Source organism: Lontra canadensis, unplaced genomic scaffold (assembly GCF_010015895.1).
Source record: "Lontra canadensis isolate GAN:19392208 unplaced genomic scaffold, GSC_riverotter_1.0 scaffold39, whole genome shotgun sequence".
NCBI lineage: Eukaryota > Metazoa > Chordata > Mammalia > Carnivora > Mustelidae > Lontra > Lontra canadensis.
This window is the reverse complement of record NW_022631033.1, coordinates 17,881,645-17,953,733: the sequence shown is the minus strand read 5'-3', so window position 1 is coordinate 17,953,733 and position 72,089 is coordinate 17,881,645.

Sequence of the window (72,089 nt, the reverse complement as noted above, 5' to 3'; positions counted from 1 at the left end):
GATTTTAGTTCTTGAGCTCAATACCAGGCACTCTGCCTACTTTATACCAGGAACCTGGAAGGTAGCTATTTCTATTAACTCCCCTTCATAAGTAAGAAAACCAAGGCCCAGCGAATTTAAGTAACTCTCCTGAGATCACACAGTAGCAGAATGCAGAGTCTTGACTCAAAGTCAGATCTGTCCCCAAAGCCCAGGCTACTTCCCCCCACACCAGACTGCAGCTCATAGCAATCAGATGAAAAAGGCTGATAGTCCCACCTTAGGGACTTCTGGTCTTGCTTCCTCAGTTTGCTAAATTAAACTTCAGGGCCTTACCTGGGCCCTGCAGAATAAATTTTGCAGTTTGCAAGCACAGCCCTCAATTTGGTTTGACTGCCAGGCCAACCGCCTTATTCACAGGCGGGTGGTAACAAAAGGATAATTAGGTTCATGGCGGCTGTGGCTCAGGCTGGAGGGAGAGTGGTTTGTAGCCCCCCTGGATGGCTACAGCAGAGTGGGCCGGAAGGAAATCTGGGGAGGTGGAGAGGAAAACCAAAGGGCTAGAGAAAAGGGAGGAAGACTGGGGACAGGTGGGGAGGAAGGTTTCTGAAGCTTTTGCAGGGTAAAAGGGAAAGGCCACACAATGGATGAACAGATGCCAAACATCTCTGTTTTCAGGAGGAAGGCAGACATGGAAAGAAGTCATCGGACCCCAAACAATTCTCAAGTACACCCTATATCCTGAGACAGTCTAAAAAATAAAGATGAAACAACCTGCTACACACAAAGTGGAGGTAGGGAATTTCATGGTAAACACAGAGGAATTCATTTACTCAGAACAGCAGAGTAAACCCAGAGGAATTCATTTACTCCAAACTGCTTTAGGATGGGGACAGGGCACTTAGCAAAGTGCTGACTTCTCTGGCTTTGTCACAGCCTGGGGGCGCAGAGCTGCAATGGGGGAAAGGGTGTCACACTCGGGTGTGTGGTTTGTGTAGAAGTGGGAGGTTTCCTCGTGACTGAAACTCATCCTCTCATCTCTGGGCACCCCCTCTACAGCCTCCAGCCAGGGCTGGCCCTTGTCATACAGTGTGTGAAGCTGTCATTCTTACTAAGATATCAGGACAGAGGTGGTGACTGAGGATGGGGGGAAAGGGGAAGACAGTTTGCCAGTGGGTCATCTGGGACATGAATTTTATCTTCCACTGACCTTTGTGCTTTGAGGACTTCTGGGATCTCTAGATGGATGATTTTCTCAAGGGGTTCATACCAACCTCCAAGACAACCTACCCAAACACAAATTAGCTTTAATTCTAATTCACTCCAATTTAAAACATGAATATGTGCCATCTGGCATTTTTATAAATGAGAGGAAATATTGCAGAAGCAATATTTCTGAAATATTTCTGAAAATTCCAAGGTTCCCAAGAACTCTGGGAAGGCACGAGGTTAGGGTTACAAGGATTCTGGAAAATTTTTTACTGGGATATGTGCTTCTAATGTTTTTCTGATCACTGCTGGCTACAGAACAATGATGCAGAAGAGAAGCATTTCCGGACTCTGTGTTCATGTGGCCAGCTGCCAGCAAAGTTCTCCTCTTCCTCTTCCAGGGTGAGCAGAACGTGGGCTGTGACTGCCCTCCCAGGGTGCTCGGGGGCCCCAGATTTCCAGTCTCTCTCTATCTGCCAAACACTTAAATGTATTTCATTTCATTTCAATTTCAAATGTAATGTCTTTAATATGCATTTGTTTAAATCAGACCTTTGATTAAGAGAACCAGAATTGGAAAAAGGAAAATCATTTTTATATCTAAAGAAACACTGGAGAAAAGAGAGGATAAAGAAACAAGACAAAACCATGAAGAGGCTTATATGATATGGCTCTCCAAAGTGCCTTTGCCAAAACACTAGTCTGGGACCAAATACAACTGGGAATTCTGACAAACTGGGGACAAATCTGGAGACTGATAAAAGTTGGTGAGTCCCAGTGCTCATGAGCTTGCTGAAGGCTCTGACAAATCCTTCAGTGAGGAAAGCTGGCAATGTGTATTGAACCTGGCATTTCCCAGACTGACCTGAGAGCTGGTGTTTCCTGCAAAATTGCATTTTACTGTATGGCAAGGAGTAAAGGTGAAAACAAACAAACAAACAAACGTAATAGCTGAGCATGATTGAAACCTTAGAAAAAAAAAGTCTAGCAGCATTGGGATGTATATTATGCATGGTTTAATTCTGTATAATGTTTGGGCCCCACAGAGAGCAAGGGCAGAAATATTTTCCTAGGACAATCAGAAGGGTGCCTTCTTCTACACAAGACTAGAAGCAAGCCACAGTGGAAGAAGTAGAACCAAACGGAAGAGAGGAAATCAAACAATTCAAGGCTTATAGGAAAGGAATGAAGGTGTCTTGTCCAAAACAAGTGTCTTGTACGACACTCAAGTGGTACGACACTCAAGTGCTTCACCTGATGCCAGCTCTAGTACTAGATACAAACCCACCCGTGTTAACGTTGTGTCCAGGTTTGGAAGGTACAACTATATTTTTTTGGTTCATTTTTAATTTTTTAAATTTTTTTAAAGACTTTATTTGCGAGAGAAAACATGAGCAAGGGGAGAAGCAGAAGGAGAAGCAGGCTTCCCACGGAGCAGAGACTCCCCCCCACCCCCACAACACGCGGCTGGATTCCAGGACCCTGGGATCATGACCTGAGCTGAAGGCAGATGCTTAACCTACCGAACCATCCAGGTGCCCCTGAAAGGCAAAAACTCTTACTTCTTTCTAAAATAGAGGAGTTTTGATAGAAACATAGAGGAGAACATTGAATAAGGATGGAGGCTGAGAAGGGAGTGATGCAGCCACAACTTAAAGGACACCCAGAGCCACGAGAGGATGGAAGAGTCAAGGAAGTCTCCTCCCCTGGAGCCTTCGAAGGGAGTCTGTCCCTGCTGACACCTCGATTTTGGATCTTCAGCCTCCAGAACTGTGAGAGCGTAAATTTCAATTGCTTTAAGACCAAAAGAAAATGAGACTTGAAGAGTTTTTCATCAAAGTTCATTCATTTACTCACTCATCTGTTCCTTCAATACGATTGATTCAATGCCTATATGTGCCAGTCAGAGCTGAGGCTGCGAAGTGAACAAGCCAGGATCTTCCTCGTGTCGGTTCTCACTCTGGACAGAAGAGCGATGGCAGCATAGAGCCACAGGCCGCCACTCTGGGATCTTTCATAATGGGATGACTGGGGCTGCTGGACTGAACTCAGAATGGAACCGCCCTGTAGCTTATCTGTTTTGATCTCAACAGCAACTAGACGGTGTCTTCTCAGCCACTGAAGCAAACCGGCAGATGGTTGTATGACGGTTTATAAAACCAAACATTAACTACTGGGCTTGGCAATCTATCTCTTTTCCTGAAGGCTCTGGAAGCAGATATCAGACAACACTCTGGAAGATGCTGAAAACATTAAAAGATGAAATGCGGGAACTTGGAATCTGGCACTGGCACCGTCCCACCGTGTAACCTCCGTCAAAGCGCAACATGGAGATCGTTCGAGGGTCTCACAGGAGCACTGGACATAATGGGGGGATTTCAATTGCTCCTTCTATAAGTGGCAAAATAGAAAGTGACTCACAAAACCTCTTTCTGGAGATAAAGGGTTTCTATCCAGTCCCGTGTTGGGCAATGATTTGCGGAATTTGGCCCCCTTCACCAAGGAAATGTGTAGTCTCCTTGTTCCTGCCCACATTTTAATGTTGCCTGCATTTTAGTCTATGAAGCTTCTGTCTCTGATACAAATGCTATCCTTCATAAAGGGATACTTGCAGTCATGGGGAAGGCACTTATGTCTTTAGTAATCACATCCACACCGCTTGGCCTAATCCTCTAAAATAAGCTAATCCTGGGGCACCCGGGGGGCTCAGTCTGTTAAGCGTCTGTCTTTGGCTCAGGTCATGATCCAGGAGTCCTGGGATTGAGCCCCGCCTCGGGCTTTCTGCTCAGCAGGTAGCCTGTTTTTCCCACTCACTTTGCCCTTCTCCCACTGCTCGTGTTCTCTCTCTCTCTCATGCTCTCTCTCTCTCTCTCTTTTTTTTTTTAACTTTTTTTTAAAATTTCTTTTCAGTGTAACAGAATTCATTGTTTATACACCACACCCAGTGCTCCATGCAATACGTGCCCTTCATAATACCCACTACCGTGCTCTCTCTCTTAAGAAAATAAACAAAATCTTTAAAAAAAAATAAGCTATTCTTAAACCATAAAACTCTCTAACTATGCATATTACCCTAGAGATACTCACAAATAACGAGTAACAGCCTGAGAGTCGCTAAAGGCATCTCACTGTTCAGCTGTCACCAGCATCCCGTAAAATCCCAGTTTCAAAAGTTGCCTCTTGGTGGCGCTGCCATGGACATGTGGGAGCTGGAAAGCCAGCCTGTTCCTGAAGGAACCAGGCTGAAGTTTCCATTCTGGGTCTGGTAGGTAGGTAGGGACAAATCCCGTCCACAGAGTCCTGGCAGGTTTCCCTGCTCTGCGAGTGCAGAACAAACAGCCCCCAACACACTTGCCTTCCCCAGACAGCTTGTTCATCATCCTCCTGGGTTAAACTGAAGTTTCACAAGTTCAGAAAGGTCCCTTCATGCACCCACAGCCCTGCTCATCTAGAGCCTTCCTGTCGGATTTCTTCAGAGCTGTTGTCGCCATCTGTTATCATTTCCATGTCCATCTCTTGTCTTGTTTGTAGTCTGTCTCTGGGTCTGCTTGTGGAGGAACCTAAAGAAAGACAGGAATTGTAGGATCTTCACTCGGGTTTAGGAGATCCAACCTGGTAGCAGTGCGTGAAGCCGATCGCAGGGCTGAGAGACGGCCTGAGTAGACCAGAGAAAGGATGACGTCAGCTGTCTGGTGAGGGGGGGGGCCGCAGTAAGAGGCTGCCTGAAGGAAATAAGGAAAGGGAAGGAGGTGAGAAGGCCATCAGTGAAAATACAGTATGTAAAAAAAAAAAAAAAAAAAGGAATGGTATGCGGATGACAGAAGTTAATTTGGTTTTAGAAATTTTGCTCTTGAGATGCTACTGTGCCGTCCGGGTGCAGTTGTCCACCAGGCAGGTGGATATGGAGGCCAAGAGGTATAGATCAGGGACGCCTGGGTGGCTCAGTTGGTTGGACGACTGCCTTTGGCTCAGGTCATGATCCTGGAGTCCCGGGATGGAGTCCCGCATTGGGCTCCCAGCTCCACGGGGAGTCTGCTTCTCTCTCTGACCTTCTCCTTGCTCATGCTCTCTCTCACTGTCTCTCTCTCAAATAGATAAATAAAATCTTAAAAAAAAAAGAGAGATATAGATCAAAGAGCTGGGTATATGGCAGTAGTAGTTGAAACAGCGGAAAAGAGTGTTAAGGGAGAGAGTGCTGAAAAGCAGGAATTAGCTAACAATCTCTGAGCATGAACATTGTACCAAACACCATGCTAGTGTGAGGGCCTAGAAAACACCAATATTTGCAAGATTAAACAAGGAGGCAGAGAGCTGAGAACAGCAATCAGCAAGGGCAGATAGCATCGATGCCCACTCTTCCTCGCTCTACCCACTGTAGACATCACTAGTTGATTGTGACAATTTTCTCAGAATCCTTCCCAACACCATGCTCCAGGAAGCAACACTAATTAATCAGATTTGGTTCTTAAGAGAAAAACTCTTTGCCATTTTGGTGCCACGGAAGCCAAGAGAAGAGATGCCCGCACAGAGGAGAAGGTAGGTGGGAGCCATTTTTTAATGCTAGAGACACAGAAGACAATAAAGCCTGAAAAAAGCCAGCTGGCCTAAGTAAACGGAAGGTCTCATGGACCTGTAGGAGAGCAGCAGGACTGTGGTCAGAGTGTAGGATTCAAGCAGATGCTGGCATTCCTGTCTTCTCTCTGCTTAAGGGAGCACTATGCTTGGAGCCAGCAAGTTTAGACTGTAGCTGGCAAGTTCCTAGTAACCCACGATGATGCTTTATCTCAAGAAATAAAAATAATTAGATTTTGAGAAGCAGTTAACAATTACATTTGCTCTCTGTGGATAAAATTTCACTTAATTTTCTGAACCCATCTTACGAGTACAATAAGCACCTTTTCTCTAATATGTATTAAACAGGTCATATGCAGTAAGCATTTTGTTTCCATATTCCACAATTGCATTTGGGAGCCATTGGAAAAGCTTTAAAGAAAATCCCCAAATGCAAGTGACTGCCGGTGTTGGAAAAACATGTATCAACAATATCTTCTGCTTTCCATATCTATGACATTTGCCATAAAACACATAGGACAAAACCAGGGATGGCCTGAAATGGAGACTGTGAGGGATTTGATCCCAGGAATCATCCCGGCTCTGGCTCTAGCTTGGGTTTGACCTCGGGCAAGTTGGTTAACTCTGTAGTCCTTTGTTTCTTCATCTGGAAGATGAGAGTCCTGGCCATGGGCACTCTAGCGCAGAGAAAGTCTATGATTCATCTGTGGCCAACCCACCTTTACCCCGCAGGCGAGTCCTCATGAATAATTTATATATATCAGTAGGTCAGCTCTGCCTAGAATCAAGTTTCCCCTACTTGTCTGCTTCCAGAGGATTTAAAACTCTGTGTCCCCTGCGATCTAACGATATACCCAAAGTCTGTAGAGGTCAGAGTTGATGCATCCAAGGGGCTTTCAAAGTCCAACAGTTCCAGGAAGGGACCCATCAATATTAATTAAGTGCTGGCAGATCTCGGGATTCCTTAGTTATTCTAAAAAACGCACGAGCTCACTCATCGTGTGCCCATGAGGAATTTGGATATACCTGCGGATCTGGTTACTGTATCAGTTGGACCACATCCAACGGCCACAACACTCTGCTTCCTGAATTTCAAGTGTGCTCATACTAACATTCTGATGAATACCTAAAGAATTAAGTGAGCTCCTAGCCAAAACCATCAGAGTCATTGGGTAAACTGGGAAAAGAGTAACACACGATTGCAGTGTCATTATTAACCCTGAGTGATAAATTAGCCATCAGGGCTTCCTGCTGGTTCGTGCCTTCCTTCGAAAGTTATACAGTGAAGAGTGGAGAAGGGACCCAAAGAGTGGGAGGGGGGAAACATCTGGAATCCATCCAGAGATGAGCATCCCTCAGAGCTGATATTTTTGCCTCAGGGATGGGTGAGCTTGCAGCTCTTTGGTCCCTGAACTTGTCTTCTGCTTCTCTGCTTTCTTTTTCATTCTTGTCTCCAAGATCCGCTTCCTCTGTCCGTCCATCAAGGGCTGGTATTCCTCAGGATTCTGTCTTTGCTCTTCCTATATAGCTAGAGTATTTTCCCTTCCAAGGCTTGCTCATTTTTCTGGACTTAAAAATGCCTCTGTTGGGGCTCCTGGGTGGCTCAGTCTGTTGGGTATCTGCCTTCAGCTCGGGTCATGAGGCTGGGGTCCTGGGATCAAGTTCTGCGTCAGGCTCCCTGCTCAGTGGGGAGTCTGCTTCTCTCTATCTCTCCCCCTGTCAAATAAATAAATAAAAATCTTAAAAAACATGCTTCTGTTGCTGATGAGACCAGCACATCCTCCTGGTCCCTGAGCACCCCCACTGGGAGCACAGAGACGGGGGTGGGGGGAGCACAAGTCCACTTGCCTTCCAGCCACTTGCAGTCTAATGCTCCGTGAGGGGCACCATCAGCCAACCCGTTCTCCGAGCTAGAGACCCGGACACACTTCAGACTTCTTCCGTCTTCCCCTAACAGGTGATCACATCTCTTCTGACTTCCCTTTTCCTTGCTGTCACCTTCTCTCCAACTTACCTGCAGCTGCCTTCACTTGGGGCTTTGATCGTCTCTCACCTGAACTCTTTCCACAGCATGAATTCATGTTGCCAACCCCACCTGCCCTCTCCACTACAGCCAGAATGATCTTTCTCAAGTGAAAATGAGATCATGGGTTGGTTGGTTTGTTTGTTTGTTTGTTTGTTTTTGCCATGTCCTTTCTTGGCTCTATAAGCTGAGTCCTTTATTCCCACCCCTGGAACTTCTGGCTTCTTCCTGTGGCAGTTTCAAGTCCCTCCACTGCCTCCACCTTATCCTTGCCTGGATAGCCTCTTCCTCTGTCTGGTGGGCTGTTATTCAAGCTTCAAGACCCAAGGCAAATTTTACCCTCTCTGTGAAGACAACCTTGACCCCAGCCCACCACCCTCTTCTCCACAGGCCATACTGTGCCTTGGTCTTGCCTCCAGCTCTTACTGGCCTTCAGTTGGGGGCCGTTGCAGGGAGACAGAGGCTGGGACTGCGGTCATCTGAAGACTCATTCACACGTCTGGCTTCTGGACTGGAACGTCTGTAACAGCTGGAGCTGCTCAGGGGGCATCTCTCTCTTTCTGTGCTTCTCAATGTCAGAATAGCCTGACTTTTTCCATGGCAGCTGAGAGATCCAAAGGTGCATGGAGGGAGAGAAGGAGAGGGGGAAAGAGATGGCCAGAAGCCATTAGCCTTTTGTGACGCACCCTCAGAAGTCTTGCAACACTGTGTTGGTCCAGGCAATCACTAAGGCCCGCCCAGGGACAGAGGAGAGGACATAGACTTTACCTCTTGATAGGAGAGTGGCAAACTTCTGGAAGAGCATGAGGGTCTGGAAATACTGTTGTGAGCATTTTTGGAAAATAACCATCTGTCACGCTTTCTTCATTAATGAGGTTTCATCTTACTGGGAGTTCTCAGTTATCATCATCCACTCACCAAGCACCCTAGTCAATAATACCCTGACACATCTGTGACAGATGGATATTGATGATGGAAAAGGCCATCCAGAGCCACTGTGAGGCATCCAAGCACCTGCTGAACCACCAGAGGGTCTGAGATTTTTTCAATCACCCATGGATGATATCCACTAGGAACTAAAGGAACTGGGGAGGCATTTGGGTTCCCAGTCTGTTCGGCCACAAACTAGCTTTGTGGCCTTGGGCAGCCTGTAGGTCATTGGATCTTCATATCAAAACCAGGGGCTGACCTAAATCCTGCATCTATTCCAGGGTTGGACTGGTATAAACCTGATTCTGCCAAGTCCCATGGTTACCATAGAGATGTCTTCCACTCTGGGGCTCTTAACCTGGCTTGTTTGTGGCCATCTCCTCTTGGTGGAAACCCAAGGAACCACACATCTACCAGCCATAGACACCTGGTCTAGGCAGAAGTGGAGAGAAATCCTCCGGAGGCAGGGGAGTCACTGGAGGGGAACGAGCATGCAGAGAGAAGAAAGAACAGACAGAGAAAAGGCAGCCTGATTAAAAGGTTGTTTAAGTTGGCATTGGCTCAGCGTGACCAGGGCCAGTGACCTCCGCTGGTCTCCCTGGTAAAGAGAAGGAAATTTTAATAAACCTTGCTTTAGCTTGCGCCTCTCTCTCTCTCCCCTCCCCAAAACAACTGTTTCCCCACTTCTAGGTTACAATATTTAACATAAATACACAAGGTTTGCTAGGCCAATTTATCCCACGGAGTGGACCCTCGGGTGGTTGGAATTAAATCAGAATTTTTCTTACTGACTTGGCTTGAGTGGATACTTGGCCATCTGGCTGAAACGAGAGGCATATTTTTCTGTTGTGCAAGTGAATACTAATAATAAAGCTGAAGAATTAAACATCAACTTTGCATAAGAACTTGGGTGGTTCAGAATTTCAGGGAAAAGAAGTAGCCTGTTCATTGTCACTTAAAGCAGCAGTCGTGTGTGTTCTTTGGGTCTTTACCTTTTTGCTGGACCCATACAAATGGCCAGGAAAATAACTGTATAGAGAAAGAATCTGATGAAAATAGTCTGAGAAGAGTGACAGCAGTCTCTACCTAGACAGGCTTGCAGCTTCCGTGGGTTCTGCTCAGTACCGTTGACAAGCCTCGCATCCCATCTCCCCCTAGGGATTATTCATTTCAAACCATATATATTGGGTGCTTTCCAGTAGGTCCTGTACTGGGACACAGCCTCTAAGAAAACGTTCTCCCCCACCAAATTTATTGTGTCCCTTAAAGTGATACATGTATATTAAAGAAAATTTTGGGGGAAAATCTAATATAACTGCTGGTAGCATTTTGATATAGTTTCTTCCTGGGCACATAAAATATGTATGGGGTTGTAATAATGCTGAATATAAAACATTTTATTCTGCTTTTTCCAAATGAGGCCATTTTATTAACGCTGGCAGCTAGGATGCAACAAGGCAAAGGGAAGAGTTTCTCAGAACAGTCCAAAGTCCGGAGCAGGTTGATAAATCAGTGCAAATGAGGGCCTTGAGTGTTTTGAGAAATCACCTTAAGGGTTTTATTTGTTTGTTATTCTAAGATGTTCACCACCACTTCCTCCCTCATTCCCCACAACACAAACCCACTGCAGTATTGTCCAGGGGACAATGAGCTAAAGATATGCTAATAATTCAGTCTGACCACCCCCCCACCGTTAGACAGTTTCTCCTTCCTTCCTTCCTTCCTTCCTTCCTTCCTTCCTTCCTTCCTTCCTTCCTTCTTTTAAATTATAGACACAGTTTTTAAGGAGTCGGCGGCTAAGCTTGCTCTCTACCTCCTCCTGAGGACACAGGTGGTTGCTGGGTTACAGGCCAAGAGGCCCCCACCATTGGAGGTGCTGCCTTTCTCTCTCTCTCCCTTTTCTTTTTAAAGCCTATGGTGCTGCCCGGGAGTGGTGATTCTTTGAGGCTCTAGTTCTGCTCCATTATATCATTCAGGATTGCTGGAGTGTTGATGGAGTGTTGCATCAGATGCTGAAGAAGCCCTTCTCGCTCTGTTCAGATATCAGTTGTCAGCACAAAAAATAATAAAAGCCTACAAATACTTTGCTGGTGGGGAGTAGGGGACCCAGTCCAAACCCTTAAAACAACGCCAGCTTGCAGCAGTGTTTAGAGCCTGTGAGGACACGCCCCCGACGCCTCCGCTGAGAGTGGGTCTTCCTCTGTAATTCTCATTTGATTTACCTGGGCACCAGGTGAGCGGAACTTGGAGCTTGTGCAGGCCGGGAGCCCTCTATACAGGAAGCAAATAAATGAATAATACAGAGCTTGGCACAAGCTTTTTGGAAGGGTCCCAGGCAAGTGAGAGGCCTCTTCTCTTGACTTTCTTAAATTCCCACAAACCCACCCCTGGCTGTCACCTGTACGGTCCTGCCTTATGGGGGATGACCTCCCGGTCTCCAAGTGTCCCCAAGTCAGAGGGATCAGGATGGAGCAGGAGGACACTGGCCCCCCGGATCGACTGGTATTTTCAAAATGAACATAAGCAAAATGCCGGGAGGAGTTAGACAAAATAAAAATGATGTGAATATTGTCAGGATTCCACGGTGAAGTGTCCGAGTCCGCAGAAGGGAGAGGGAGCATCAAAGGAATTTCCGTACTAGTCCCGAAACCACTTAAATGGCACAAGCTACATTATGGCCCCAGAGAGCTCATCCAGCTTTTTGTGAGTCTTGTCTCCTGGGCTTCCTGCTCCCATATGATGAGTATCCCCTGTGCACCCGCTCTGAGGAGGGGCTGGACTGGTCTTGCCTTTCCCTGATATCACTACCAATTCCTGTCCTGTCCGAGCTCAGAACATTTAGGGATTCCAAGCTCACAGAGGTTCTTCACCAGGGGTATTAAATGTATTAAATGAGGGGCAGGTAAACATAGTAAGGTGTTTATAATGGTGCCCAGAACCTCATTAGTGCTGTGTGTTCGTCATTATTATTACTAATAGTCCAAGCGTGGCTGATCTCGGTGATTAAGAAAATGGGCTTTCAAAGGAAGTCCAGATTCATCCAGCAGCCCCAAGTTCCCTTTCCCACACGGTGAGAATTGTGCTTTTAAAGGGCGATCCACAGAAGGTGCAGAGCTCAGGGGCTGGCACCATATAGTAACACACATAACGAGTCAACAAATATGGTCAGGAGGGGTGGTGGGGGTCTTTTTTGAAGAGGCTCTGTGCTTGCTTACATAATCTAGGGTCTGTTCTACGGCAATTCCTACAGGGCTTTCCTCGCCATACAATATTGAGATTTCTTCTCTGAGACTATCAGGTATCTTCTAAATCTAATACAACACATTGTAGCAGTTATTGAGCTCCTACTTTGTGCAAGTCTGTGGGCTAGGGACAGGTAAGGCACATGAGATCACGGTAACAAGATCGAAATTATTGTCTACGTAATAAGTCTCCAGCACTATGTGACGTGCTTTAGGTGCATTTTATGCTCAGAGTAATCTTTAAGGTAGAAATGATTAACCCTATCATAATAAAGGGAAACACAATCAAAATCTGTTCCTGTTTTCATTTTCTTTGTTTTGTTTTTAAATTCCACCTATAAGTGAAAAAATACAGTATTTATCTTTGCCTGACTTACTTCACTTAGCATCTATACCCTCTAGGTCCATCAGTGTTGTTGCAAATGGCAAGATCTCGTTTTATTTTATATAGTATAGTACTATTCCACTATATATATGTAATATATTCTTTATCCATTCATCTACTGATGTACATTTAGGTGCCTTTACTTTGATATCTTGGTTATCATAAATATTGCTGCAATGAACATAGAGGTATATATATCTCTTTAAATTGATGTTTTCATTGTCTATGGATAAATATCCAGAAATGCAATTGTTGCATTATATGTTAGTTCTATTTTTAGTGTTTTGAGGAACCTCCATACCGTTTTCCATAGTGGCTGCACCACTTTACATTCCTACCAACAGTTTGTGAAGGTTCCCTTTTCTCTGCATCTTTGCCAATGCTTGTTATTTTTTGGCTTTTTGATAATTCCTATCTGACAGGTATGAGGTGACATCTCATTGTGGTTTTGATTGGCATGTCCCTAATGATGAGTGATGCTGAGTATCTTTTCATGTGTCTCTTTGTCATCCGTATGTCTTCTTTGGAAGAATGTCTATTCAAGTCCTCTGCCCATTTTTCAATCACATTGCTTTTCTTATATTAACTTGTATAAGTTCTTTATATATTTTGAATATTAACCTCTTACTGATTGTATGATTTACAAATATCTTCTTCCATTCAGTGTGTTGCCAATTCATTTTATTTATTGTTTTCGTCACTGTGCAGAAGCTTTTTAGTTTGATGTAATTCCCTTTGTTTATTTTAGCTTGTGTTGGCCTGGCCTTGAAGAAACCGATCCATAAAAAAATTGCTAGAAGCTTACTGTGTGTTTTCTTCTAGGAGTTTTGTGGTTTCAGGTCTTACATTCAAGTCTTTGATCCATTTTGAGATTAATTTTGTATACGATGTAAGATAGTGGTCCAATTTCATTCTTTTTTTTTTTTTTTTTAAGAGTTTATTTATTTATTTATTTATTTGAGAGAGAGCATGAGTAGGGTAAGGGCAGAGGGACAGGGAGAAACAGACTATCCCATTAAGCAGGGAGCCTGATTCAGGGCTCAATCCCAGGGCTTCCAAGGTCATGACCCAAGCTGAAGGCAGATGCCCAACTGACTGAACCACCCAAGCACCCCTCCTTTTTTAGATTTTTTTTTTTTTTTTTTGAAAGAGAGGGCATGAAGAGGGGGGCAGAAGGGTAGAGTGAATCTTAAGCAGACTGCATGTCCAGCAGAGCCCAATGTGGGGCTAAATCTCATGACCCTGAGATAATGACCTGAGCAGAAACCAAGAGCTGGACACTTATCCAACTGAGCCACCCAGGCACCCCAGTGCTACTTTCATTCTTTTGCATGTGACTGTCTAGTATTCCCAACACCATTTATTGAAGAGTCTGTCTTTCCCCCCATTGTGTATTTCTGCCTCCTTTGTCATAGATTAGTTGACCATATATACTTGAGTTTATTTCTGGGCCCTCTGTTTTGTTCTGTTGATCTATGTGTCTGCTTTTTGACAGTATCATACTGTTTTGATTATTATAGCTTTGTAGTATAGTTTGATACCTTCAGACAGATACCTTCAGCTTTGTTCATTTTTCTCAACATGGCTATGGCTATTTTGGGTCATTTATGGCTCCATGAAAATTTTAGGATTCTTTATTCTATCTAATTTTTGAAAAATGCCACTGGTATTTTGATGGGGATTGCATTGAATCTGTAGGTTGCTTTGGATAGTATGGACATTTTAATAATATTGATTCTTCTAATCCAGGACCATGGTATATTTTTCCATTTATTTATGTCATCTTCAATTTCTTTCATCAACATCTTTCTAGCTTTCAGGGTATAGTTCTTTCACCTCCTTGGTTAAGTTTATTTCTAGGTATTTTATTCTTTTTGATGTAATTATAAATGGGATTGTTTTCTTAGTTTCTCTTTCTGATAGTTCATTATTAGTGTATAGAAACACAACAAACTTATATATGTTAATTTTGTATCCTGAAAATTTACTGAATTAATTTATTAGTTCTGATAGTTTTTTGTGTGTGTGCAGTATTATATATAGTATTGTGTCGTCTGCGATAGTGACAGTTTTACTTCTTCCCTTTTAACTTAGGTGCCTTTTAATTTTTTTTCTTTTCTAATTGCAGTGGCTAGGACTGCCAATGCTATGTTGAGTAAAAGTGGTGAGAGTGAGCACCCTTGTCTTATTCCTGATCTTAGAGGAAAAGCTTAGAGCTTTTCACCGTTGAATGTGATTTTAGCTGTAAGTTTGTCATATATGGGCTTTACTATGTTGAGATATGTTTTTTGTATACCCACTCTGTTGAGAGTTTTTATCATAAATGGATGTTAAATTTTACCAAATGCTTTTTCTGCATCCATTGAGATAATCCTATGATTTTTCTGATTTTGGTCATTTTTTTTTTTAGTACTAATTCATCTTCATCATTTTTTTAAAGCAAAGTTATAATTACTCAGAATCATAGTTCTGCAGGTAATGAGAATGATTTCCATTTCCCTTGTATTTGTACAATGCAATGTCATGAGTATTTTAAATGTGGTAAATGCATACAACCATTAAGGGTCATTTTTTAGCAATAGCAATTATTACTGATTGAAAATACACTAACAGAGTCTATACAGTAATGCCAAATTTTTAGGTCTGTGTAATCCTAGGGTATTCAAAAGACTTCTGCGCATTTGAGAGATATGATTGTCATGCTGAGCAGTGTTGAACTGTTCCCAAAGTGGTATCAGCAGGGGCAGAAGGTTGTCACAGTTTTATAACGTCCTGCTCCATTAGAGGTGATAATGCAGGATTATAAAGGGGAAAACTAGAGGGGGTTATGATGATTCTTTTTAGATTAAGAATTAAAATCACATTTATTTTGGAAATATTTCTCTACCTCTGCCACAGGAAACTTGTTGGATTATAAATTACCTAATACATTTTGTATGTCCCTGAGTTTTGGCTAATGTACTGGTCTGTTTATGAGAACATCTATTTACATGATATAAATCTGCTCTGAGCACAGCTCAGAGACCAGACACCCTGGTTTGGAATTACTGCTGTTGTCCAAAACAACATCTGGGAGCAGGTCTCCAAAGCGCTGCATCTGACTGTTTTCGTCCTCTGCTTTGGACAGAAAGGCCGCAAACGTGAAGCCCAGTGCTTGGTGCTGGCCTACGGTCAGATTTTCATTTTCTTTCTTTCTCTTTAATCCCACTATAGTTAACATAAACTGTTATATTCATTTCAGGTGTACAATATATCAGATTTTCAACCAAGAAATGCTAGGGAGATGCAGATGAATCACAACTTAATAGAAAGGTTAGAGTACAGATACTCTAACCTTTCTATAGTAATAATAGCAACTTCGTCTTATTTTTCCACTAAGGAGTGTCAGTTTTAGACATTCCTAAAAGCTAAAGAAACACATGGCAGTAATGATAGTCTGTGAGTCAGGGTGGGATCATGTAGTTCTTTGAAGGATCTCACTTTAATTTTCAATTCAGTTTGTACTGTAATAATAAATGCTGGCCTTCACGTACAAAACTGATATAAGACAAGCCTTAGAAGTACTGTCCAGTTGTTTTAACAGATAAGTGTGTGTGTGTGTGTGTGTGTGTGTGTGTGTGTGATGGGTCAACCTCACTACAGCTTATCAGGAGTAGGTATATGGAGCTTTCTGTTTGTTTTCTTTATCTTTTCCTTTACCTTGTAAAAGTTGCACATCTGTGTAATGAGTGGACCTGTCTGAAATATTGGACAGACCAGAAAGGGAAGCAGGGAAGTGAAATTTAGAGTCTCTTATGAGCAAGGTAATTTGGTAAGTTGCCTCAGCTCTCAGAGCCTTGGTTTAAGATCTGTAGAATAGGGATGTAGACTGGGTGGCTCAGTCAGTTAAGCACCTGGCTCTTGATTTCAGCTGAGGTCATGATCTCAAGATCGTAAGTGCGAGCCCCGAGTTGGGCTCTGCACTTGGCAGAGTCTGCTTCTCTCCTCCCTCTGTCCTTCCTGCACACACTCTCTCTCTCTCTCTCAAATAAATAAGTGAATCTTTAAACAACAACAAAAAAAAGAATAGGGATGCAGGTTATCAGGAGGATTAAAATGTCAAACTCCTAGGGCAGTGTTGATCACCATTAAGACACAGACAGGAGCACCTGGCCATCACCACCACAGGACAAGGCTGGGAGTAGGTTCTTGGCCCCACTTGGCAGCTTCCATTCTTGCCTTGTAGTGCCCAAACAGAGCTGGTAAGCTGGGCTCTCTTACCTAGTTACCACCTGTTAAGACTGTGAGGAGGTCGTAGAAACCCCCAAATCTACTTGGGGCTCAGCTTTCTCAATACTCAAATGAGGGAAAGGGACAGGAGACGGTTCACCCTCCTTTTGGAGACAAATTTGTTTGAGTCTAGAAATAAATGTCAGGAGATAAAAAAATGAGATCCAGCTTCCTCACCTGTGGGGATGAGAAGAGATAATGACGTAGCACTTAACACTTTGGCCAATGCAGCTGCCTTTTCCCCACCCAGTTTTCTTCCCCTCTCTCTGGTTTTGACCTTTTGGTATTGAGCTGTCAGGAAGTTGATCAATGGTGCACTTCGGATGGCTTGTTTTGTCAATATAAGGTGCTAAAGAGCCACTTTTCCTTTTCCTGTAAACAAGCACTTGATTATGAGTCCAAAGAGGGCTGCAGAAAGTAATGTGTTCTCTGTCAACACACACACACACACACACACACACACACAGAGAGTCATGACACACTTTGAGGCCCAGGAAAGAAGACAAGTTGCAGAGTGACCACATGAGGCACTGTAACTCATGCCTCTTTCCTGGTTAACATTCAAATTCTGTTTCAGACTTTTTGTCTTTAGTGACACCCCAGGGGCCTATGCAAAACCTCAGTAGGGTGACCTTTCCGTACTTTGTCCTGAATGCCTGCCTGGCTGAGTTGCCCCTGCTTGGCCTTTCTAGGGATGAAAGGCAAGCATTCTAAGTATAATTCCATTGTTTTAACAGTTAAGAGTGTGTGTATGTGTGTGTTTCCAGTAACAGTAAGTGGGGAGTAAGTAACTCACCTTGATTTCATCCTAGGATGAAGGGGATTTACTCATGATTTCCAGAAGCAGAAAACCCTTTGTCTGTTTTTCTCCTCTGTCCATGGACAGCGTTGCCACCTGATAGGACATTGCAGTTGCCGTGGTGTCTGAATAGCTTTTGCTCCAACTCTGTCCCATCCACTTGTGGATGCAGGAAAGCCAGTTCGTATCCCTTGAGAGCCTCCTGGCACAATGCCCCACTTTCAGTCTGGCTTTCGACCGTGTGAGTCTGATGGCAGTCTTCCTGCAATGCCGCGAGGCGTGGAGATGCCACAGTCTTTTCTCGTCACCTGCTGCCATGTCGAATGGGAGCTTGTGTGTTTGAAATGAAGGTCTGGACGGGAATGTTATTTTCCCTAACACACACAAAAAAATGCATCTGAGTATTCCTAAGCACGTAGAGGTAAATGTGAGGATGAATATTAATGTAAATACTGTGTCTCTGATCAAGTAGACAAATGAGGGCAAGGGAAGAAAAGTTGCGGGAGCTTCCCATGTAATCACCATTTTTAAAACCCAAAAGCTGTTTCGGAAAAAAAAAAAAATGTAAAAGGCAAGATTCAACTGCCTTACTTCAGGTCCTTCATTTGAGCTGGAAAAATCAATGGTAAAATTTTCCAGTAATCTTAAATCAACCTCCTTAATAAAACTCTTTAATCCAAAATGTCCCCCCACCCACCCCTGACTATAGAATTTATAGTAAGATCTTTTATTACAATTATGAACATAGGACACTGGCAAGTATCTTGTATTTGGCAAGCAACACTGTAATACTGTCCTCAAGAATTCTCTTATTAAAATGCACACACGCACTCATACTTGGGATTTATTGGTCTTTTGTCTTGTTGTATTAAGTTCTTAAGCTGATTTTTGATATTACTCCTGTGGCATTTTAAAGCTTTCGTGCTTAAACTGCACATTCTTCTCCAAGCACAGATATTTCAAGATGAAATAGACAACATTTTATAGAATTTCAAAGAGATACGCTGGCTAAGTGATGAATGAATGTATTTACTGCGTAACAGAGCAATAAAATGGGCCAAGATTTTTCTCCTGCAACCAGATTTTTTTTTTAACACTTCAATAACATATTTTAATACTTTCTCCTCTTTGGGATAGTGTATAGGGAACAGGCTGTATTCTCCCCTTCTTTCTCTTGCCTGAGGGTCTGAGTGATCCCTGGACACAAGCAGGGTGGTGAGCCCTGGCCACGTTGCCCTCTGTGCCCTTGCCTGTCTGCTGGCTTCTGTGTTCCAGTACTTGCGAAGACAGCTCAGCAGCTTCCTTGAAGCTCTTCCTCTCCTTTTTGTTCTATTTCCTCCCTTTAGCCTTCCATTCAGTAGTGACTTTGAAATCTCCGCGTTATTTTTTCTCATCCATTGACCGGTTGACAAGTCTGCAGCGTTTCTGGAGGGAATCTGCTGAATTGGTGGGACGAGCTCTCAGGGAGATGACTGCGGTGGCTCATTAAATCACTACATATAGTAGGGGAGGAGACAGGTGTCAGAAAACACTGGGCCACTAGGCCTAGAATCGCTGGCTATTAAGTATTAGCATTTTTATTTATTTTATTTTATTTTTAAAGATTTTATTTATTCATTTGACAGACAGAGAGCACAAGTAGGCGGAGAGGCAGGCAGAGAGAGAGAGGGGGAAGCAGGCTCCCCGCTGAGCAGAGAGCCCAATGCAGGGCTCGATCTCAGGACACTGGGATCATGACCTGAGCCAAAGGCAGAGGCTTTAACCCACTGAGCCACCCAGGCGCCCCAAGTATTAACATTTTTAGAACTACGGCAAGAATGTGGAGAGGGAACCCACTTTGCGCTCTCTGGCAGTCTTGGGGTGGGGAGCTCTCTGTTGATTGTTTTGCTGTTAAGACCCTCGGAAAAAGGAAGATTAGTCTGCGCTTTTCCTGGTGCAGCAAAATCAGATCAATATCGGCTTGATGCCCGACTCCAGACCACACATGAAGTGGGGTGCAGGGGGGCCGCTGGAGAGCATTTGCTGTAGATGGGAGAGCCTTAAAGAGCAAGTGGAAACCACAGTGGAATTTCTAGCACAAGGTGGCCTGTGATCAAGGATCTGGTAAATGCTTTAGATCTTGATAGACTCTTTGAGTCAGTGTGAGCAAGGACAGGGCAGGAGCTGGGATTGGACGACAGGGAGGATTTAGATGGCAAGGAGCAGCAGCGGTGCCTGGGTGGCTCAGTGGGTTAAGGGTCTGCCTTCGGCTCAGTTCATGATTCCAGGGTCCTGGGATCGAGTCCTGCGTGGGGCTCCCCGCTCAGCGGGGAACCTGCTTCTCCATAGGCCCTTCTCCCAACTTATGCTTTCTTCCTTTCTCTTTTCCCCCAACCCTGTTCTCTCACAAAAATAAATAAATAAAATCCTAAAAACAACAACAACAACAACAACAACAACAAAACTAAAACCAAAAACAAAAGGAAGTGGCAGCAGCAAAGTGGGAAGCGCACCCAGGAGTTAGAAGCCCTGGCTTTTCTGTGTGTGCTCTCCAGCTTCCTGTGTGGCACAGGGCAAGCTCCATCATCTTCCCGAACTTTCATTGCCTCAACATGGATGGAGCCCTTAGAGGACTCATCCATTCCAGACACCATGTTTAGCACCATGCTACAACCATGGGGAGCATACATGAGATTTATGCCTTCCAAGAAGCTAGTCTTCTTGGGCGGGGGGAGCCCTAAGTCATCAGGAATTCACAGGGCTGAGAGTTAAGTTCTGTAACAGGGAAGTGAAAGGGACCAGGAGGATATCAAGGAGTGGAAGCTTTCCAGAAGACATTGCCTTTGAGCTGAAATTGAGAGGGAAGTAGAAGTGAGCTGGCAAAGGCAGATGGGGCAAGGTTTCTCTGAGCAAAGGGGCAACATTCCTGCTTGACCGCAACATAAAGTTTGAAATGGTAGAGTTCTGATCCTCTGTAATGTCAGGAAGTTCCGGAAAGTTCAACCAGGAACATTATGTGTTACTAACCAATTGTGTGACCTTGAGCAACTTTCTTTACCTCATAAAACCTTGTTTCTTAATCTGTAAAATGGGAGAATAACGGCATGGATTATATGAGATAATATGTGGATTATACAAGATGATGTATGTCAAGCCCTTAGCACAGCACCTGGAAGGTGGTAAATGCCTGATAAACATTAATCACTGAATTATCATTCTTATTACATCTTCCCAGCCTCAGGGGCCCTGTGAGTCACCACCAGGGCCAGTGCACACCTGTCCCACTCACTGTGGCTCTCTGTGAGGGGCTACAGGTCTCCACGATGCCAGCTTTCTAAGAAATTGCCGTGGGATTAATTTGTGGACCATTGTTTGCACTGGCTTAGCTTTTCTCCATATTTCTAGGGTTACTGCTTTAGGTTCATTTCTTCCTACTACTTTTGCACATATCCCTATACCTAGGCATTTGCCGTGTGGAATCCAGATAAAATATTGGTATATTTAGTTCAATCTCTATGAGTAATACAGCTTTCTGTCTCCATAATTTTGATACAATGACCAGCAGATGATTAGGATTTCTAGGAAGCCTTGGGAAACTAATATACTTCCTGCTGCTTAAAATTATTTTGGTCATGGCATTTCTCCCTGACACTAAAGGTAGAGCCATATCTCTATCTACCTTTATCCTGGGTACAAATCTCACTTTCAGGCTTGAAAGCTTAATGTAGCCTAATTCTTTTATAGCAGAAGTAATTTCCAAGATGGCCACATCAGAGAGATGAAACCCTTGGAAAACCTACTTTCTTCTGTAGAATATGTATTCGCCAAAAATGTGGCAGTGGTTTTAATCGAGTAGATGATCTTTAAAGAACTGCCCATGTATGCTAAGTTTGGACACTTTGGAGAATCAGAGCTTTTTAAAAACGTATGGACCCTCATAGACAGATTCCATTCCTTCCGTATCTCCAGTCCTCTCTTCCTGCCTCCCCCACCAGCCTCCGATCTTGAAGGCTTAGTTCTTCCTTTACTCTCTGTGGAACCAGGATCCAGCAGCCGCAGATCTGTGAAATGTTGCAATAGCAAAAGGGATTTACTAATTGTCTGTGCTTTTCATCAGAGACTTGAATAACATTCATTTAGAATGATGGGCTCTGCTTCAGTAATGCAGATCTGAAGGAAGTGGGTATTGAAACAGCCTGATTTATCTGAGGCCATGCGAGTTCGTCTAGAATTCAGATGTACATGGAATTTCTTTAAACACAGACTGCATGGTTTTGATACAGTCCCCACTTTCTCCTCTACCCATACCACCGCCTTCTAAATGACTTTGGTTAGATGCAATCTATTAATCCTTCAACAAGGAGAAAGGAAAGCGGTGGAAAATCTGGCAGAGTGAATCGTATATGAATCGATGCTTAAACTATTGGAGTGGAAGGCATGTACAAATATAAGAAAACCCCACTTTTCAACAAATAGCGCTGTTTGAGCTTTGCAAAGAAATGTTTCTTATTTTTCTTCTTTGTTGTAAATTGAAACCAAGGTGCTTAAGATATTGGGTTGAACTACTGAAATAAAGAGAGGTATTAAAATAAAGAGAATAAATAAATAACATTGAACAAGGAATCACTGCCACAGGTAGTGTTGTTAACACTCTTACCTGTGGGGTTCCTGGGTGGCTCAGTGGGTTAAAGCCTCTGCCTTTGGCTCAGGTCATGATCCCAGGGTCCTGGGATCGAGTCCCGCTTGGGCTCTCTGCTCAGCAGGGAGCCTTCTCTCCCCTGCCCCTTCTCTGCCTGCCTCTCTGCCTACTTGTGATCTCTGTCAAGTAAATAAATAAAATCTTTAAAAACAAACAAACTAACTAACTAACTAACTAATAAACAACACTCTTACTTGTAACTGAGCCTGCAGAAGTCAGGTTAGAAGCCGGTGAGGGGTGGTTCTGCTAGGACCTGTCTTCATGGGTGGTGGGCAGGAGGCATAGGGCTGGAAGCTTCATGAGGCACAAAACAACCAGGGCCCCCCAACTCATAGTCACAGCTAACTTGCTCTTATGAACCCTTTTTCCATCTCAGACCCCGTCAGCACCCCCAGGATCTGCCCTTTTTATCAGTTGATCTTGTAGCTGGGACTAGAAGCTTGAGGTATGGAGACAGGGCTCTCTAGGAGCTCATACAGAACTTTCCTTTGTTTTTGGTCTCCACGCTGATGAAAAACTGGTGATGTTTTCACTGTCAAAGAACCAACAGGGCCCTGTTAACAACTGGTTCCATGTTCTAGGACATTCTAAGAATCCATACTTTTTTTTTGGAAGTTGGAAGGAGCACTGTGACGTGGGTATGCAGAAGCACCCCCCACCCCATGTCGTATTTACAACTCATGCCCCGAGCTCAGTTCTACCCAAGTCCTACAGGCGCCATGTCTCTGATTCCCTTCCAAGTGCCCCTACCAGTGTCCCCTAACAATTAGCCTCCTTTGCAACTAACTGAGGGGCTGTGCTTGGAATACACATTTGAGCTCACCTTTCAGAGTCTCACAGATTAGAACCGCCATACTTGACTACTTGTTTTATATTGTAATCCCCATTACCAGGCAGCTTTTGCAAAAGACGGATACGTACTTGGATACAGATCTCTTACCCTCTGGAAGATGGTTGTTTTGAAACTTTATATCTGGAATCCAACTTCAAGATTCTGATTCAGTGGTTCTGGGATGGGGCCCAGGAATTTGTAGTTTTAACAAGTATCTCGGATGATTCTTATCATCAGAGAAGCCTGGAAAACACTGCTTTATTGTATACTCGACTTTCCTCTTCTCTTTTGCACCCCAGTCACATAAACCTGCAAGATATTTGCCCCACAGTACACGCTGTCTTTGTAATAAAGGTGTGTGCTTCCACTGGTGGCTTGAATATAATACGGCAATGGTAAGCCCTTGTAATTCTTTAAAAAACGGAGTTCTACCAGATCAATCTTTTCATACATCTTTAACTCATCATGGGTTCCTTCGTGAGCTGCTGATTGTTGAATGACTGGGAGGTCTTTTTTGTTTGCTTTAATCTGGAATGTAGTTCATTGGATAAACTTGATTCTGAGTAGATTCTACACTTATTAAATGTAGTGGTTGAGGTTTTTACTTTTTGATTGGTTCTTTTCAGTTAAAAAGTCTTGGGGTAGGGGGAGATGGGGACTTGCTTCATGGGTGTAGGGGTTCAGTTTGGCAAGAGGAAAAGGGTTCTGGAGGTTGGCCGCACAACACTCTGACTATACTTAACATCCCTGAACTGTACACTTAAAAATGGCTGAGTTGGCAAATTTTAGGTTATGTGTATCTTACCACAATTCAAAAAATGTTTCAGAGATGTGCTGACAGATTTATTGTCCAGATAAAGAACAGAAGATCAATACACCTATCTACTGTGTGGCCAGGCACTAGGCCAACACCCATTTTCTTTTTTAGTTTAATGGATAAATTTAGTCTTTCAATGATCTTGCTCCTATTACACAGATGAGGAGAGAGAAGGTCATGGAATGTTAGGGCCGGGATGGTCACTTAGCAGTAGTGCTTAGGGTTCTGACCCAGCTCTGCCTAACCCTGCACTTGTGCTCTTTCTGGATGTGAACTTCTGCCCCACCAGGTTTCCCTGACTCTTTCTAGAACCCTAGAGAAGCATGAGTCATGGATTGCCTTTCCTCAGACACGTCTCTGCGTACTGTGTTCCCCACTGGGATATCCAGTCAGGGTCCCCAGTCTTATGAGTTGGTGAGATTTAATGTTGGCAAACTTGGGAAATTTAATTCTTACCTTTAACAATTTTTTTTAGGCATGATGGACCCTCTAAATGGATTAGTTGAGAGCAATAGAAGTTCTGGTATGGAATGGTGTCTACACAATTAACCAATGCCCTTAGCCAATACTGTGTGCATTACCAATGCCCACCAAAAAGCACACTGGGGTTCCCTGCCCGACAGGTGATGATCGAGGCACTGGGCATCACAGTGAAACCCTCGGCCCACAGTGGTTGGAGGCGATGTCCCTGTCATGTCCATCCGGACCTTTCTCTTTGTGGTCATGGTTTTTCTGTCCCTGCTACATCTCCTCCCTGGGTCCTACCACCTGGAGTCTGAATGCTCTCATGGACGTGATCAGAGCTTTCCCACCAGCTGCAACAATGTCCCTGCATCTGAGGGCAGTCAAATCAAGTTTAGAATGGAATTTCCCGGTTTCAGGAACTGTATTTCAAATACTCAAGGGATGGCTTTCTGTAATTTACTCCCACTCAGATCTGTGCAGATGCCAGAACATCTCTTATATACTTGCTTTAGTGGAATTCTCTTTTCGTCTCCTTTCTGTTTGTGCAATAGTGGTAAAGGGGTAGTCTGTTCCAGAGGGAGAATGACTTTTAGGCTGAGGGTTTCCTGAACAGTCTCCACTGGACAGAAGGATTTGACAAGTCTGTTTCACAATCAAACTGACCTTCTGTTTCCATCCTCTTAAGATCTTTATCCTGCCTGCTAACTGTTTTTCTACCATGATTTCATCTTATACAAGGAGCTTTACTTCTCTGGGTCCCAGTTACTCCTTTATTAAATGAAAGTCCCTTCTAGCCTGGGCAGTCCAATCCTGCACTCATTTTCCTCTCTGTTCCCAAGTGCCACCAGTCCTGGGAATGCTTCTCTTGACTTTGGAGGTCTGGCACCTCCCAGCTCTTCAGGGCCAAGATGCCTGGAGCCTTCTTGTCACAGGTGGTGATTGGAGCTCCGTTTTAGGAAGTGGCTTCGAGTGACTTCATCAGAGCTTGGGAGAGTATGGGACTTGCCTCAGAGTGACTGGTGTTACAGGAGTCCCCATGATACAAGCTGCCCCACTGTCCTTACTTAAATCCCTTGTCAAGTTCTCACTTGTAAAACAAGGTAACAATAATACCATAAAAACCTAAACTTGCTGTCATCTAATTTCCTTCTTCTGCTGATGACAAATACTTTCCTCAGACAATTTTCTCTTCTGTTCCAGTTGGGTTCTTAAAGAGTAATTTTTTTCCCCACAGAGTTTTAAGAAATGCTTCCTCAGCTAATTGAGACTAAGAAGGTATAGAAAATGTTCTCACTTGCTAACTCAGTGACTCAGTCGAAAACGTTAGTTTAGGAGCCTTTGCCATTCAGATGGAAATGTCAGAAAATGACAACATATAAAGCCCATGGGATCATTCCAAAGTAGACCAAACTGAAAGCAATTAGAACCAACGATCCCTAAAGACATGTGTTGCTGGTGGGTGTACCTATGGCATAGGTGACATGATCCACGGGAGACACTCAAGATGATGTCACTTGGGTACAGACCATTAGAGACCACTCAGTCTTTACATGGGAGGAGTGCCGAAAATAAAAGAGCATTGTATTTTAAAAATCGAATTTTGGGGCACCTGCATGGCTCAGTTGGTTAAACGTCTGCCTTGGGCTCAGGTCATGATCCCGGGGTCCTGGGATCGAGTCCTGAATTGGGCTTCCTGTTCAGCAGGGTGTCTTCTCTTTCTCCCTCTGCTTCTCCCCACCCCAACCCTTGCTTGTGTGCTCTCTCTCTCTCCCCGTCTCAAATAAATAAAGTCTTTTAAAAAAATCAAATTTTATTTTCCATTGATGTGCTTCTTGATTCCTTGTTGACTCTGTACTGACTTATGGATTATGCATTTCCTTCATTAACATCTTTATTTATTCATTAGAAAATCATCTCTGAGGGCCTGTCTGCCATGTGTCAGGCTCTGGGTGAAGCTGGGGCTTTAGAACCCTGAATAAGGCTTGCGTCTCAGAGGAGGGTAATAACCTGACTAATAAATGAATTGAATGGTTACAGATTGTGATAAATGCCATGAAGCAAACAAATAACATGGCATAATATTAATAGTCAAGTTGGCAATCACTGAAATAAAAATTCGCCTACATTTTTGGTTTTCCAGTGCTTTGGAATGCTTTGGCTTCCCCAGGTTCTTTCCCATTGTACCTCCAGACCGATAGTTCCCCAATTCAAATTACAATAACTTATTGTAAGAAAACAACCAAGAAAATGCCTAAGAGAGCTGCTTTTGTGTTTGCAGATGAACGGGCCTCCTCACTAACCTATCCTAGTTATATCTTCCATGCATTTTTGAGATTCTTCAAAGTAGGTCACATTTTTGGTTAATTCACAGGAACCTTATTTTTTGTTTCTATTTTTGATATATGCATAAATTAAGGTTCAAGCCAGTTAAAAGGGGTTTACATTTGACATCATTCCATTCGAATTCTCCATGTTAATTCTCTAAAATAACATTGGCAGGAGAGATGAGAAGTAGAATCAACCCTCGTCTAAACTATGGACTATCACAGAACTTTATGATTTCACCATGGCAAAGAACAACTTGTTCCACTGCCCCCTTACCTTTCTGTTCTTTGTTCTGGCCTGGTTTTCCAGAACTCCCAGTTCTGATTCGGATTTTCCTACTGATTGGTGGCTACTGAGCAAAGTATTTACCTTTCTACTGATTGGTGGACACCCAGCAAAGCATTTAGCTCCAGTGTCTTCTTATCTCTCATCTGCTTCATTTGCATGAATGTTGCCTGGTTTAGATGAGTCGAGCCTTTAAAAATGCTATTTATATGGTTTTCTGTTATTTTGCTGGAGCTTAGACCCCAAGTTAGAATCACTTGTGTATTTCAGTGCTGTCTTCAATTTTTTTTTTTTGCTGCAAAATAATTAAAAAGTAATGAGATTTATATGAATAAAATACAATAGTAAGTCTCCCTCCCAACTCCCAAAAGCCCATGCCAAGACAATAAATTCTAGCTAGTGTTTAAAACAACCAGTCAGGTACTGAGGAAACCGAGTAGCTCCTTTCAAGTAGAAGAAAGACGGGAGATGTTTTCTATATTAACAAGCAGCTCTGCTTTAGTTCTACTGGGAGGGATGCCCATGGCATCTGAGGCTGCATTATATTGGGTTGCAACATCTGTCACTGGCTTACATAGCTGTTAATCTTTCATTTCAAATTCAGACTTATCAGTATTCATTAAAAACTCTCCATTTGTGCATGTCCTTTTGGGAAAAAAGTACCCTATCTTGGAGTCTTAGATTTTTTTTTCCTTAGGAAAAAAAAAAGGTTCAATTTTAAACACATTATTCACTCTGTAGTGAGCAGCATCTGGCAGCAGGAGTCGGGAGCCCGTCACGCATGCCGATGACCAAGCAGCTTGTCTCCAGAGGAAGTTTAGTGTGGGTAGACGAAGGGTTCAAATTAAAATTTAAAGTCACCGATTGCCATTTTGATTCCTCACCTACAAGAAAATTGAGAAGCTGGTACAAATGGCATTCCATTAGCTGCTCACGAGTCTTGCGTATTTTTCTGGCTAGGTTGTACAAAGCCTCTAGTGGAATGCCTGGATCATCGGGGCAACATCTTAACTGCTTGGGAGTCCAGGCACACACGCAACGTCTGAAGGTCTAAACAGAAAGATAGGATGTCCTGCCCCAGCAAAAATCCAATGATTTTCCATATCTGTAGCAGAAAACTAATACAGCAGGGATTTCTTCTACCAGACCTGCCGTGTGGCTCTGGTTATATTAAAAATGCAAGAAACGTGCAAGGGGACCCATTGTTGCTTATTTCACATTGATAAAACATAAATATTCCTAATATTACCTATGTAGGCGCTACCATATATTATCATATCTGAGAGGAATTAGTGTACGCTGGATTTTTCCACGTAGGTGAGGATTTGAGAATAAATCTATCAGATTTAGTACAGACTGAACCAACAGCCAAAACAACCCTTACAAAGAAACGTCAGATATTGGGTCTAAATGAAAGCTATATTCATTTAGAAGGAATGGGATGACCAGGACTTCAAAAATGAGAATTCAAAGAAGAAAATTCTGGAACCTCTAAACTGTAGCAGAAATGTAGGCTTGCAGGAGAAGTGGACAGTGCAATAAGGTGACTGGGGAGGAAGAGAAGGTCAGCTCTTGGCTCTCGGGCATTTTTTGTCCACACTCCTTCTGGTCTTTGGGGGTTCCATGAGGATGAACAGTTACCCAGAAACCAGAATCCATTTTATTCTCTACTGAAGGCCAGATTCTTGGGCTCCTTTCAGGGAGCACTTGAGAGTTTGTCTGCCTGGCTACAGATTTTGGCCAGCAGATTTTCTCCAAGTTGGGGGTAAGAGCCTGGAAGCCATGGCCTATCCCCTCCCCAACCCTCTACCTGACCATTCTCAGAAGTTTCTACCAGAGGCCTGAATCTACTACCATAAACATGTCTTTTGTTAGCCTGTATTTTGAAGAGATTGGACCTCATCTAGGTTTAGTTCAATGTGGCCAAAAGCAAAAAGAAAATACACTAAGGAAAGAAGATAAGAATTTTGCTTGTCTCCCCCCCCCACTTTTTTAAGATTTTATTTACTTATTTGATAGAGTATGCAAGAGATCACAGACAGGGAGAGCAGCAGGTAGAGGGAGAGGGAGAAGCAGGCTCCCCACTGAGCAGAGAGCCCGATGTGGGACTCAATACCAGGACCCTGGGATCATGACCTGAGCTAAAGCAGACACTTAACTGACTGAGCCACCCAGCTGCCCCTACTTGTCCCTTTGCATATACTTCTAACTTTCCTTTTCATGGCATCACCAATATAGAAACTTCTGAATTCCTTGAATTTCCCCATGACTGTGACTATGACTGTGTCCATGGGTGTATCACCTCGTCTGGACTCTCAACCTCTGGGAGCCTAAATTACTGTTATACATATTATAAGATATGGGGACACCACAGCCCAGCGAATTCCCAAGCTCAAAACCACAAGGAAAGGGCGAAGCAGCAAAGATGTAATTGTCCATCTACAGAAAAGTATTGTTTGGAGCACTTTTTTTCTTCTTTTAACTTTCATTTTAAAAAAATTTCAGAATTAAAAACTATAAAAAATTACCGTATATCCCTTACCCATTGTCCCTAAATTTAACCTCTTACATAGCTACAGCGATCAAGATCAGGCAATTAACACTGATACAGTGTCATTACCTAATGTTCAGACATTCAAATTTTGCCAGTTGTCCCATTAATGTTCTTTTCCTGGTCCAGGATCCAATCAAAGATCTCACCTGACATTTCATTATCCTGTCTCCTTAATTTCTTTTAATCTGCAGTGGTTCCTGGGGGGCCTGAGGGCTCAGTCCATTAAGTGTCTGTCTTCAGCTCAGGTCATGATCTCAGGGTCCTTGGATCACACCCCACACTGGGCTCCCTGCTCAGCTGGGAGCCTGCTTCTCCTTCTCCTTCAGCTGCTCCCCCTGCTTGTGCTCTCTCCCCCTCTCTCTTCCTCTCTCTTTGTCAAATAAATAAATAAAACCTTTTTAAAAATATCTGCAGGGTGGGGCGCCTGGGTGGCTCAGTGGGTTAAAGCCTCTGCCTTCAGCTCAGGTCATGATCTCAGGGTCCTGGGATTGAACCCCACATTGGGCTCTCTGCTCGGCGAGTAGCCTGCTTCCCCCCCTCTCTCTGTCTGCCTCTCTGCCTGCTTGTGATCTCTGTCTGTCAAATAAATAAATAAAATCTTTAAAAAAAAGTCTGCAGGGTTACTAAACCTTTTTGTTTTGTTTTGTTTTTTCTGGTCTTTCATGACCTTGACACTTTTGAAAAGTACAAGCTAGTTGTATTGTAGAATATCCCTCAGTTTGGGCTGATCTGGTGGTCATCATGGTTAGATTCAGGTGGTGCACTTTTGGTGTGTATATCAAGATATTGATATGTCCCATTACTGGTTCACTTTGATTACCTGGTTACGGTGATGTCTGCCAGGCTCCTTCACTATAGTTATTTTTTTCCCTGTGGGTTTTTTTTGTTTTGTTTTTGGGTCTGATGAGAAGATACCTTGATACCAGAGGTATCTTTTAGCTTCCTTATGATGTTTACCTGAGGCAATTATTACAGGGATATTTTAAATTTCATCATTCATTCTATGTTTGTTATTTGAAATTATATAATAAGGAAGAGCTTCCTTTAATTATTTATTATAAAGTTGTTTATTTATATCAGTATGGGTTTATGATTCTTATTTTCTTCTATGACCTTTATAATCCATTACCATTGTGATTTATTTTCTTGTTCATATTACCCCAGATTTGGCTATCGGGAGCCCCTTCAAAGAGATTCCTGCGTCGTTATGACATGTGCATTCTTTGGGCACTGTCTTACTTTCTGACAGATGAAAATGTTCCAAGCTCATCTCGTCCTTTCCTTTCCCCAGCCCTGGAATTTGCCAGTTCTTCCCAAAAGCCTGTTCCTTTTCTTGCAGAATAGTATTTAGAATCTGAGAACTTGGAACTGGTTGTTCTCATTGCTTTTGATGTGTCATTCCTTCCGGGCTCTCCCAGTGGGCAGAGATAAGAAATACATGCATTATAGACAAACATCTGTTTCTGTTTCTGTCCACCTGTGCACATATTAAAAATCATAAGTGCATACTACATCCAATTCCAATCCAAGCACATGGGGCTTGTGCTTGCCTTCTTCCTTTCTCGTTTGTAACTCTTTTCTCTGACAGCGAGAATCCTAGTTCTCATATCTTTACATTCCTGCTTAGTCTTAGAACATACATGAAATCATGTAACATCTCACCTTCTTAAGTGCCTGGAAGTAGTTATAAAGGTGAGAAATTATATGTGAACTTTAACATGTTTTAAAACTCCTCATGTTTCCTTCTTACATTATCACCCTTAACAACTCTCTATAGTAAAGCAAACTTTACCTTTTATTCTTCCAGAGACATTGTAAGGCTGTCTTATTTCTTACTTAGGATTCCACATTTATTCAAGGCTTCTTTCAAGTAACCTTTACAGGGGGAGGTTTGGGAGTGGGATCACAATATATCATTTTTTCTTTCTCTGATTTTATTTACAATACCCCAGGCAGACCAAAAGAGGACTGTTATCCAATCCATCTATTTTGTTTCAACCTTGCCTTTTGTCCAGTTAAACTTTTTATATTAACATCATAGGAAAACCTCAGAGCTTCCAACATGCAAAACATGGACTTCAGTCTAATTTTGAAAGAAGTTAGGGCAAGAAGAATGCAAAAGGGTTCTGGAGGTTTGGAGATTTGTTGAGATTATCCTCAAAGATACTATTCACTGAGCAAGGATGTTAGCTGCCTGTTAAAGAAAAGACAGAACTGACAAATGCAGCTTTCTTAGTATTTCTCTGTACTCCAGGACCCTAAAATTGTTGCTCTGGGCCCTTTCACAGAGGCTATAGGACAACAGTGCTATCTGTCATTACTGTAGAAGAGCTGACATGTACTGAAATATTGTTAATTTAGTTCTTTCAATGCAGAAAACAGCCCACGGTCCTCTACTCTTTGCCCCCATTTCATTTAAGCATTGGATGCCAGTAATAGATCTAAATTGAGGCAGTTAAAACCACATTTTGTTGCCCCAAGAAGTTCACCAAGGTCCTATGTTTATTCAGTACAGAGTTGATCATTTTCTGCAGGACGAGCTCTAGATACAATAACAACAAGTGAGAAAAACTTGATAGAATATATGAGCTCACCACCTTGTGTGTCCAAGATATTTGTATTTTATTTTTAACAGCAGAAGTAAGTAAAATCAGTCAGCATGAATAGGTTAAGATCTGTTAAAACAAAGACTCTTAGATTGTTTCAAAAACAATTTAGCTGTATATACATGATAAGATTGCACGTAAAAAATAAGTTGTATTAAGGTTTAAAATAAGGGGATGGTACAAGATACACTAGGACAATAAAAAATACAGCAGGATGGCAAGATTATCACACAAAGTAAAAATAAGAACAAAATTATCTAAATGGGACAATATGATAGTTAAAAATAATAAAAGATACAATCACACAAAACCTATCATAGTCATAAAGCTTTATTCACTACCACGGCAAAAATATATATAAGGCAATAAAACTATTAGAAAAGCTCACGATAATTTAATAGATTTTTATATTAGTGGTAGATTTTAATATTACTCTTTCAGTGTTAAATAAGTTAAGTAGTTTAAAAATAAATAAGACCATAAGTGTTTTGAATATATAATAAATTTAATTGTAGACACATACAATATTTTTTTTCTACAGAGATTTTTCAAATCTCCAATGAATATTTGCAAACATTGATCATGTACTAAGTCACAGAGAAAATCTAAATGCAATGCAAAAATTAGTATATTGCAGGATTTATTATTTTATTGCAATATAATAAAATGGAAATTAACTATTAGAAGATGACAAAAGTGGTCCAATAGCTTAAAAACCAAAGCAAAACTACTTGTCACCATGCCTCTTGAGGAAGTAAGGGGATAAAATATAAAATCCAGACTACTCAGAAATTATAAAAATGAAATAGCAGACATCAGAATCTGCAGGTATTGATACAGCCAAAGCTGTACTCAAGAAAAATTCATAGCCTTAAATTATCTTGTGATCAAACAAGAAAAATGAAAATTAAGTTAAACTTAACTAAAAAATTTATTTAAAAAAGACCAAAATAATGTTGGAAAAATAAATTAATAAAGAATTAAAAACAAAAAAATTAAAATTGACAAAACCATACAGCCAGTTTTCTAAAAAATGGCAAAAGAGACATACTGGTGGTAAATCTGGCCATGAAAACACTTCAGAAGACCTATGCATACAACATTAAGGATGAAAAAAATTTATTAACAATGAGAAAGGGAGATGTGTGTGGGTATACATATATACATATATATGCATATATATATACATACACAAACATATACACATATATACATACATAATATGTAGTGTGTATATATGTATATATACATACAGAATATATAGTGTGTATATATGTATATATGGGATATAAAAAACAAAATATTAATGAGAAATGGAGATGTATATATATATACACAACATACACACACACATATATACACATTATATATATATATTTATGACATATATATATATATATATATATAAAATCCAGATTCCAAATCCATTAAAATGGCTAAAATTATAGACCAAATATATAAATAAATACAAACATATAAACATATATGTAAATATCCTGTATAATATTAGCAATTTAATTTAGAAGTCAAAGGAATATCATGTTATGATTCAAGCAAGTTTTCTTTCAGGAACTTGAGAACAGTTCAAAATTAAGAAATGTATTAGTTATGTCTTATTTATAGATGCCTCTGCAACCTCCCAGATGGCCCCCACTGACCCCTGGCTTCTGTGTTTGCTCTGCGTATTCCCTTCCTCTTGAGTAACAGGCTTCTAACAACAATTTAGTGATGTTGAGGGGAATGTCATTTCCTTGATTGAGTTATAAAAGATTCTGACTTCCCTCTTAGTAGCAGACTCTCTCCCTTGCTGGCTTTGATGAAGCAAGTTGCCATGTTGGAGAGGTCCACAGATGAGGGACTGAGAGTGACTTCTGCTCAAGAGCCAGCTAGGAATGGAGGTCCTCACGTCAACAGCCCAAAGTGAACTGATTCCTGCCAACAACAGCTATGCAAGTGAGCTTGGAAGCAACAGGTTAAGCATTCACATGAGACCCCAGTCCTGGCCAATGTCTTAAATGCATATGAAACCCTGAAGAGAGGACCCAGTTAAGCCATGCCTAGATTCCTCACTCACAGAAACTATGAGAAAGTAAACGTGTGTTGTGTTAAGTGGCTAAGTTGGTGGTAATTTGTTATGTAGTGATAGATAACTAATACTGATGCCTAATAATCTTTGGGTAAGATTGACTAACCATTTTTGTGAGGGGGGACCTCTATTCAGTGGTCCTCCTCTCTCCATAAAGGAATTTCTAACAGTATTATACTTGCCCTCTGTCCGTATCTTCCTCACATGAGAATGTCTGGTCAATGTTGAAGAAAAGACAGATCTCTTGCCCCTGCCCTTCAGATCTCTCTGTTTTTAGATGGGCTACTTTCCAGAGAGGCTCCTTTCTGGAATGCTTTCCTCCATGTGGTATTGTATTTACCAGGGCAGCTGTGTCTATGTGGAGGAGGCTTACCATTACCCACCTTCACCTGGGTGAGTTTATTTCTAGGTGAATAACTAGGGAGCTACCTGAGTCCACATAACTATGCCACATACTCCAGTTAGTCTTGCCAATTAAGCTGGTGTTTTGATCTGCATCGTCTGATTCTTATGTTCAGAATTAGTTCTAGATTCAAAGTGGGGAACAGGTAGGGTGATATTCATCTGTGCTCTAAAACCCCAACTAATGCTAATAAAAATGTTTAGTATTCTAGAAATCAAAACAAGCTTTATTGATATGGCAATGAGTATATAGCAGAAGACAATAGTAACCACTATATTAAATCGTGAATTAATAAAGGAATTCTATGAAAGTCAGAAACAAGGCAGGAGTGCCCCCAATTGCTACTAGCATCCAACCTTGTTCTGGAGACTATAGTCAGTGAAATATGGAAGAAAATGGAATATAATATACATAGGTTGAAAAGGAAGATGTAAATATAATTATTTTCCAATGCTGTATTTTCACACAGAAAATCCAAGATGATAAGCTGAAAAAAATATTGAAACCAATAAGTATGGTCAGGAAAATTTAGAGAAAAAATAGATACAAAACCCAGTGGATTTTCTTCACACATGAATTTTCTGTTAGAAAATTTAATGGAAAGTAGATCAATTCACAATAGCAGTGAAATCATTAAATACAATACACTTTAAAATTAAATACAATACACTTTAAAAGAATGTGAAAAATCTTTTTGAAGAAACCTATAGAACTTCTCTGATGGAAATAAAGAGATGAAAGACAATAAATGAAGAAAGAAGTAGCAGTGATCAATGACTTAGGTTACTCTGGTGGGACAATGTTTACCATATATCTCATTTGCCAAGTGGAAAATCAAATAATAGCAGTATAGGGTTCTATAGAACATGATCAGAAAATCTCATTAACATGGCATCAAAGTTCAGGATTCAATAAGTTTCTGAATTATTTAACACTGTTCAACACTTTTTATAGTTTTGGGTTTGGACCACACATATGTCACACCTAACCACTTGACAATGTTAGCAGTCTTCAGTGATCTTCCCTTAACCCTGAATGGCAGGGCAAACTCATCATCACCGAGACCCTGACATACTCTATGTATTTGCTTTGCTGGAGAATGGCTGCATAGAATTACATGTGCTGTCCAAAGAGGGTTAACCAGATCCAACAGGCAGCATTTGCTCCCAGAGCTAAAGCATGGTTCCTGCTGGAGTCAGAGAACCAATGAAACATCTGTCCTTTGAGCCCCATTACCCATCTGAATCAGCAAAGCTTTGGACAGCCTTGAACCATATGTAGAGCCTGTGCCAGTTAGGATTCAAGACTCCAGAAAGATGCCCAAAGCATATTATTCCTCATATGGTAGGTCTTCGAGTTCCAAGACCATAATCTCTATTTACCAGATTATCTATTTTGGGTGATTAATGTTTTGTTACATCAACGGCAACTATGCCAAGATCTAAACTTCAAACAGTCAAGGTCCATGATGTGTGAAGGTTCTGTAGAAACGAAACACATAATAAATCAGGGGTTCCAAACACATTCCTCTGGAGTCATCACAACTCTGTTCTTTGTCTCACTCTCCAGTGAGATCTCTAAGTACATCCTATAGACTCTAAAATATATTATAGACTCTAAAATATAAAATACATTCTGTAGATCCTATAAGCCTTTAAGATATATTCAGAGTTTTACCTCTTCTTCATTCCTTCTGTCCCAGCCTAAGCCACCATTATTTCTTGTCTTGCTTAAATTGCAGGAGCCTCTAACTTATCTCCCTTCTTCAACCAAAGCCTTTTACCTTTTAAATAAAAGTCTGAACACATTGCTGTTTTGCTTTAAATCCTTCCGTGTCTTCTCCCTTTTTTTAGAGCAAAAGCCAAAATTCATATGGTGGTCCATAAGTAGAGTGACCATATAATTTATCCTACAAACAGGGACAGTTTGAGACTAAAAGAGAGAGTTATTATGAATTATTCCAAAACAATAGGCATAAACAACGGTATCTTAGATAAGATGTATGGGCACCCTACCTACAAAGCCTTATGTGAGTAGCCCTCATCACCCACCAGTATCACCCTTACTCTTTCTGCTCTCCCCAAACAGGCTTCCTTGTTGTCCTTTGAACATGCTAAGGATATTTCCATCTCAGGGCCTTGTTCTTCCCTCTAACTGGAATGTTCTTCCCTTCGATAAGTGCATGTCTTATCCTTTGTCTTCTGGGACTCTGCCCAAATATCCCCTTAGAGGTGAGACCCTCCTTGATCATCCTGTGAATTTCAGCAATCTCATTGCCATTCTGTAGCCCTATTGTTTCTTATCCTCCTCACCCTGCTGAATTTTTCTTCTGCTTTATTCATCACCATCTATCATGTTAGATATTTATCTTTTATTGTTTATGGTCTGTTTTCTCCCACAAGAATGTAAACTCCGTGAGAGTGGGACTTGTTTTGCTCATGATTATATCTCCAGCCCAGGACAGTGTCTCTAGCATGTAAGGAGTACTATATAAATAACAACTGAAAGAATGATGAGTGGTTGAAGTGAAGAGACATGAAGAAATCAAGCCATTCCCTGTGGAATGGCATAAAGTATTTATGTTTAATCCCATCATAGCAAATAGGAACAACTTATCAGTAGAAAGTATGCCCATACGATGTTTGTAACATCAAATTATAAACACTTATGTCCACAGGCAATACCATCGACAAAAATATAACACAGCAAATTGTTGAATGATGGGCTTCCTCAAGATGTTGATGTTCCTATTTGCTTGCAACTTATTTTTTTTTAAAGATTTTATTTATTTATTTGACAGAGATCACAAGAAGGCAGAGAGAGAGAGGACAGAAGGCAGGCTTCCTGCTGAGCAGAGAGCCCAATGTGGGGCTCAATCCCAGAACCCTGGGATCATGACCTGAGCTGAAGGCAGAGGCTTTAACCCACTGAGCCACCCAGGCACCCACTTGCAACTTATTAATTGATGTGTCCTACTTTTACTCTTGCAAGTACTAAAGATCTTATAAATGAAATGTTGGAGGAAAAATGTATCAATTTAGACATTCTGTCAATGGGCATGATTGAAGTCAGTTTTTGCTAGATTTCAGTCATGGAATACCCTGGAATGTTCTATTGACTTGGAGCTTAAGAACTGGTGTAATAAATCACAACCGGTTCAATATAAATAGCCCTTTGAGATTTCCTTCATTACACAGACAAGGAAATTGGGATCCAGAGTGGTTATGACTTGCCTGAGAAGGTAGACCTCCCAGGAACTCTATGCCAATATGCCCTTTTACAACCAGTATCTGAAAAAGCCCACATCACCTTTTTGCTTATGTTGAGACTTGTATAAAATATTAGTCAATTTAATAAAGGCAAATTGGTATCTCATTTGAATAGTTTTGTTATAATTTAAATTAATTTGCTTATTAAGGAGATTGATTTTTTTTCCCAGACACGTTTACTATTTGTGCTTTTTCTTTTGTGAATTTCTACTAATCTCTTGTGTCAGTTTAGCTATTGTGTTAGTCTTTTTATTCTTGAATTATCAGAGCCCTTTTTCTATGTAAGAGCTCTTATTATGTTGTTGGTTGTCATTTGCCTTGAACTTTGATTCTGATTATTTTTGATAGAAGATGAGTACATAAATAATTTCTTGTATAATTTTTTGCCTTTGATTTTATATATCTTTTTTTAAAGATTTTATTTATTTATTTGACAGACAGAGATCACAAATAGGCAGAGAGGCAGGCAGAGAGAGGGGGAAAAGCAGGCTCCCTGCTGAGCAGAGAGCCCGATGCGGGGCTCGATCCCAGGACCCTGGGATCATGACCTGAGCGGAAGGCAGAGGCTTTAACCCACTGAGCCACCCAGGCGACCCTGATTTTATATTTCTAAGTCTTTTCATACCTATGTGTGTGTGGAGGGGGAAATTTTATATGTGTGTATGTGTATCCTTGTTGCTCTTCTCAGTAAGTGAGGCAAAAGTAATATGTGTGATAGTTTATTACACACAAACCATCCTGTATCAATCAGTCAGGGAGTAAATCACCCTGGCTTTCTTCGTTTGTGTCAGATTGGTGTGAAAGGAGTGTTGGTGTGTCCCACCATGGTAGCCCTAGTCTTCTGTATTGGGAGATAGTCAGTCCCAGAAACAGGAACAATGGGGCTTACCCTTGCATGCTTTTTTACCTTTCTTGTCCTTTTCCTTTTTTATTCCACTATCATATGCCACCTTCTTCTCCTTTTAAAAATTTTGAACAAGTTTGTAGGAATTGAGATTGATTTGTATGGAAAAAAAAAAAAAACAGCTATACACTATACTCAAAGTTTCCCAAAGGTGGGACTGTATTTTATTTATTTTCGAATCCTCAAACCTAAAGTGATACATAAATTCTGCATTGTTGGACAAGGTGACATAACTTTGAAATTAAAACAAATAAGGCATGTCTTTGAGAGTACTGATAAGTATACACATAATTTCATGTGTATACTTGAACAAATTTCAATCAAAGTTGAGAGCTTTGAGTCAGACATAAAACAAAAGTAGAAAATCAGCAGTAGAATCAGATACAGAGGGAAGTTTTAGAATCTTTCCCTAAAACAAATAAAAGTAAAAGGCTCTGTCGCAGTGCTTCTGCTTTCCTTACTGGCCTTTAAATGGGACATAGACCAGCTCATCCTATAGGATTTTTCCAGGTTTCTGATGCTATCAGATTATGTAGGAAAAGATTAAGTGAGGCAAGATGCATAACCAATGGTTGCTCCGTCTTCGCAGTGTTCTCTTCCTGTCTGAACATGAGGCTTCCATTTGTGGGCCTGGCCTTGCTGCTTCCCTTGCCCCGGCAATGACCTGGACTGTAGACAGCAGAGAAGGAAGGTTCTAGTACTTACATCAAAGCCATTTTTGCTGATGACTCTGCTTTCCTTTGTGCCCTGGATGACTGGTATTTGCCCTGTTTTCTCTTTTTGTATATCACTGTTTTGTAAAGGCTGGGGTTCTGTAGTCTCTTTAGAACCTGTATCACTCTTCACAGGAGTCCTGAACTGCACTCTCAACTCCATACAAGCCTGTGGTTCCTTTGCACTGCTCATCTAATGAATGCTTGCTGGGGATTAGGAATCCCCCATGACCAAGGAAAGGACAGCCATGTGTCATGTCAATCACCGCCAGCCACAACACCAAACATGCTGCTGGCTCCCACCGGACCCTCCCCTGTTTTCCCATGTTTTCCCTACCACATCAGGCTGTTTCCCCACACCTGCTGCTCTTTGCCACCTCCTTCCCCAGGGGGTGGGTCTAGGCAGGTTGCGGCCCCTTCCAAACTGCTTGATGCGGCTGTGGCTAACTCGACTCGACTTGACTTAGCCCTGTCTCAAGATGCAACTGTGGCAATAAGCCAAAGAAACTACAACATCAGCAAATTCAAAAAAAAGAAAAAAAATTCCCGGTAGAGAGGATTCACAGTTCTTCAATGAGCAAGATGGTTTGCCTTTGGCCTTTACACTGAGCTCTCCCCATCTGCCACGATCTTTAACACATCTCCTCCATTTCTTGCTCAAAAGCTATTCTTCTTTCATTGCAGTTGTCCTAAAGAACAGCTCAGCAGAGTGAAAGGATAAGTAATTTAGAATGTGTAAAGGATGACAATTTTGGGGGGGGGCGGACAAGGCGGGGAGATGAATGATGCCGGCTGGCCTTTGCAGCTGAGAAATCTCAAAGTAAGATTTATCTCTTCCTAAGCTGGATGAAGCTGGCTCTATTTAACTTGTGTGTCTGAAATTGTTCATGTCCCTCACTCCTTGTGAATAACAAACTCTAATTATTATAAGCAGTAAAGGAACTTACTGGTAGGATACGGCGTTCATAGGGAGCTAAGAGAGTTCATAGGGAGGATGAAGAAGCTGACAAGTGCCAAGGGAAGTGGATGGTTGGCACAGGCCAGACCATCACACATCGGTACGGGCTGGAGAAGGTGCTGTGGTCACCACCACTGTTTATGAGTGCCACTGGACCAGGGATGCTGCCAGTGATGCCACCAGCATGAATTTAAATTGTCCCTGCTCCTATGAATCACCGCTCTAGACTCAAATTCTTAGGCAACAGGGGACTATGGCTGTATTTTGGTTATAACTCTGTATCCTAGCTGGTTTCCATGAAGGCTCACATAAAGGTAGAACTTGAGATAAGGGTTTGGGTGTGGGGCAGGCAAAATATGGCAAGTGTTTATTTCTTTCCTAGTAACTTGCTTGAGAATATCCATAATTATTTCGTTTTCATGAAGGGGGATGGTGGGGGAAGGCTTTCTTTTCCAAGGCACGGAGCCAAGCTGCTGTCTTGATCCCCGAGAGTCAAATGAGACTGATTCCTCCACTCCTGCTTGGAGGGGAGCTAGGAAATAGAAAAATCTATCAGCAAGAGGTAGAGGCCTGGTAGTTTCTGATCCCAACTCTGCCATTCCATTGCTTAGAAAAGTTTGTTAACTTCTCTGGGCCCCAATATTCTCACCTATAAAATGGACCGAATTAAGTGAGGCAATACATTGAAAGTCCCCAGTATGGAGTCTGGCGCATACTGGACACTCGATCAGTGGCCACCATCATTACTGTTACATTAATGTTTATTACTTCCGTCCATTTCTGTGAACCACACAGTTGTATCAGCCTCTTCCCTCCTCTTACAGGGGCTGTCTGCCCTGCAGCCTCCTGGTGGCATGTCATGCTCAGGTCCAGCTGCCTGCAGTGGCTGAAGATGCTGGTTCCTTTGTGGAGAAGAGGGATAAGGAAAAGGGCCAGAATGTTACTGAATGAAGAAATTAAAATATAATTTCTCTACTAGAACTTTGGGGTAATTTGGGGATTGTGATCAGAAAATGGCCACTTATTGCCTAGAGGAGTAAACACATTTTTCTCTTTCCCCTTCCTCTGAATCCCACCCAAAACATGGAAAAATAGATCCCCAAATTCCAACTTCAATTAAAAAAAGAAGAAAAAGAAACTGACACAATCCCAAACCCACTTAGACCAAGTTGAAAGCATATGTGGTGCTCTAATAATATTATTAACCATGATTTAATATTATTATTATAAAATATCAATGTGAATAAAGGACAGATCCATTCAATCATTTGACTTAATATAGGTAGCAAGTGGTAAAAAAGGATTCAAAGCTAGGTCATCCAGTTCCACTGCCTGAGCTCTCAACCCTTACTGTATTGCCTCTCTGCTATGCCTCTGTTTGAACTTGAGCATTCCCAAAACGTCTGAGTCAGAATGTTGAAAGGTGTATCTAACGGCCATTTAATTAGATGAACAGGCCATGGAAAAGACAGGGCACATCACTGTAGAGAATAATTGTTGATCTTCCTGAACAGGAAGGAAGTGGAGGGGAAGGAACAAACATGCTCATGATCCATTTCCTTTGTTCTGGCCCTAGCCTCATGGCCAAGGGAAAGTGCTAGTGTGTGGGCCAAAAGGGCAGGGCCAACTTACCTGGCTCACTAGGCAAGGGGCCTTTGGCCAAGGGTGCAGACTGTTTTCATGATCCTAGAACCCTGAAGGGAAACGTGCCCCTGGAGAAAAGGAGGCAACAGACAGGCTGAGGGCATTGGAGATGTCCAGCCAGACCTGTAGGTGTGGCCTGACCATCCCATCTCATTTCACCTTCAATTTTTTTTTTTTCTTAAGAAAGTGGCCAAATATAAGACAAAATCATGGTCTTTAACATGATGTTTAAAGGGATTTAATAGTTGTCTAACTCCAGATTCTGCACGAATTAACTGGTCCCAGGAGTTTTCATTGCATTAGAAAAAATCATGATTTGGTGCAGCAAAGATGCAAAGTTGGAGAATGTTCATTAAATACGTTGGGATCATCTTTTGCCAGGGGCATCTTCTCAATTTCACGTTCTCAAGAACTTATTCTTAAATTCTGCAAGTGGCTCAGTCCCGGCAAGGAAACTGCTTCTCTCTTTACAAGGATGAGAAAGGCAATGAAATAGAATTGGACCGAGTAATTCAAGGGGGCCTCGTGTGTGTGTGTGTGTGTGTGTGTGTGTGTGTGTGTGTATGCTTGGCATGGAATGAGCTTGAGTATGAGAATTAGTGCCTCACATCAACAGAGATTTCCTAAAAGTTGTGAAGATGCCACCCCCAGTCTTCAGGCCACCTTGACCACTCCGAGGGTGGCAGCTGGGGGCCATTAGGGGACCAGAGTTTGCTGGCTTTCTTCTGCTCTTGGAAATAGTGCATCAGATGTTCAATCTGTTGGCTTTTTTCTTAAGGGAGAGGATGAGGTGGGTGTGCACACCACCAAAGACTGCCATGTATCAGAAAAGGCTCTTAAGAGTGTTACTAATGTTTGTTTAATTAGAAACCAGCACCCAAGTGGCTGAGAGACAGGAAGTTGAAATGGAAAGGACTGGAATCTGCCTCACATTCACACCAAGTGGTTGACTTCATGGGGTCAGGGATCATGATTATGTCAGTGACATTATACTCCAGTGCCTCTCAGAGAGTATTACAGTTTTAATTGTGTCTCCTTCAGATTTATGTGGTAAGTCCTAAAACCCCTGTGAACGTGACCTTATTTGGAAATTGGGTCATTGCAGATGTGATTAGTTACAATGAAGCCATACTGGGATAGGTGGGCCACTAATCCGGTGTGACTGGCCTACTTATAAAAAAAGCAATTTGGACACAGGTCCACATACAGGGAGAATGTCATGTGAAGATTGGAGTTGCGCTGCCACAAGCCAAGGAATTACCAGTAGCTAGGAGAGGGGCCTAGAACAGATCCTTCCCCAGTGCCATCAGAGGGAACATGACTCGGCTTTGATCTTGGACTTGTGGACTTCAGAAAAAAGAAACAATAAATTTCTGTTTAAGCCACATAGTTTGTGATACTTTGTTATGGCAGCCCTAGCAAGGGCCTGGCACAGAAAATGATGAACATTTATTTAAAAGAAAGTGTAAGGTGTTGTTTTATCCCTTACCAGCTGTGAGATTTTGATAAATGAATTTTATTCTGCACTATGAGATGCAAGAAATGTCTTACTTATGGTATTTCTTTAAATCCAATGTATTTTTCTCCCCATCTCACTAAGTTGGTAGTCATTTTGATGGTATGGTGGTTTCCCTCTGCCCAATATCTCAGGGTGATGTGTAGGTCCTTGGGGCCTCATACCATCCAAAACCTTAGGAGAGGGGCACCTGGGTGGCTCGGTGGGTTAAAGCCTCTGCCTTCAGCTCGGGTCATGATCCCGGGGTCTTAGGATCAAGCCCCGCGTCGGGCTCTCTGCTCGGCGGGGAGCCTGCTTCCCCTCTCTCTCTGCCTGCCTCTCTGCCTACTTGTGCTCTCTGTCTGTCAAATAAATAAATAAAAATCTTAAAAAAACAAAAACAAACAACAACAACAAAAAAACCTTAGGAGAAGGCTTTTGTCCTTTGAGTGCATGGAGAACTGAGCATGAACCAAGCTGGACTTCTCACTGAGGCTCGTATCCTTGGCCTCCCCAAGAACACAGCAGAAGCATGCTCCTATGAGGTCTCACCACCCACACTCTCCACAAAGGAGCAAAGTTCAAGTGATTCTCACAACTGTTGGGACCAGGTATCCACCTCTTCCCATTCATCACCAGGGACACACTCCCTCACCCACCCCTGCTGGCAAATCCTCTTCTTTTTTCGAACTTGAAGAATAAAATCTCTCTCCTTTGCTTATAGCTTCTCCCTTCTTTTTTCTCCAAGGCATTCACCTCTCTCCTCACCTCCTCCCCCTAACCCTGAGACATTTTGACTAGCTGAGCCTTTCTAAAATCAAAACCAGCAAGCTATGCTTTGCCTCAACAACAAAAGGCCTTCAGAGGCAAGCAAAGGCAACAGCTGGGCTACCATCTTCACTGGGAATGGTAAAATTCAGTACGACTGAAACACAAATTAATATCAGTAGTAGATTGTATTATTGTTCCCAGTTACTCATTCCTTCTTTCTACAGAAGGGTTAGACATCTCCACCCATCACTGTGACTTGCCATGCTCCCTTATGAAACGTATATTTTTCTGTCCCACTGATGTCACGCTTAGCTGAGACTTGTTTTGATCAACAGAATGTGAGCAGACATGACATGATAACCCTTCTGAGTGCTGGGTTTCCATTAGCTCCCCTTGCTTTTTCCCTCTGTGTGGTGAGATCTGTATGTTTCCAATAGACCCTGCTTCTTCAGCCTTGATTCTTATGAAACAGACCCACAGCCAACTTGCTGCTTAGGCAAAGCCACAGTCTAGAGCCAACCCACAGCCAGTGTGTAATATGAGGCCAAAATAAATCTTCATTGTAAACTATTAAGATTTGGGGGTAGAGTTGTTTGTAATCATAGTATAATCTAACAAAATCTTATTAGTGAAACATCCAAAGAATTATCCTTCCACATTGGGAAAGGTTAGGTCCTTTCTCTGGGTCTCTATTTCATTACATGGGATGTTGACTGGTTGGGCCACATGATATCATAGGTTCTTTCCAGTTCTTATTATCTAGGATTCTAAGGCAACATGACCAGCTTCCTTCCTCATCCTGGGTCCATAGGGTTCATCCATGAAGGCATCTGCTATCTTCCTGCCCCCTCCTCCCCATTACAACCTTCATTCTCACCTAAATGTCTATGACAAAATGGGGAGACAACAAAATAGAGTAGAAAGAATTGTGGCTTAGGACACATACAAACTCAGTTCAAATGGCAGTAACCAATCGTTATGTTTGACCATTGGTAAGATATAGGTTTACCTAACTTCTGTGAGCTTCCATTTTTCCATCTGAAAAATGGGAAAGATGATAAGATTGTGATGATGGAGTAATACAAAGCACATGAAGTTTCTAATCTAGGGCTCGTTCTGTATTAGGTATCCAATAAATGTTAAATTCCTCTTCCTTTCAAATGTCTCTAAGGCTTTCATCACCCAAGAGGATTTGTAACTTAATGGAAATCAATGTCCAAAATTCATTTCAGATATCTGTGGTCAATTGAGAAGGTGATTTAGGAATTCCTGGATTCCATTCTTTAAACACAGGGAGAGGGACGCCTGGGTGGCTCAGTCAGTTAGGCCACTGCCTTCAGCTCAGGTCATGATCCCAGGGTCCTGGGATCGAGTCCTACATCGGCCTCCTTGCTCGGCAGGGAGCCTGCTTCTCTCTCCGCCTCTGCCTGCCACTTTGCTTGCTTGTGTGCGCTCGCTCTCTCTCTCTCTCTCTCTGACAAGTAAATAAAATCTTAAAAAAAAAAAAAGGGAGAGATGCAGCATCTATCTCTCTCACTTACTTCCCATGCACAAACTTATTGTGACTAGGGTGGAAAGATGTAATTCTCTCATGGGGATGCAGTAAATAGTTGGAACAATAATACGTCTACCACAAGGGTTCCACACCCCTTCTTAAGGAAGCCTAGAAAACAAAGTAACCCAAGCAGGCGGGAGTGGTAAGGTAGATCAAATGCTGTTAAGAAGTTGAGTAACATGAAGCCCGAGAAGTGACCACTGGGTTTGAAAATTTAGAGGCCTTCTGTTTCATCAGTACATCATTCTTCTAAGCTGACATATTAAGTACATGTTAATGTGAACTTTTGGTACTGGTGGCACATAGTAGCGATATGATCGTTGGCTTGTCCCCTGAAGAACAATTTCACAACTTGTGTGTTCTGAAGACAAAGCAGATTAAAGTTCAGTGAGGCCCTGGAGAAGCTGATGGGTCCAATAATCAAAGGTATTTGGTTATAAAAGTAGAAAGTGTTAAATTGATTAAACCAGGGGACCCTTAGACTGAGGTGGTCTAATCTTTAGCAGCCTGCTAAGCAAACCAGCCCATAACCTGTAAATGCCTCAAGGTTAGGAAACTGAAACCTAAGGATAACCAATCACAAACACCAATTAGGTTTTTCCACATAAAGCAGACACTTCAACAACAGCCAATCAACCGATTTCCTTGTTTTTAACAAAAGGAACCTGAATTTTGGTTTGTCCGGTTATAATTCCATGCATTCTTGGAGAGGAATCATTAGTTAAACAAACAACTAGTATACCCACTGACCAGGTTAGTTTTGAGTTTTTCCAAAGACAAAAGAAAGCACTGGTCAATATGTTTGTTTTTCATGTAAGATTCTCTACACTTCTCCCAGTTAGTCAGATTTTCCTGGGCCATCCTTCACACTTGCCCCAGCCCTAACGCTGCTCCGTTTAAGAAGAGTCTGTGCAGGAGTTTACAAAGCTGGGGGTGGGCATTGAACCAGTGAAGCAATCACACTGGTGTGAAGCTGAAATGCTGAGTCCATGGATTTCCTGCTTGTGGTGGAAGACAGCCACACGTGTCATTTTGACATTGGCAAGGTCCCTGAGAAACGTGAGATTTCTCCATGTGATTTAGATCTACTTTGACATTTTGAAAGAAAGGTTCTTTTAAAATGTAAATCCTAACCCTTTGATTTTTTTTTTTTTTCCTTAATAGTTCAGACTGTTAGGGATGGTGAAGAGACCTGAAAGGTATTTGGGCTCAACGACTCAAAAAAGAGTAAGAATCTCTTCAACCCTGACAAATGAAGGCCACGTCTGCATATATGTAGAGATGAGGGTGCCCATTATCTCAGTACCCAAGGGACAAAACCAGCTTTGACTAATGGAATTCTAATTTTAGGGTCCTTTCTGATGTTTGATTAAAACTTGTCTCCTTAGAACTTTCCTCGAGTTATCTATTTTGGGGAGAATATGTATGCATACTAGTCAGTATTCTCTAGAAACAGAAACAATGCATGCATAGAGACTTATTATAGGAATTTGTCCATGCAGTTTTGGAGGCTGACAAGTCCCACAATCTATGGCTATCTGCAAACTGGAGAATCAGGAAAGCCAGTGCTGTGATATAGTCTGAGTCCAAATGCCTGAGAACTATGAGCTCTCATGTCCAAGGGCAGGAGACCACAAACAACCAACTCAAGAAGACAGAGCAAGAATTTACCCTTCCTCTGCCTTTTTGTTCCTAGTGGGGTCCTCAGTGGATTAGATCATGGCAGCCCACATTGGTGGGAGTGAATCTTTTTTACTTAGTCTGCTGATTCAAATGCTAATTTCCTCCTGAAATACCCAGAAGACATATCCAGAAATAATGTTCCACCAGCTTCCCTAGGCATTCCTTAGCCCAGTCAAGTTGAGGCATTAAATTAACCATCACAGTGTGGTATAGTAAGAAATATATTTCATCTTTGTCCCTGGTTCCTGTCACAGAGCTCCTAAAACCCTTGGAATTTCCCAAGTGGTAGGAGTGTTTTTGTTATTAATGAGCCCCTTTCTATCACACCGGAATTTATGCTAACGAGGTGACTTAAGGTGGGACCTGGAGATAGTTGCAGGATGGTGTCCAAGAGCCAAGGCATTAGGAGAGGGCTGGAGCTTTCAGCTCCACAACAGGGACCCCTGGGGTGGGGTAGGGGAGGTGGAGATTGAGTTCAATAACCACTGGCCAATGATTAATTAATCATGCCCCTGTAATGAGATCTCTATAAACACTCATAAATGACAGGGTTTGGGGAGATTCCAAGTTGACAAATACATCCATGTGCCAGGAGGGTAGCACACCCCAACTCCAGAAAGACAGAGGTTTCTGTGTATGGGACCATTTCATTTTTTTTTTAAGATTTTCTTTATTTATTTGACAGAGAGAGATCAAAAGTAGGCAGAGAGGCAGGCAGAGAGAGAGAGTGGGAAGCAGGATCCGCACCGAGCAGAGAGCCCAATGCGGGGCTTGATCCCAGAACCCCAAGATAATGACTTGAGCCGAAGGCAGAGGCTTAACCCACTGAGCCACCCAGGCACCCCATATAAGACCATTTCAGACCCAACCCTACGGACCTCTTAATCTGGCTGTTCATTTGTATCCTTTATAATGAATTGTAACAGTAAGTATAACATTTTCCTGAGCTCTGTGTATTATTCTAGCAAAATATCAGACCTAAGGGGAGTAGCTTTGGGAACCTCTGAATTTTTAGCCAAGTCAAGGAGAAATGTGGGCACCCTGGGACCCCCCCCCCCATACCGGCATCTGTACCAGTACAGACTGTACCCAAGTGAGGACAGTCTTGTGGGAACTGAAATCCTTTAGCCTGGGATAGGTTGCTAATGCATGGTCACTAGTGTAAGAATCGAATTGAATTGTTAGACTCCCAGCTGGTAACCGGGGAATCAGAAAATAGGACACATCTATTCCATCTCTCCCATGAGAATCCTTTGAACAGGTCTAACAGCTTTAGTTCTTCAAACTCTCATGAGATAATTGACCAACTGCTCATCATCCATATCATCTATCAGAAACGAACTTCTCAAATTCATCTTGAAATGGTATATTTATAATTTAGCACGCTTCTCTGGATGTGGCCTAAAGAGGACATTGTAGGTACCCTCGGCAGGTCAATAATTTTATGCTTCTTCAAATGGACGTGCCCTAAATATTTGTCTGTTACCAGGAGTAAGGCTGGAAAGGCTGGCGAGCAGCAGCTCTGGTCCTCTTTACTGCCCTGATCAGTTCAGTTCTTACCCAGTCAGGAGCACCCTACCTAGGGGGAGCAAGTCCTAGAGATAACAGCACCACCTCCTTGAAAACTAGTTAGTGACCCTCACTTGTATCCCAAACACGTCTTCAGAAAGCTCAGCTCCCATGCCAGTGAGCTTGCCGGAGAGCATCAGTTTCAACTAACAATTCTAGTAAATGACATTTTCTCCATCTTCTGACATATTTTATGATATCGAGCATCTTATAGTTTGGAGCCCTGGACCGTGGCATGGCTGATACACTTTTTAATCAAGCTTTAGGTCAGACCAATTATTTCCCGTGTTCTAGGTCACTATATTGATTGTGTCAATTAAAAAAAAATGCTGTCACAATATGGCTCTTAGGAAACTGTGATTAACTTAAAAACAGATTATTATTATTATTTTTTTACATGAATTGTCAAGCCGATCTCTTTCATTTTATATTCATGTTTGACTTTTGGAACCTGAATATAGAATTTTGCATTTGGCCTCATTGACTTTTATTTTGTAAGAGCCAATTAACTATTTTAATTTGTCAAAAGCATTTTGAATTTTTATTCCAATGTGTCAGTATAGGATACTTTAAGCAGTTGCATTGTTTGTCTCAGGGACAAAGACTTGGAGGTTGAAATTTGATCACTGTATTAGGGAAATGTCTTCCTTCAAATTCTGCAGCTGTTATCGAAGCTACAGTCATTAGCCTCGTAGAGCTTTGGAACACTTGAAATGTGGCTAGTTCACATTAAGATTATGCTGTAAGTATAAAACACACACCAGATTTCAAAGCCCGAGTATAAAAAGAAAACAATGTAAAATATCTCATTAACAACCTTAAAAATCTTGATTGCATGTTGAAATGATAATATCTGAGGTATGCTGGGTTAAATAAAATACATTAAAATTGTTTATGCCTGCTCCTTTTTCTTAAAATGTGGCTGGAAGAAAATTTAAAATTACATCCGTGGCTCCCATTTGTCTGAGTATTTGTCTTAGACAGTGTTACTCTAGAGACTGTAGAGACCTCTAACTTCCCTCTGTTGTCACTGGGTAGTTAAAGCAAAGGGGGTTGGGCAGGAAGCAGGGGACATTTTGAAACAAGGCCTGGTGTGTTGGTGTGTGAAAAGAGGGGGAAACAAGAGATCGTATCGGACAGCTAGAGAGTAGCATGTGTGTACCTAGTGAGGATATAGGAGCCTGAGAAGGGATAAGAGATGAGAGACAGTGTCCAGAAAGGCAGGGAGACGAACCCAAATTGAAGAGAATTTGCTGTAATTTCCATGCAGTGTATTATCCCTGCTGAAGTCTGGGTTGAATGAGAGTTTGCGCATGTGGCTCACTCCCCAGCTCTTTCCCCAGGTCCACCCAATCAGAAAAGCCTAGGCTGCTTCAGTCTAGCCTGACACCTCCTTAACTAAGCCCACACATGCTTTGGCAGCAGAGAGAGAAGAGAGGAAGTGGAGATTCGTGCTCTGTTGTATCCCCTCCTCCCCACCCAGGCAAAGCAGACATTCACCCGTTGGTGTCCAGTGTGTGCTTAGCATGCTGTCATACAAACACAGAATGCAGAACTGAGCTACAGTTAATTTAACTAACCACCAGCGCTCATACCTCTCTGTTGAATTTTTAGAAGTCTGAAGGCAACCAGGTAGACCTTAGAGTGAATGTTCCTCCTGTTTCCATTAACTGTCAATTCTCATGCAAACAGGAAGTACCCATCCCCCTCAGGATGGGCCCCAGGAGTGTGGCAGAGGTTTCATACTGGCAGCCTGAGGTTGACTATGACCCTCAGACATTTTTTTTTTTTAAAGATTGTATTTATTTATTTATTGAGAGAGAGCACACGGGGTGGGGTGGAGGCAGAAGGAAAAGCTTAACAGATTGAGCCACCCAGGCGTCCTGACCTTCAGACATATTTTGTTTGGCTTTCACAATGTTTTAAAAAATTAAGCCAACCTTGGAAAATTAGAACATCTTACATAAAACTCCTGAGTTTGAGCTTCACTTGAAAACTTCTAAAATAACCCTGGGTCGGTATTCTCATAGGGTAACAATGAGCTGGGGTAGAATAACAGTAATCCCACCACACCAGGCCTGTGCCAAGATCCCCAGGCAGATGCAAAAATGGCACCAAATCCACACACTGGAGTCGTCTAGCTGGTTCGTGGCGTTATCTGTGTCCACTCTCATTAGGTCTTCCTGATTGGAAAGCCAGAAAGAATTTGCCATCAGGAAAGTGGCATGACATGGGCTTTTTCATGATGGCTTTATTGCCAGAGAGGTATAAGAGTTAGGTGAAGGCAGAGGTTCTAGAAAGGAGATAACAGGTCTTAGACAGTGTTCCCAACTGGCTATGTTTCCAAGAGGTAGGGCAGAAAGGGCAGGAGGACAAAGTATAGAACTGGGGAGGGAGAATTCTCACTCATCTTCCAAGTTCATCTCTAATGCGCCTCTGTTGCTGACCCAGCAGAGCAGGAAACAAGGAGACTTAGTCACTAGCCAAAAACCATGCAATTGTTCCAGCGAGCTTACAAGAGTGGACTTACCACTTAGAAAGATGTATTTTCTCGACGAATCAAAGGAAAGGACAGTGTAGCAATAGCATGGGGTCTGTGTGGGTGAGAATAGGTTGCACAATGGTTTGCTGGCCCAGCCACTGAATGGAGGGATGCCCTGCTCTCTGAGTGATAAAGGGCAGGCGGGTCACACCCCCGTTGCTCACACATTCCAAGGTCCGAAGAGCAGGTCTGTACAGTGCCCCTCTGTAGAAGCCTGGGACAGACAAGCCAGAAAAATTTCTCCTTGTTTAAAACACTCATCTCCTCTGGTATTCTGCATACTTGGCTTTTATTTTAAAGTAACAGAACTAAAAAAAAAAAAAAAAAAAAAAAAAAACAACCAGCAGCAAAAGAAAGGTAAACCAAACTCAAAAGCATCTTTTTTTTTTTTTTTTTTTAGCAAATTGGATAAAAAGATACCGCTTAAGAAAGACCTGAGTTTCCTTCACATTCCTGAGGTAGAATCTAGATAGCTTTTATAAACTCGAGTCTACTCTGGTTGCTGATTTTGGCCTAGTTTCCTTTTAGAGAAAGAAAAGACTTTTGAAAATCTCTCAACCCATGGTGTGTTTTCTCTCCCCAGCAATGTCTAATTCAGCAGGCCAATTTTAGCCACACTGGGCAGGTTCCTGAAGAAGGGTCAGGTCTCACATGTTCTGTAATGACCAGTTAATACTGAGGATCAGACTGGACCCTTTGAAATGACCGTGCCCCCAGCCAAGATCTGGTTTCCCACTGACAGTGATCACGGTGTGAACTGGCCATTAAGTGACGTGTTTGTTTGCCTGTTTGTTTGGAGTGGGGATGGGGTTGAAAGACCTGATAGAAGCTGAGGAATTGACAGAAATTTGACTTGGATTTTATTATAAACGTGTTCAGGGCTTTTCTACTGAAACCCAGATCTCGTGAATGTATTCTAAAACGAACCAGTGAGAAACAAACAACAGTAGGTAGTCCATTTTGTCTTGGTCCTTCCTCTCTCGAAGCTTCTCTTCTCCATTTTCCTTGCCCTGAGGGCAGCCTACAAGAGTGCCTCTGAGTTCACATCTCTTACTGCAGCCTCTAATTCTGAAAGAATCGAAATTTTCTTTTAGGGCACTACATGGGCAATGATATATCATCACCTTCTGATAGCCTTTGCACAACGCTGTAAGTTTCGTGGTTATTTATCTTTGAACTTGTGTTGTATCATCTGTTCAGCTAAACTCTAAGCTCATTGAGCTTAGTGGGTGTATTGGGGCGCCTGGGTGGTTCAGTCGGTTAAGTGTCTGCCTTCGGCTCAGGTCATGATCCCATGGTCCTGGGATGGAGCCCCTCATCGGGCTCCCTGATGAACAGAGAGTCTGCTTCTCCCTCTGACCCTCCCCCTTCTCATGCTCTCTCTCTCTCTCTTTCAAATAAAGAAATAAAAATCTCTATAAAAGAGAGAGATTAGTGGGTATATCTTGCACACTTGTGTGTTGCCACAGTTCTCTGGACAGTGCTATGCCCACATGAGATTATCAGAAACAATTTTTTGGAAGGAATCATAAAGTAATTGATTTGGAGAACAGAATCTACCCCAAGTGGTGATCACCTTTGCTCTTGTACCAAGTGAAGTAAAGGGACCCGAGAGATTGATTTGAACAGTAGCTCAGAAGCAGAATGTCACCTGCCTCGTGCAGGTCTTCTAAGTCCACAACCCCAGTAGATGGCATCCTCTGCAAGAGTGCCATAGCCTACGTTTGACTTTCCCTGGTTCTGTGTTGCCCTTATTTGTGTACCTCCTGCCCCCCACCCTCACAACACACATACACACACACAACCACACACACCTCTCTGTTTTGCTTCTCTATTCATCCTCATCTTCCCTTCTCTAGAAATGTTGGGTTTTATAGAAGTTAAACTCAGTGCCTAAGGTCAAACCCATTGAGGTGGTATTTCCCAGAAACCACAAATTAAGGGAGTAATTTTTTTTTTAAATTATTCTTTAGTATTTCGACTGAACAGTTATCTATAATTCAAGAGTACTAAGGATATGTGCACTGTATACCTTTTATACTAATATAAATTTTATGAGAAACTTGAAGAGCCAAGAAAGGAGAGACCTCTTGGGAAGGGAAAGTCTATTATGTCATGCACGTACAGCACCCTAGGCTGTCTGGGGCACTCTGAACAATGGAGACGATTGAAGAATTCAAATGAATAGGTTATCTTTTACATCTTTACAAGGCATCTCCTGGAATACCCCAGCACTGAGATTTCCGTGGGTCCTGAGACTTCCTTCCTTTGGCATGATATTTCCATCGTGATGGGCTATGGTTCAAGATCTTTATATTACACATGCCCAGGCAACTTCTGAGTTTATTCTCAAAAAGTTTTTAGATAAACTTGTTTTAAAGGGAATGTTCATCCTCCCCCAAATCCACTATTATTTAAAAGTGCCTATTATGGGCTAAATTGTGTCCCCTTTTTCCCCATCCATATGTTGGAGTCCTAGCCGTCAATACTCCAGGAGCTCATTGCTTTTGGAAATAGGATTTTTAAAATGAATAATTAAGATAAGATGAGGTTATATTGGGTGGACTTCAGTCCCCACGACCAGTGTCCTTGTAACAAGAGGATATTAGGACACAGAAGTATACAGCAGGATGACCATGTGAACATAGAAGATGGCCATCAAGAAGCCAAGGAGATAGGTCTCAGGAGAAGCAATCCTGTTATCCCTGATCTTGGACATTAAGCCTTCAGAACTTATAAGAAAATAAATTTCTGTTCTTTAAGGCACCCAGTCTGTAGTACTTTGTTATGGTGGCCTCAGCAAGCTAGTAGAGTGCCCTTGCTCATTTTTTCAAAATCTCTGAGAAAAATATTCATTTTTCAGGTAACAAGTACTCCATGAAAGAGTATATCCAAAGCCATGAGGCTAAGCAGAGACTGTAATAATCAGATTTTTTTCAAGTCTTATACAACAATTCTTTTTCCTGTTCTACATTTATAAAGTTGTTTTAAATAACTTGATTCTTGTGGGACAGTAGTTCTCAAACCCAGCTTCATATTACAGTCAAGTAGAGAGATTTGGAGGAACATGACTGATGTGAGCTCTGTCTCCAGAGGTTCTGAGTGACTGATCTGAGTTGGGTGCCAGTATCCCACCCGCCAACCCAGTGGGTAGCTAGGGGTGAGAAAAATAGCCTCAAAAATCAGTTGATCAGAAAAACCCTGAGAATTGAAAGTTTACAGACAGAATCATTGTATTTCTATCTTTTAAAAGACCCGGACTTCATAAATCATTTTATATTGCTTCACCGCTTTCAATTGCACTTCTTAGTCCGAAGATGACTCCATCCTTTTAGCCCCCAAACCATCAGGGAGTTGGTATTGCACCATTTAGTGAGAATAGAGACTAGCTTGTAATTTCCTCACCACTGATCAATGCAAGTTACAAAATGGCAGTTAGAGTTTCAGGGCATATTCAAAAACCTTCCAGTTTCAGGGAGCCTCTGTGCCCAGAAGAAACTCCATTTGGACAGGCATGCTCGCATCACCCTAATTAGCAACACAGCAACACAAGCCCTATGGAGAACTGGCCTAATTTGGTAGAGCGGTGTTGAGATCCAGTTCCCTTGGACTTGGAAGCAAGTGAAAGTGCTTTGGATGCCAATTAGCTGGAGTTGCCTTCAACCCCTAGCTGCTTAGTGGCAGCTTTTTAATGTTTGTTGGTTTTTCATTAAAGATTGATCTGACTCTGTGGATTTCTAACGTCCTTCTATTTGGTAAGTCAGTCCCAGCTTGGCAGTGTCACAGACACAAGATGTTAAAAAAAAAAAAAAAAAAAAGAAAAAGAAAAAAGTCTAGGCAGAAACTAGCTTTCAAAATTCTGGAACTGTATAGTTCCAGAAGAGAAGGGAGGGGGAAAGAGGATGGTGGAGTGAGAGGCCAAGCCTCTCTCCCAAAGCTGAAGTAGTGGAGGACACAGAGATGAGTGAGGAGTGATCTCATGCAATTGTTCCCAAAGGACGAAAATCCTGATGCTTTTAGTACTTCAGGTCTTTAAGAAAAGGAAAGTAAGCAAGAGGAGAGTTTGCCCCATGGGAGAAGGAACGGAAAGTTGCAATAGGACATTGCGCTTTGTTTTGACCTTCCTTGCTAGAAGCCGCTGCATCATCAGGTTGACCAAACTGCTCCGTCTGGTCTCATGAATCCGGGAGTACCCCCCACCCCACCCCACCCCTTATCTGTGGTTGTGGTTTCACTTTCTGAGGTTTCGGTTACCTGCGGTCAACCAAGGTCCAGAGGCAGATGCTCCTCCCCCTGACATCGCATCAGGAGGTCAAGGGCAACCCCACACTAAGGCACAATGCCTACATCACTGACGCCACTTCCTTTCCTTAAGGAGACATTTTATCAGTTCCGGTCTCCACAAGACCAAGGGCGGGTGTCCTCCACTAATGTATTTTGAGGGGGCAGAGAGACCACATTCACATAACTTTGATTACAGTATATTGTTATAATTGTCCTATTGTTAATCTCTTACTGTCTGATTTTTAAGTTAAATTTTATCATACCTGTATATGTATGGCAAAATACATAGTGTATATATGTAGGGTTTGGGGCTGTCTGCGGTTTCAGGCATCCACAGAATTTAAACTAATAAGTTTTAGTTTAGTTAATAGTCTAATTTAAAGAAATAAGATCGATCCTTTCCTGTGCCGGTGCTGTCTTCATTGGCAGGTGCCAACCAAGAAATAGATTTGAATAGACAATTTGCAGTGTATACTGGGTGTACTGAAAGGCAACTCTGAAGGCTAAGGGGGACTACTGGATTCCGATTGGCTAATGTGGACTACTGGATTCCGATTGGGTAGGCAACATAACCCACTTAACCAATCAGATTGAGCCTCTCTGGGGCAACTCCAGACTGGCTGGAAATCAAACCTCATGACTGGCACAATTCCCGCTGTCAGTTTATCTTGTATCTAAGGAGATATCCTGACTATAATTTCTGGCAGGAGCTAATAATGAAAGTACTTGCCTCATTGATAACTTGCCCCAAGTGGGACTCTCCTTGCATCTGTTAGGGCCAGTGTTGCTTCTGCATTGGCAAGCAAAACTGCCCCCGGAGGCTGATAATCTAAGGAATGGTATCACCTGCCAATACGGTCAAGGGCAAAAAAAGTTTAAGACTCTCAGTTTAGCCCTCTGAGGGCTGGGTAGTGCTTTGTTTAATACGGCTCATGTTCTTAAAGCTTAAAAAGTCCTGCTCGCAGGGATTCAACAGTAGTGTCTGTTAACGCCAGTCTTATTAAATCACTGCATGTATGTGTGTGTGTAATATATGTCACTATAAACATATATACAAAAATATATATGTACTCGAAAAGTTAACAATAGTGTGTTAATGTTATCCTTATATTATAATATAGAGTCTATATTATACATGACAGGCAAGACTTTTTAAGTTGATACACACATACATTTATTTATTTAAAAAATAAATATATATCTCAACTCGAAAATTCCTGCCCCCTGGGGTTCAACGATAGTACCTGTTGATGCCTTTTTTTTTTTTTTTTAAGATTTTATTTTTCATTTGACAGAGATCACAAGGACACAGAGAGGCAGGCAGAGAGAGAGATAGGAGGAAACAGGCTCCCGCTAAGCAGAGAGCCGGATGCAGAGCTGATCCCAGGACACTGGGACCACGACCCCAGTGGAAGACAGAGGCTTTAATCCACTGAGCCACCCAGGAGGCCCGCTGCCCTTCTTAACAGGGTCTTTACTTGCTGTTCCCTCTGCCTGTAAGATGTGTCCTCTAGGTATCTGCATGGCTCACTCTGTGACTTCTTCAGGTCTTTACTCAAAAATCACCTTCTCGGGGCGCCTGGGTGGTTCAGTGGGTTAAACCTCTGCCTTCAGCTCAGATCTCAGGGTCCTGGAATCAAGCCCTGCATAGGGCTCTCTGCTCAGCAGGGAGCCTGCTTTCCCCTCTCTCTCTGCCTGCCTCTCTGCCTACTTGTGATCTCTCTGTCAAATAAATAAAATAAAATTTAAAAAAAAATCACCTTCTCCCCAATCCCACAATCTGAAATTTGAAACCTCCATGGCCCACGTTTGATATGTTATAATTTTTTCTCCTTCGCACTTAACACCAAGGTATTCTACCTCTAACTTTTCTTTTATTGTCTGTCTTTCCCCTCTAGACTAGGGATTTTGTGTTGCTGACACGTAGCAGGCATTCAAGAAATACTTACTCGGTGAATAAAAGCGTCGTACATTTTTGGGAAGCATGCTATGTTCAAAGCCCCATGCTCTCTGCTATGGGAGATACGAAGGCCTCCAAGACAGCCCATGCCTTCCAGGACCTCACTTGCCAGTTAGCAAGGAAACAAGAGTTGACTATATAAAACAGTTAATGCACATTATGAAGACAAATGTTCCAGAGGGTAAGATGAGCAGACTTCAGAGGAGGGAGCGACTAGGAAGGGCTCCTGTGGTCAGGGAGGTTACTGTGGATAAGCTGGGCCTTGACCCTGACTGTAAAAAAAAGAGGATGGTGTTGGATAAGCATAGAAGCAGGAAGATGTTTTGGGCCGGGGCTGCTTCCTTCAGCAACTTTGTAAATAAGATGCTCAGTTTTGTGAGTGCAAAAGCGACAGGAGGCGAATCATTTTCCAGCCGTATCTTGGGCTTGTTGCCACTTGGCCAGCCCCAAGAAAAATGTACATGTGCCTGCCAAGTGTCCTGGTCACCTCCAGGCTGGGCAAGCTGGATGATTGCTTCTTTTGTTGCAGAGGGGAACACTCATGCTTCCATAGTACTGGCCTCCTAGAGTGAGTGTATTTTAGGAGATGGGAGGTCTAATTTGGACAAAGGGTATAGTCAGCACAGGCCAATTAATCCTGAGACTTTATCTCTATGCATGAATTCAGAATATCTCATTTAAAGGCATTTCTGGGTCGTGAGTAGTTCAATACCATTAAAGCTTACAGATAACTGAAGTCTTGTTTTTAAAACCAAAGCTTTAATAACCTATTGGGTGCATCTCTTCTGGAACTGAGTTATAAAAATACAGAGGTGTCCTCAGGGAGACTAGGGCTAGCTGGATAGTAAGTTTCTTGTTAAATAACCCCTGAGTTCTGTGGATTTCTTAGTTGTACCCTTTTTTTTTAAATTTTATTTTTTATAAACATATATTTTTATCCCCAGGGGTACAGGTCTGTGAATCGCCAGGTTTACTTACTTCACAGCACTCACCATAGCACATACCCTCCCCAATGTCCATAACCCCACCCACCCTCTCCCAACCCCCCTCCCCCCATCAACCCTCAGTTTGTTTTGTGAGATTAAGAGTCACTTATGGTTTGTCTCCCTCCCAATCCCATCTTGTTTCATTTACTCTTCTCCCACCTCCTTAACCCCCCATGTTACATCTCCTCTCCCTCATATCAGGGAGATCATATGATAGTTGTCTTTCTCCAATTGACTTATTTCGCTAAGCATGATACCCTCTAGTTCCATCCACATCGTCGCAAATGGCAAGATTTCATTTCTTTTGATGGCTGCATAGTATTCCATTGTGTATATATACCACATCTTCTTTATCCATTCATCTGTTGATGGACATCTAGGTTCTTTCCATAGTTTGGCTATTGTAGACATTGCTGCTATAAACATTCGGGTGCATGTGCCCCTTCGGATCACTACATTTGTATCTTTAGGGTAAATACCCATCAGTGTAATTGCTGGGTCATAGGGTAGTTCTATTTTCAACATTTTGAGGAACCTCCATGCTGTTTTCCAGAGTGGTTGCACCAGCTTGCATTCCCACCAACAGTGTAGGAGGGTTCCCCTTTCTCCTCATCCTCGCCAGCATCTGTCATTTCCTGACTTGTTAATTTTAGCCATTCTGACTGGTGTGAGGTGGGATCTCATTGTGGTTTTGATTTGTATTTCCCTGATGCCGAGTGATATGAAGCACTTTTTCATGTGTCTGTTGGCCATCTGGATGTCTTCTTTGCAGAAATGTCTGTTCATGTCTTCTGCCCATTTCTTGATTGGATTATTTGTTCTTTGGGTGTTGAGTTTGCTAAGTTCTTTATAGATTCTGGACACTAGCCCATTATCTGATATGTCATTTGCAAATATCTTCTCCCATTCTGTCAGTTGTCTTTTGGTTTTGTGAACTGTTTCCTTTGCTGTGCAAAAGCTTTTGATCTTGATAAAATCCCAATAGTTCATTTTTGCCCTTGCTTCCCTTGCCTTTGGCGATGTTCCTAGGAAGATGTTGCTGCGGCTGAGGTCAAAGAGGTTGCTGCCTGTGTTCTCCTCAAGGATTTTGATGGATTCCTTTCTCATATTGAGGTCCTTCATCCATTTTGAGTCTATTTTTGTGTGTGGTGTAAGGAAATGATCCAATTTCATTTTTCTGCATGTGGCTGTCCAATTTTCCCAACACCATTTATTGAAGAGGCTGTCTTTTTTCCATTGGACATTCTTTCCTGCTTTGTCAAAGATTAGTTGACCATAGAGTTGAGGGTCTATTTCTGGGCTCTCTATTCTGTTCCATTGATCTATGTGCCTGTTTTTGCGCCAGTACCATGCTGTCTTGATGATGACAGCTTTGTAATAGAGCTTGAAGTCCGGGATTGTGATGCCACCAACTTTGGTTTTCATTTTCAATATTCCTTTGGCTATTCGAGGTCTTTTCTGGTTCCACATAAATTTTAGGATTATTTATTCCATTTCTTTGAAAAAAATGGATGGTACTTTGATTGGAATTGCATTAAATGTGTAGATTGTTTTAGGTAGCATAGAAATTTTCACAATATTTATTCTTCCAATCCAGGAGCATGGAACATTTTTCCATTTCTTTGTGTCTTCCTCAATTTCTTTCATGAGTACTTTATAGTTTTCTGTGTATAGATTCTTAGTCTCTTTGGTTAGGATTATTCCTAGGTATCTTATAGTTTTGGGTGCAATTGTAAATGGGATTGACTCCTTAATTTCTCTTTCTTCTGTCTTGTTGGTGTAGAGAAATGCAACTGATTTCTGTGCATTGATTTTATATCCTGACACTTTACTGAATTCCTGTACAAGTTCTAGCAGTTTTGGAGTGGAGTCTTTTGGGTTTTCCACATATAGTATCATATCATCTGCGAAGAGTGATAGTTTGACTTCTTCTTTGCCGGTTTGGATGCCTTTAATTTTTGTTGTCTGATTGTTGAGGCTAGGACTTCTAGTACTATGTTGAATAGCAGTGGTGATAACGGACATCCCTGCCATGTTCCTGACCTTAGCAGAAAAGCTTTCAGTTTTTCTCCATGGAGAATGATATTTGCGGTGGGTTTTTCATAGATGGCTTTGATAATATTGAGGTATGCGCCCTCTATCCCTAATTTGAAGAGTTTTGATCAGGAAGGGATGCTGTACTTTGTCAAATGCTTTTTCAGCATCTATGGAGAGCATCATATGGTTCTTGTTCTTTCTTTTATTAATGTGTTGTATCACATTGATTGATTTGTGGATGTTGAACCAACCTTGCAGCCCTGGAATAAATCCCACTTGGTCGTGGTGAATAATCCTTTTAATGTACTGTTGAATCATATTGGCTTGTATTTTGGTGAGAATTTTTGCATCTGTGTTCATCAAGGATATTGGTCTGTAGTTCTCTTTTTTGATGGGATCCTTGTCTGGTTTTGGGATCAAGGTGATGCTGGCCTCATAAAATGAGTTTGGAAGTCTTCCTTCCATTTCTATTTTTTGGAACAGTTTCAGGAGAATAGGAATTAGTTCTTCTTTAAATGTTTGGTAGAATTCCCCCGGGAAGCCATCTGGCCCTGGGCTTTTGTTTGTTTGGAGATTTTTGATGACTGTTTCAATCTCCTTACTGGTTATGGGTCTGTTCAGGCTTTCTATTTCTTCCTAGTTCAGTTGTGGTAGTTTATATGTCTCTAGGAATGCATCCATTTCTTCCAGATTGTCAAATTTGTTGGCGTAGAGTTGCTCATAGTATATTCTTATAATTGTCTGTATTTCTTTGGTGTTAGTTGTGATCTCTCCTCTTTCCTTCATGATTTTATTTATTTGGGTCTGTTCTCTTTTCTTTTTGATAAGTCTGGCCAGGGGTTTGTCAATCTTATTAATTCTTTCAAAGAACAAGCTCCTAGTTTCGTTGATTTGTTCTATTGTTTTTTTTTTGGTTTCTATTTCATTGATTTCTGCTCTGATCTTTATGTTCTCTTCTCCTGCTGGGTTTAGGGTTTCTTTCTTGTTCTTTCTCCAGCTCCTTTAGGTGCAGGGTTAGGTTGTGTACCTGAGACCTTTCTTGTTTCTTGAGAAAGGCTTGTACTACTATATATTTTCCTCTCAGGACTGCCTTTGTTGTGTCACACAGATTTTGAACCATTGTGTTTTCATTATCATTTGTTTCCATGAATTTTTTCAATTCTTCTTTAATTTTCTGGTTGACCCATTCATTCTTTAGAAGGATCCTGTTTAGTCTCCATGTATTTGGGTTCTTTCCAAATTTCCTCTTGTGATTGAGTTCTAGCTTCAGAGCATTGTGGTCTGAAAATATGCAGGGAATGATCCCAATCTTTTGATACCAGTTGAGACCTGATTTAGGACCGAGGATGTGATCTATTCTGGAGAATGTTCCATGTGCACTACAGAAGAATGTGTATTCTGTTGCTTTGGGATGAAATGTTCTGAATATATCTGTGATGTCCATCTGGTCCTGTGTCATTTAAGGCCTTTATTTCCTTGTTGATCTTTTGCTTGGATGATCTGTCCATTTCGGTGAGGGGAGTGTTAAAGTCCCCTACTATTATTGTATTATTGTTGATGTGTTTCTTTGATTTTGTTATTAATTGGTTTATATAGTTGGCTGCTCCCACGTTAGGGGCATAGATATTTAAAATTGTTAGATCTTCTTGTTGGACAGATCCTTTGAGGATGATATAGTGTCCTTCCTCATCTCTTATTATAGTCTTTGGCTTAAAATCTAATTGATCTGATATAAGGATTGCCACCCCTGCTTTCTTCTGATGTCCATTAGCATGGTAAATTCTTTTCCACCCCCTCACTTTAAATCTGGAAGTGTCTTCGGGTTTAAAATGAGTTTCTTGTAGGCAACATATAGATGGGTTTTTTTTTTTTAATCCATTCTGATACCCTGTGTCTTTTGATTGGGGCATTTAGCCCATTAACATTCAGGGTAACTATTGAGAGATATGAATTTAGTGCCATTATATTGCCTGTAAGGTGACTGTTACTGTATATTGTCTCTGTTCCTTTCTGATCTACTACTTTTAGGGTCTCTCTTTGCTTAGAGGACCCCTTTCAATATTTCCTGTAGAGCTGGTTTGGTGTTTGCAAATTCTTTCAGTTTTTGTTTGTCCTGGAAGCTTTTAATCTCTCCTTCTATTTTCATTGATAGCCTAGCTGGATATAGTATTCTTGGCTGCATGTTTTTCTCGTTTAGTGCTCTGAATATATCATGACAGCTCTTTCTGGCCTGCCAGTTCTCTGTGGATAAGTCTGCTGCCAATCTAATATTTTTACCATTGTATGTTACAGACTTCTTTTCCCGGGCTGCTTTCAGGATTTTCCCTTTGTCACTAAGACTTGTAAATTTTACTATTAGGTGACTGGGTGTGGACCTATTCTTATTGATTTTGAGGGGCGTTCTCTGAACCTCCTGGATTTTGATGCTTGTTCCCTTTGCCATATTGGGGAAATTCTCTCCAATAATTCTCTCCAATATACCTTCTGCTCCCCTCTCTCTTTCTTCTTCTTCTGGAATCCCAATGATTCTAATGTTGTTCGTCTTATGGTGTCACTTATCTCTCAAATTCTCCCCTCGTGGTCCAGTAGCTGTTTGTCCCTCTTTTGCTCAGCTTCTTTATTCTCTGTCATTTGGTCTTCTATATCGCTAATTCTTTCTTCTGCCTCATTTGTCCTAGCAGTGAGAGCCTCCATTTTTGATTGCACCTCATTAATAGCTTTTTTGATTTCAACTTGGTTACATTTTAGTTCTTTTATTTCTCCAGAAAGGGCTTTTATATCTCCCGAAAGCGTTTCTCTAATATCTTCCATACCTTTTTCAAGCCTGGCTAGAACCTTGAGAATCGTCATTCTGAACTCTAGATCTGACATATTACCAATGTCTGTATTGATTAGGTCCCTAGCCTTTGGTACTGCCTCTTGTTCTTTTTTTTGTGGTGAATTTTTCCGCCTTGTCATTTTGTCCAGATAAGAGTATATGAAGGAGCAAGTAAAATACTAAAAGGGTGGCAACAACCCCAGGAAAATATGCTTTAGCCAAATCAGAAGAGATCCCAAATCGTGAGGGGGGAGAAAGGGGATAAAAAGAGGTTCAGAAAAAAAAAAAAAGAATTAAAAAAAGAAAACCAATAAAGAAAAAATATAAAAAGGAAAAAAATATATATATATATTAGATAAACTAGTTAACAAACGTTAAAAAAGAAAAGGGTAAAAGTTAAAAAAATTTAGCAGAAGAAGAGAAAAAAAATTGAAAAAGAAAAAAAAAATTAAATTAACTGCAAATCTAAAGAATCATGGGGAGAAAGCCATGAGCTCCGTGCTTTGCTTTCTCCTCCTCTGGAATTCTGCTGCTCTCCTTGGTATTGAAACTGCACTCCTCGTAAGTGAACTTGGTCCTGGCTGGGTTTCTTGTTGATCTTCTGGGGGAGGGGCCTGTTGTAGTGATTCTCAAGTGTCTTTGCCCCAGGCGGAGTCGCACCGCCCTTACCAGGGGCCCAGCTGAGTAATCCGCTCGGGTTCGCTTTCGGGAGCTTTTGTTCCCTGAGCGCTTTCCGTAGAGTCCGGAGGACGGGAATGAAGATGGCGGCCTCCCAGTCTCTGGCCCAGAGGAGCCGAGAGCCCGGGGCCCCACTCCTCAGTGCGCCCTCAGAGAACAGCGCCCAATTTCTCCCGTCACCCTGACCTGGCCGCGCTCCGAGCTGACTGAGCCTGCGACCGGTTCAAGGTAACCCTGAGCTGAGAGTCACTCCTCGGCTCTGTCTCTGTAGCCGGCTTCCCCGTTCTAATACCTGCAAGCTCTGCGACACTCAGACACCCCGATCCTTCTGTGACCCTGCGGGACCTGAGGCCACGCTGACCCCACGTGGGCTTCACCCCAGTTAAGCCTCTGGGGTGATGTCCCTCAGCAGAACAGACTTTTAAAAGTCCTGATTTTGTGCTCCATTGCTCCGCCGCTTGCCGGGAGCCGGCCCCTCCCCCCGCGGTCTATCTTCCCGTCGCTTTGGATTCACTTCTCCGCCAGTCCTACCTTTCAGAAAGTGGTTGATTTTCTGTTCCTAGAATTGCTGTTCTTCTTCTCTTCGATCTCCCGTTGGATTTGTAGGTGTTTGCAATCTTTAGATAAGCTATCTAGCTGATCTCCCGCTGCCTGAAGCAGTCTCAGCCTGCTACTTCTCCACCATCTTGACTCGTCCCCTCAGTTGTACCCTTTTTAATAGCTTTTTGGGAGGCTCTATCATCATTTTTGGCTTCTGGCTTATCATTTCTCATTCTTAGCTTTTGTTGCTGATTATTTGTGGACTGGGAATCCAAATGAAGTAGGTTATCTTAACTATTACTTAAAAAGAACATAGGCATTGATCAAGGATCTTGGGAACTCTTCTCTGTGCAAAAGATGTGACCGTCAGTACCCAGGATGGGAGTCATCTCCGTTTTCCACTCAGCCCCCATCTCCTCCTCTCTGGTCATCACGCAGAAGCCCCTTTCCTTACATCCTGATTTTTAGCTGTGATCAAGAGAGGTGAGATTGTCAGGTGGCTAATTTCTGGACTTGTGAACTATTATTATGGTTTTAGTCTAATTTAAACTAATAAGTTTTAGTCTAGTTAATAGTCTAATTTAAAGAAATAAGGTCAATCCTTTCCTATGCCGGTGCTGTCTTCATTGGCAGGTGCCAACCAAGAAATAGATTTGAATAGACAATTTGTAGGTCTGGAATTTGAACCTCTAGCATTTCTTATAGTCAGTGACCTTACCTACCATATTCTCCGAAAATGAAAAGAATTGACCCATTCTAAGATAACCAGGGACCTTGAAACTACGCTTTACCTGGGGTGGGGGAGATGGCCTGTGGTCAAGTGATGGAGGTGATGGCTGAGTGTTCAAAGCCTTTTAATAAAAGCACTAGGGAAGGATCTAGCAGCACAGAAGGAGTGAGACCCAAGAGAAGCAGTGGTAAGCGCATCATCAAAGGTACAAGGGAGCTTGAGGATGATAGGACATTCATATGGAGAATGGTTTAGTGAAAGAAGTTGCCCATGGGAAGGTGGCATCCGGCAACATGGCTGCCACATCCTAGATCTCAGTGTGGATGACCTGTGGCGGGAGTGGTGGTTATATGTGGTCATCAGGTGACACAGAGGACAAGTGGCCTTAGGACTAGCTTTCCTTCCACCTGAATTCAGCCAGCTTTATAAATGGAGAGGGAGATAAAGCAAAGTAGACTTATTTCATAAAGATTCATGAGAGCTGTCATCACCATCATTGCCACGAAACCTTACCTGACGCTGACTTTTGGCATGGTGTTAACTCTTGGTAGCCAGGCATGGAGTCCTGGCTGAAAGAGAGTGCTGGAAATAGCCTTTGGGAAGGTTTGGAAATAGCCTGGAAATAGCCTTTGGGAAGGTTTGGAAATAGCCTGGAAATAGCCTTTGGGAAGGTCCTGTTCTAGCTGAAAGAAAGTGCTGGAAATCACCTTTGGGAAGGTCCTGTGGTTAGGTCTCAGTTCTTTAGTGAGCCTAAACAATTTGAATTTGAACTTTGTAAGTGTTCTCAGATTTTTTTCTCCTCATTCCCCCATCTTATAGGTGAGACAGGATGGCTAGAGTAGGTTTGCAGTTGGGTATTCTCTTTCCCTCATGCTAGTAAGGCTCTGATGACACGCCAGGAAGTTGGGCTCCAGTTAACTTAGTTTCTCCTCAAGGGGGTCTTGTTGAGGAGAACAGAGTGCTCTTGCTTATTTTAAAATGGTTTCATTCCCTTTCTGCCTTGCTAGAAGCACAAGGGGATTCTTCTCTGAAATTTACTGTGGGAACCCAATCAAGTTTCTGGAGTTAAATCTCATAATATTGTGAGGCCTCCCCGATGACTGGGTACCTCTGGGGTTTCTGACTGAATTTCCAGCAATTCCTCGATTACAGTTGAGGGTTTCCTACTCTGGCGTTGGTTCCCAGGGCATGTTCCATTGGTAAGTTTCTGCTTCTGAAAGCCATCACCCCCTGTATTCTCCTGCCTGTGTCCCCAGTCTTGGGAGCAGCGTTATACCCAGGGTCCTTCCTTCTCTAACAGATCCAGTAAGAGTTGTTAATTTTTCAGTCTGTTCAGCTTTTCAGTTGATGGAGCTTTTCAGGGATGGAGTGGCAACTTCCACACTCCCTACAAGCAGAACTGGAAACAGCCTCCAATTTTTAAGAGAGAAAATACGCTTTTTAAACTTTACCTTAAATGGAGAAGGATCCCTGGAAGGATATTCCAACATTTCTTGAGATAGTCAGCATTGCAAACCTCGGGTTAGAGTCGTCAGGTTTAAAGACTCAGATGGGAAAAGAGTGACCTGTGGAAAGACAAGAGACTCTAGAGGTTGGAGAGGCTAAGAAGGGAAGTAAACGGACAGTGAAAGTGCATGAACTTCCCACCAAATGGGATCTCCCCTGGAATATGAGTTTTTATTCTTTTAAAAAATGTTTAATTGAGATATGGTTGACATATAAGATTGTATTAGTTTTAGATATACAACATTGGGATTTGCTCTATGTACATAATGTGAAATGACCAGCACAATAAGTCTAATTAACATCCATCATGTTACACACATAATTACAATGTGTGTGTGTTTGTGTGTGTGTGTGTGTGTGATGAGATCTTTCAAGATCTACTCTCCTAGCAACTTTCAAATATACAGTACAATATTGCTAACTATAGCCACTATGCCATACATTACATCCCTATTACCTAAATTTATCTTACAGATGGAAGTTTGTACTTTATGCCCACCTTCATGCATTTCACCCACCTTCCCACCTCCCGCCTCTGGCAATCCCCAATCTATTCTCTGTATCTATCAGTTCATTTTTTTTTTCTTTAAAGATTCCACTTAAAAGGAGATTGTACAGTATTTGTCTTTCTCTGACTTATTTCACTTAGCATAATGCCCTCAAGGTCTACCCCCATTGTTACAAATGGCTGAATAGTTCATTCTTTATACCACATCTTCATCCGTTCATCTGTCAGTGGACACTTGGATTTTTTCCATGTCTTGTCTATCGTAAATAATGCAGCAATGAACACAGAGGCATGTTTTTGAAATAGTGTTTTTTGTTTCTTTCAGATAAATATGCAGAAGTGGGGCTGCTGGATGGTATGGGAGTCCTATTTTTAATTTTTTGAGGATCGTCCATGCTATTTCCATAGTGGCTCCATCAATTTACATTCCTACCAGCAGTACACCAGGGTTTCCTTTCCTCCATAGCTTTGCCAACACCTGTTATCTTTTTCTTTTTGATAATAGTTATTCTAACAGGTGTGAGGTGTTATCTCATTGTGGTTTGGGCTTGCATTTTCCTGATGATCTGTAGTGGTGAGCACCTTTTCATGTACCTGTTCGCCATTCGTATGTCTTTTTTGGGAAAACAAACTTGCAATTTCTCTATGTATGTTTTAATCTGATTGCTTTCCCCCACCCCTATTGAGTTGCATGAATCCTTTATATATTTTGGATATTAACCCTTTATCAGAAGGGAAAACATTTTCTCCCATTGAGTAGGTTGCTTTTTCATTTTGATGGTGGTTTCCTTTGCTATCCAGAAGCTATTTAGTTGATACAGTCCCACTTGTTTATTTTTGCTTTTGTTGCTTTGTTTTTACTCTTTATTGTCTACTTTTGCTCCATTGTGTCTGATTTTTCTTTGGTCCAAAAGGCAGGGCACTGGCTGGTTAATCTTGAAAGTAAAATTCATAACACAAATTCAGCGGAAGAGTCATGAGGAAAACTGCATTAGGTTAGGCTCAAGACCACCAGTTAGTACTTTCTTTACAGTTTTAACTGAACCCATGTTAATATCATGACATGTACATTAAATGTGCATAACTTGAAAAAAATATCATGACATATTTAAGAAGAATAAGAGGACAATAGGAGATTCCTCCCATCTAAAATCCATCTCCCCCTGATTTGGAATCTTAGTTTAAAAAATAGATTTCAAATAAACAGTTTACCAAAAATATTTACATTCCTAAGTGACAGGGGCTTTCTTACTGTTTTCCTTTTTTTTCTAGGCTCTGATCCCATGGGAGGAAAAGTATTCTATTTGGAGACTGTTAGCTCTACAGCCCCAAAGATTTTTCCTGTCTTCTTTGAGGAGCTCTTAGAAACCTTTGGGTTTCTTGACTCTTAAAATTAACCCATGTTGTGCAATGTGTAATCAATCAGGGAGATTTTTTTCAATGAAAATTAGATAACTTTGTGGGAATTGGTTTATATGTGTTTCCTTTTTCATGCAGGACATTTCAATGGCTCCATTCAGACCTCTCTTAACACACACTCTCTCAAATAGACAGTTTCAAATCAGTCATTTGCCATTTAGCAAGTGTGTTCTCCTACCCTGTGATTTGCTTCTGTTACATTTAAACTAGATTCCACGCTTGCTTGGAAGGTGTAACTAAGACTCAAAGTCAGCCCTCCTTGGCCTGTTCACAAGGGAGGTTTTGCCATAAAAATGAATTGCAAAGTAATAGCTGAGTAGAGCCAAAATAGTCAATGTAATTACCCTTTGGTACATTTTTTGGGCTAATGATATTTAAATCAATTTGACTGAAAAAGAAAAATAAATGTCAAACCAAATACCAAAGTATGAATAACCCACTGCAAAGATTACTAGAGTTACAAGCCGTTCCCTGTGCTCTAAGATTGCTCTGAGAACCATGTCAATACGCTAGTCCCATGGTAATTAAAAAATCTAAAAAGCCAATACTTATTTTGTCAAAGGCACAAATGTAAATCCAACTTGGGCTATGAAAAAATTAACACAAAGTTCTGACTTTGCTCAAACTGCAGCAGTTAGCAATTATCCTTAAAATAATATTTCTATAAAGAACTCTCTTCTAAAATTCAAAATACTAGAAAATCATAAAAGTTGGAAAGGACTCGAGAAACACAGGTATGAATGGGAGGGTACTGAAACAGACAGAGGCATTCCATCTGATTGTAGGGCTGAAACAGGCATCTGAGCCACACAGTTGTCCAAATGCCTTGCACTGCTCTAAGAGAGCTACAGAATGAGAGGTTACAACTCCACACAGTTTGAAATATGGTGTACAAAATATCAGATCCTATATGGCCTGTCGGATTCCATTTCGAGCACAGCATTTAAAAAGGGATTTAGACAAACTGGGAAATGTAATCAGATTAGTGAAAGAGCCTGAGATTATCCATGTGAGAACAGCTGAGGCTGAAGGAAACCGGAGGTTAGGCTGAAGAAAAGAAAACAGCTGCTTTCACAGGTTAAAAGGACTTGAACTGTCACAAGGCTGAGCAGAAAAGCAAAGGAAGACAGCTTCAAATCAATACACACAGAGTTTTCGGGAAGTCTAGTTTGGGTAGACCTTTGCAGAAATGAGAGCTGCCACAGGGGGCAGAGTTCTCCCCCTGCTGTGGGTGTTTGGGCTCAGAAGGGATGGTGGAGGGATGGAGTAGGGAGGAGTTCGGCATGGATGGGCACGTGGACTAGACGATCTTCAAAATTATTCCTAGTCACCCTGGGAGTCTGACTCTTGACTCTTCTGGTCTGACCCAACAATCTCCCACCCAAACCCTGTTTCCAGTGTTTTCCTGGGTGTTCCTGACAATCTAGCCAAAGGGGTTTGCCCCCACAGAAGGTGAGCTTGATACCAGCAGCCTTGCCATGAGCAGAGAGTACAGTGTGAGGGTGACCCACGCTTCGGGAGGTGCAGCCCAGCCTCTTCTGCTGATGGATCCTGGCCCTCGGGGCCACACCAAAGACCAATGATTCATTTGTCATTGGTCTTTTGAATTAAACCCAAATGGACACACACATTAGGGGCACACTTTTTCCTATATATGTGTTATTTCCAAATGGGGCCTTGTATCCTGTAGAGACTGACCCGCTACCTGTTTAAGCACTTGTCTCAAGCTGAGAATAGCCACTGTCTAGTCCATTTCTTTTTTTACCTACTTATTTTATTTAAATTCAATTGGTCAACATTGAATTGGCACATCATTAGTTTTTGATGTAGTGTTCAATGATTCATTAGTTGCATATAACATCCATCACATCATGTGCCTTCCTTAATGCCCATCACCCAGTTACCCCATCCCCCCACCCACTCTCCTTCCACAACCCTCAGTTTATTTCCCAGAGTCAAGTCTGTTATGGTTTGTCTCCCTCTCTGATTTCCTCCCATGCAGTTTTCCTTTCCTTCCCCCAATGTCCTTCATGCTATTCCTTATATTCCACATATGAGTGGAGCCATATGCTAATTGTTTTTCTCTGCTTAACTTATTTCACTTAACATAATCCCCTCCAGTTCCATCCATGTCCATGCAAATGGTGGATATTCAATCTTTCTGATGTCTGAGAAATATTCCATTGTATACACGAACCTCTTTATCCATTCATCTGTTGAAGGGCATCTCTGCTCTTTCCACAGTTTGGCTATTATGGACATTGCTGCTATGAACATTGGGGTGCAGGTGCCCCTTCTTTTCACTACATCTGTATCTTTGGGATAAATACCCAGTAGTGCAATTGCTGAGCAGTAGGGTAGCTCTATTTTTAAATTCTTGAGGAATTCCCATACTGTTTTCCAGAGTGGCTGCACCAGCTTGCATTCCCACCAACGGTGTAAGAAGATTTGTTCCCCTTTCTCCACATCCTTGCCAACATTTGTTGTTCCCCGTCGTGTTAATTGGATCCATTCTAACTGGTATAAGGTGGTATCCCATGGTGGTTTTGATTTGTATTTCCTAGATGACGAGTGATGTGGAGCATTTTTTCACGTTTCTATTGGCCTTCTGTATGTCTATTCTTTTTAAGCAGAAAATAGATTTTCCTAAGATCATGAAAAGTGGCCTCAAATGTGTTGTGTTTATGCCTCAAATAGAACAAAATAATAACAAAAAATCCAACTGATTTTCCCCGAAATCTTTTTACTGACTATGAGAATCTTTAGAGGATGTTTGAGATTTTAAGAACTAACAGTATAGTGAGAGACAGAGTAGAGAGAACTCACATAAAAAGAACAGGAAAAATGGAAGGTAACTTTCAAGGAAAGAATGTTCACCTTGTTAAGGAAAGTCCTGTCGCTATAATCATGTTCCTATGTAATAGTACTAGTGGCACAGGTTCTAGCCTTCCCCCTGCAAAATCTGTTATTGGAATCAACATTTTATCTAAGCAATACTGAGTACACAAAACCGATCCTTTCTTGGCATAAACTGGGCCAAGGTAGTAAGATTGTGGGGAAT